Source organism: Cricetulus griseus, chromosome 2, assembly GCF_003668045.3.
Source record: "Cricetulus griseus strain 17A/GY chromosome 2, alternate assembly CriGri-PICRH-1.0, whole genome shotgun sequence".
NCBI lineage: Eukaryota > Metazoa > Chordata > Mammalia > Rodentia > Cricetidae > Cricetulus > Cricetulus griseus.
The window spans coordinates 123,206,413-123,278,501 of record NC_048595.1 but is presented as its reverse complement, the minus strand read 5'-3'; positions in this window follow the sequence as shown (position 1 = coordinate 123,278,501).

The window sequence follows — 72,089 nt, the reverse complement described above, 5'->3', positions numbered from 1 at the left end:
TGAAAAAACAGAAAGCAAAGCTGAACACCAATATCCATTGCTTTCTGTTTCCTGACTGCAGAGGCAATGTGACCAGCTTCCTCATTCTACTATGATGACTTCCAGACGTGAATAAACTATGTCCTGTCAGACTATGAACACACTACACACAGAGACACACAGATACAACACACAGACACACACACACAGACAACACACAGACACACACAGACACACACACACACACACACACACACACACACACACACACACACACACACACATCCCAGATCAATAAGCAAAGAAACTAACGTAACAGTGTACTTTATAGAGCAGGGGGTCCGTAAACCATCTTTAGCTGTACAGATTTCTAGGAAAAGAACTTTTTACTTATTCTGTTTAAGGCTAGGGATTAGTAGTTAAAAGGGTAGTTCAAGGAAAGTCACCTGCTTAGCTTTGTGTTCAACTGTGGATCAGGTTTTACAAACTTGTGTTCATTCTTGAATGTGTTTAAGAGAGTGATTCTTCTTGTCATTGCATAATTTAAGGGCACATTACATAAGCCATTAACATGGGCAGGCTAAAGGAAAAGTAATAGTACCCACAAAACCTAACACTAACACTTCAGAAGAATAAAAAGGGTGGGCAGATATGTTAAAAGTCAAATTTGTATTGGTTTGGTAACAGATTACATTAAAGGAATGTACATATCAGTAATTACTCACCACAGTTTGTTTTCCAAATACTTTTAAATTAGCATTTCACTCTAAAGGCACTAACTAGGAATCATAGGCTCTAAATGATTCATGAAGAAAATCCACATTTCATCAGAGAAGCTATGTAAGGTAGGCAGAATATTCTATGAATATGTGATGTTATGTGGAAAAATATCCTTGCTTATTCTTTAAATCCAGTTATTACTTGAGTCCTTGCAAGAAAGACAGAAGTTTGTCAACCAAAGACATAATGACATTTTGGTTTCCTCCTCCTCCTCCTCCTCCTCCTCCTCCTCCTCCTCCTCCTCTTTCTCCTCTTCTTCTTCTTCCTTCTCCTCCTCCTCCCTCTGCTCCTCCTCCTCTTTCTCCTCTTCTTCTTTTTCTTCTTTACATAGGGTCTGACTCTGTAGCCAGACAAAAGTCAAATTTCACAGCAATAATTCTGCCTCAGACTCCTGAGTTCTGGGATTGCAGATATGAACAGTGTCCCAAGAATTAGTGCAATTGGTAGCTCTGAGGATGGAATATGGTTGAAAGCCAAAGAATGTTAAATATCAGTATATCCATGGTAATTTGTGAGAACATAAATAGAAAACTAATAAACATTTACAGGAAAACCTTTCTGTAAACATAAGATATGATAACCTTACCAAATAGAGACAATATACATGTATGTTTCCAAAATTAAGCTGAAAGATGATAGTATGTATCATTTTAAAAATGATTATCCATTTGCTATAATTTTCAATTAAATGATCAACTACAGGCATAGCTGCTTAAAACAAGAAGGCTACTCTGTACTGTCCTGTGCCCTAGGTCATCCTCTACAGTGTTGGTATGCCCTGGGTCAACCTCTATGGTGTTGGTGTGCTGAGGGTCACTCTTTAGAGTTTGATGAGACATGGGTCATCCTCTATAGTGTTGGTGTGCCCTGGGTCAGCCTCTATACTGTAGTGAGACCTGGATTATCCTCAGGTGTCTTGTGGAGTTCATTTTCCTGCTTCACTCAAAATTCCAATTTTCATCTGTTTTTGGCTTTATAGTCTAAATGGAGAAAGTTGTTTATCTTTTTCCTATTTTCACTTATGAAGTGTGTCTTTTCTTTTCTGAACATCTCCTGACTTCATCTGTGTCACCATCCCTTCAACAAGGCAGTGTAATAACTGTTTAGATAAAGTGCAATAGTGTTTGGTGTTAAATACCAACTAGGTAAGATTTAAAATATGCAGGTAGATATTCAATATCGGTGAGTTTTTGCATCTGAGGGAATCATGAAACAATCCTTCGTGTAAACTGATAGACAAGTGTATATTGAAGAAAAATGGAAGCCACCATATGCTAAGCTAGAGGCAGCTTGGAATATGAGGGTCAAGCGAGGGTGAGTGGGAATCTGAGGAAGTTTCTACATAGAGACACAGCATGTCCATGCTCTTTCAAGAGTTAATTATGAAAGACCTGGGAAGATACAAACTGGATGAGTGGGTACTGGAAGAAATAAAAGGGGGAAGAAACTCATAGAGATAGATAGAGAGAGAGAGAGAGAGAGAGAGAGAGAGAGAGAGAGAGAGAGAGAGAGAACACTGAGCCAAAGCGGCAGTGTTTGGCAGCCATTTAAAAAGGCATGGATTTCTTTTGCAGGCAAGAACCCTCCACAAAACACCAACGTCCACCCCATTAGGGGCTGCCAGGGCACAGACTGAGCCTTGGCTCCTTCTCCAGAACAATGAGGAATATTTTACAATACAGAACTACCAATCATCACTACTAGTGTGTACATGCATGTGCACACTCACATGCTTGAGTGAACACACACACACACACACACACACACACACACACACACACACACACACACACACACACACCACATTTCAAAAACATTTAAGCAGGATTTACATGAATTCAATGGATTATAAAGTTGTTTCTTATCCCCTCTTATGGCTATGAATACATTGCAGAATCTAGGGCAGTTAAATACTGTATTTAAATTCAGATGTGATATACACATATGTTACTTATTCTTTTTATAAAGATATGCCCTAGTGAAATTTAATTAGCCTTGGCAAGCTTAAGTAACTGTGTGTATTGGAAGGGTGGTTGAAACTAAGTTCATTGCTTTAACCTGAGCATATTTTCCAACCTTCCCAGCGGAGAGGCATATCCAAATTAGGTATTAGCAAAAGTCATAGGAAATCCAAGTAGCAATATCTGGGAGATATCAGGTTTATATCCTGAGTGACTACATAGATAATTTAAAGAACTGGCGGTTGGTGGAATGATTTCCCAAACTCATTGTATTCTGAGAACAAGGTTTCTTCTAGCCCATTACTTTGCTAGCCAAATATTGTTTTCTTAGAAGAAAGTGTGAAAGCAAGGTAATGCAAAATCTCAGACCTCATGTTAGTTCTTCTTCATGAAGTCCAACAGGGTACATGTATATGGCAGCAACAGAATGAAGAAGACAGTCCTTTACTTGACATTATGACTAATCATTGGGAGACATAACTAAGAAAGAAGGTAGCTGAATTAACCTTCTGTACTAGAAGGAGGTGAGTGAATAAGAATGGTCTCACTGTTTATTGCTTTGAAGAATTCTAAGACCATTTAGTGAATAGTCACACAAATGTAAAAGTTCCTTGTAAATTTAGGTACAGGCAGCCCTATTGATACATCAGCTAGTTGAGTAAGCAGGGAACACAGGGAACACACACACACACACACACACACACACACACACCAAAAATAAAAACATACAAAACAAAATCAAAACAATATAACAAAGGTAATTTGACTACCCCATGTTTTTTTCCCAGGTCATGTTCTAGCTGCCTTCAGAAAGCCACAACTTAAAATTTGCCTCTGAATTCCCAGTAAAGACACTGTGATGCTTGGCCATGCTTTCTCCTGGGCCGCATGCATACACATGTCTGGTTTGATGCCCAGCCATTTCACCTCTGGCTGTGTACATCAAGATGAACCATCCAGCCAAGATTTTTCTGAATTCTTGATTCACAGAATTGTGACAAAACTGGCCTGTTTTAAGTTCCTAAGGTTTTTCATATAGATAGAAGAAAATGTAGCTTAAAAGAGAATGTAATAGGGAAAATATAAAACATGATAAACAAGAGGAAATGATGTGGCTGAAGGATTCAAAATTCTCTGGAAAACTGCAAAGTCAGTATAATGAAACTGAACTTCAACTAATGAAATGCCAAGTGATAAGGAGTCAATTCCAGAAAACTTTTAAGTAGACAAACCAAGAAGCAAGTATGTTGCCCTGAGAATAGAAGCAAAGGGACATACTAGAAGGAAAAGGGATGCCCACATATCTATGCAAATCTCCTCAGGAGAACTGTGCAAGTCCAAGAATTATAACATTAAACAAAGACTTGGAGAAACTCATTGGCATCCGTGTTCCCTTGATATGCTACACCTACTTATTAAGTGTATATGTGGCTGAGATGTTGGGGATTTATGATTAGCAAAGGTATATTTTTTACTTGTGTGGCACTCATAAAAACATTGTGTCTCAGTTTTGTTCCAAAATGATAACCACCTTGATGACTCTACCTATCATGAAAAAGGTGGAAAGCCACCTAGTTTGCAGGGCTTAGCAAATTCTCTGCCTTGTCAATACAAAGCCATATTTCTATGAAAAGATGTCACCTCTATCTCAGTATAGAAAACCAAGTGTGGAAGCTAGAATTTGGGAAAATGAAATGATACTAATAGAGATGCATGCCTTCAGGGTGGTTTGCTATGGACTCAAAGTCGATTCCTCAATGGAAGCCTGGGGCAATTATCCTTCAGCTATATGAGAAACAGCAACTGCTGTTTGGAAAAGAGGAAGAGAGAATTAAACAAGATATACAGATGTGTATCATGCTTTATATATACCTAAGGTGTCTTACGTTTAGGGCTTTGTTTACAAAAAAATGTATATATGCCCTTAAGGTGTAGTAAATTTTATGCTATAGTTTTAAGAAATCAAAAGTTCCTTGGATGTACCTGCTCTAATTTTCTTTAACAAATAGCTTGGGTTTTCACATCTGTATTTAAATTCACTGATAGTGGGGATTATATATATATATATATATATATATATATATATATATATGATGTGTGTGTATGTGTGTGTGAGAGAGAGAGAGTGAGAGAGAGAGAGAGAGAGAGAGAGAGAGAGAGAGAGAGAGAGAGAGAGAGAGAGAGTGTTTAAGGGTTTTGTTAGTAGGAGAGTAGAGAGTCAGTTGTGGATACTCCTATTCATTCCACAGTTTTAGCCTGTTTCTTGCTTCAATCACATTGTCCACTGCCCTTTTGGAATTTGTTTGAAACCTTTCTCCCCATTCTTTCCCTGTATACTCAACAAACATACCTGGGGTTCTTTTATCTGTGACATTTTATATTGGAAAAGATAGACTAATGGTTGACAACCAGAAACTCTGAATCATGACAATTAAGAGGTGTTAATATCACCTGTTACCTATCTACCAGCTTTGCTACTCATGTTAACTGGGAGTTGGGCAGGTGCAGGCATCTGTGCTCTGGAGGTTAATGCTGAAGCACAGCTTTGTTTGGGCTGCTTGTTTAAATCCAGGAAAGTCACACTGCAGAGCCAACTAGAAGAAAGAGCAGATGCCATGGCTGCACTTTCTCAGAAAGAAACCTGTTAGACTGATTCACAGCAGTAAAACTGACCTTCCAAGCAGTGACCCTTTGCCCCTATTAAGGGGTGGGTGGTGGCAGTTCTATTGCTGTAAGTACAAATGCTTAGAACATGCTTTCTGTCACAGATGGAAAAACTCTACAGGATCACCATTTGAGGACACCATGCTAGAAGTGTATAGAATACATGAGCAGGAAATGCTGGTCTGGGGCTTGTAGGTGAAAAGTTTCTATGTGAATCTCCTAGAAGCTTTACTCCTTTATTGAATTAGTGTTACAGGTGTGTCCTTCAGACTTCCTCTTACACAATTTTGATCAGTAAAACACTGGAATGGGACGACATGCTCCTGAATTACTTATGCTTAAATTGATGGGAACTTCTATCATCCTATAGGCTGTAATTAGGAAAGAGAAGACTCATTTTACATGAGAATTCACATGGGCTTATGCAATTGGATTTCGTGATTTGGCCCAACAGCATTAAGCCAAAACTGACCTCAGCTGGCAATGTGTAACAGGGTTTTGAACAAATGGTTCCCTTTAATTGTTCTTCAGCAGAATGAGTAACTTCTTTGAGTTGGTAAGTTTTAACTAATTCTCAGACCTCCAACCTTCCCTACTGTCATTTTTGGTCATTCAAGGGGAAAGTGCTTGGTAAGTGTCTCTTCTACTTTGTAGCATGCTCTGCAACAAATAATGCCTGTCTGAGAAGCATGATAGCTAAGAAGCAAGATGGCTCCTTGGCAAGCTAACTTCAAGGTTTGAAAAGAGGTCAGGCAGTTACTAGTTGATGGATTTGAGACCAGGGACCAGCGTTCACCTTGCTCTCTGTACCTAAAATCTTCTGTAGTATACTGCTAGGAACACATGTTGCTCTCCAGCATAGGGGAGGAAATTTATCTTTACCTACCAACTGAAGAAACAAATACTTCACAAGTTCTTGGCACATTTTAAAAGCTAAGGATTTGATGGCCATCATTGTTAGCTGTATACTCTATTCTGTATACTCTGAGGAGGGATGTGTGAATCTTGTGTTTAGTAACTGTAAACAACTGACATCTACCTGCTTTGCCAAATGGCAAGATCCTCTATTTGACTTTTAAATTTCAGTTTTAGATTATAGTTGATAGTTTTCAAAGACATGAAGTTCTTAGTGTAGAAAACTAAGACTATATGTCAGTTTATATGTAAATATACCTTTCTATAAAAATAATGAAATTCTGCCTCTTAAAGGTAACTATTATTTACATTTTTTGCATATGTCTTCAAGGGCTATAAAGATATGTGCATGGAAATTTAAAAAGTAAGATGGGAATTGATCACGGGAACTGCCTTAGAAATTTCGTTTCATGTATATCATATTTTAAAACAAAAACATACTATTTGCTTTCATGATCATTGTTTGTTAGATAAATAGTATTTTTTGGTAACCTTTTCCATAATTTAGCAAATTTCCTATTTTGAGTTTATTAGGTGTTTCTGATTATTCATAATTTTTCTTAAATCTATAATACGGGGAGAGTTGCTCAGTCATTATGAGCACTGGCTCCTTTTCCAGAGAGGATTCACATTCGGATGCCCTCTTTTGGCATCCGATTGTGAATCAGATTGTGTCTCTTTGGGCACTAGGCACATGTGTGGTACACAAACATACATGCAGACAAAACATCCAAACACATTAAATTACTTAATTAGAAATTATTTTTTAAAAAACTATGATGTGAATCTCCTAAGTTTCTTTAGATACATTCTTACAAGCAGCATTTTGGGGTGAATTGGTAATAGCCTTGTATTCAAGTCTATTATATTATAATGTAGTTGGACTTTGTCTCACTAGCTACTTCTTTTTTTTAAATCTTTTGCCTTTTACTAGCTACTTCTTATTAATTATGAAAGCTTGGCCAATAGCTTAGGCTTGTTTCTAACTAGCTCTTATAACTTAAATTAACACATACTTATATTAATCTACTTTCTACCATGTGGCTTTTACCTCTGTCCCATTTTGTGTTTCCAACTCATTCCACATCTGGCTGGCTTCTGTGCCCTTCTTCTCTCCAACATTCTCCCTGCCAGGAAAACCCCTTCCAGATGTTGGCCATTTATCTTTTATTAAACCAATCAGTGACGTATCTTCACCACAGTGTAAAGGAATATTCCACAACATTTCTCCCTTAATGTCTAAATAAAAAAGGAAACATTTTAACTCTAATGCAATGAAAGTACAAATAATAAGAACATTTATCAGGTAAAAATTACATTCACACTGTCCAGCCCATATGTATTTGCCATATTTGGAGAAAATATTCCGTTATTTATTCTATCTTGATGAGTTCAAAACTCTGTACCTAATTTACCTTCTATCATAACTAGGGAAAACTGCAACTATAACTTCCTAGTCTTCAACTCCATCAAAGACCCCAGAAGGATATAATATTACCTAAGTAAACAGGAAGTACAATGCAAGCCACTTCCAAACATATGGAAATGACAGACAGCTGGCTGCCTGGACAGTCAACAGGGGTTCTTCTTTAATATTGGAGCATCATCTTCAGCCTAAAGTTCTAGAATAATTGGTAGATTTTTCTATGAAGCAGGGATTTTTTTAAATTTAAATTAGAAACAAGCTTCTTTTGCATGTCAATCTCAGTTCCTTCTCCCTCCCCTCCTCTGCTGTCCTCCACTGATCCCCTAACCCAACACCTTTCTGCTCCCCAGGGAGGGTGAGGCCTTCCATGGAGGATCTTCAAAGTCTGTCATATCATTTGGAGCAGGGACCCTTCCCAGTGTGTCTAGGATGAGAGAGTATCCCTCTATGTGGAGAGGGCTCACAAAGTTCAATTGTGTAATAGGGATAAATACTGATTCACTACCAGTGACCCCATAGATTGTCCAGACCTCCAAACTGACTTCCTCCTTCAAGGGGTCTGGAACAGTAGTACCATACTGGTTTCCCAGATATCAGTCTTGGATCCATGAGCAACCCTTCGTTCAGGTCAGCTGATTCTGTGGGTTTCTCCAGTCTGGTCTTGACCCCTTGGCTCATCACTCCTCACTCTCTGCAACTGGATTCCAGAGTTCAGCTCAGTGTTTAGCTGTGGGTGTCTGCTTCTGCTTCCATCAGCTACTGGATGAAGGCACTAGGATGGCATATAAGGTAGTCATCAATCTCATTATCGGAGAAGGACATTTAAGGTAGCCTCTACACTGTTGCTTAGATTGTTAGTTGGTTCCATCCTTGTAGATCTTTGGAGATTTCCCTAGTGCCAGAATTCTCTTTAAATGTATAATGGCTCCCTCTATGATGGTATCTCTTTTCTTGTTGTCTTCTATTCTTCCCCTGACTAGATCTTCTGTCACTGGTGCCAGGGCCAATGACCGAAGAAGTGGACTAGGTGAGAGTCTGTGGATTAAGAAGGACACAACTTGGGTCATTCAGTAGAAATGAATGCCATCAGTTTATTGCATCCAGCAGCTTATATACAAGGGGAGATGGGAAAACATCACCTGCTAGCAGAATGCACTCCTGTGCCCTATCATAAACAAGGAAACCACAACCCCCGCCCAAGGCTAATGAAGCAAGAAGGGGATGGGGGCAAGGCATACTGTTTCAGTAACAAGAAAGGTTCATAACAGGATGTTAGTGGGAGAGGCTTAGAAAAACCGGAGGTACCTGTGGTTATACTGGAAAACAACTCACAGAGACCCCTTGGGGGCTGGGTCCCAACAATCTTCCTGTTTCCTCATGTCCTCCTCTCCCCTGCTCCTTTCCCCTTCTCTCTCTTATAACTCCTTCTCCCCTCCCCAGATTAGCTTAGGAGATCTTGTCCCTTTCCTCTTCTCCAGGGTACCATGTATGTCTCTCTTAGGGTCGTCCTTGTTTCATAGCTTCTCTGGTGGTGTGGATTGTAGGCTGTTACTTCTTTCCTCTGGATCTAAAATCTATATATGAGGGAGTACATACCATTTTTGTCTTTTTGTTACTGGGTTACCTCACTCAGGATGATTTCTTCTAGTTCCGTCCATTTGTCTGCGAATTTCAAGATTCCATTGTTTTTTTTTCCACTGAGTAATACTCCATTGTGTAAATGTACCACATTTTCTCCATCCATTCTTCAGTTGAGGGGCATCTAGGTAGCTTCTGACTATTACAAATAATGCTGCTATGAACATGGTTGAACAGATGTCCTTGTTGTATGAATGTGCATCTTTTGGGTATATGCCTAAGAGTGGAATTGCTGGATCTTATGGTAGATTGGTTACCATTTTCCTGAGGAATGGCCATACTGATTTCCAAAGTGGTTGTACCAGTTTGCACTCCCACCAGCAGTGGAGGAGTGATCCCCTTTCTCCATATTCTCTCCAGCATAAACTGTCTTTGGTCTTTTTTGTCTTAGCCATTCTGACAGGAGTAAGATGGTATCTCAGAGTAGTTTTGATTTGCATTTCCCTGATGGCTAAGGATGTTGAACACTGTCTTATGTGTCTTTCAGCCATTTTATATTTCTCTATTGAGAATTGTCTATTTAGTTCTGTACCCTACTTTTTAATTGGATTAGTTGATGTTTTATGAAGGGACCAGCTCCCCATTTCGGCAGCCATAACAGCCGAACATGTACTTGCCTGACCTTGTCTTGGTCACTAGGAGGTCAGATGCCTGCCCCTTTCAGCAGCCATGACAGTAATGCATGCTTGCTCTGACCTTGCCTTGGTCACTAGGGAGTCAGATGTCTGCCTCGTGGCAAGGAACCAATCAGAAGTTAGCTGGTGGTGCTTTGCTTTACAGCTCTGGGTGTGCTTTTTGGACAAGTGCACAGCAATGACGTGCAGAGCATAGCAACCACCCTGGGAGGGCCTATGGGCCATAACAACCAGTTGACCAATCAACACAGGGCAAAGCCTCCAATCCTGGAAGCACACCAATCCTGAGCCTGTGCATACCCTTAGACATTCCCCTTATACTGCCCTATAAGATCTCTATGCAGATGCTTCGAGCCGTCTTTCCTAACCATCCGCCATGGTGGATAGATGAAAGACCCAAGCTAACATGGGGTTAGCTTGTTAAACAACTACAATAAAGCTTCATGCAGTTTGCATCAAGCTTTCGACTACGCCTGGTGATTCAGTTGGCCGAGGTCCTGGGCTGAGATCCTGGAGCCTGAGCCTTCAGGGGTCTTTCATTTTAGAACTAGCTTCTTGAGTTCTTTGCATATTTTTGGAGATCAGCCCTGTGCCAGATGTGGGGTTGGTGAATATCTTTTCCCATTCTGTGGGCTGTCATTTTGTCTTGCTGACTGTGTCCTTTGCCTTACAGAAGCTTCTCAGTTTCAGGAGGTCCCATTTATTAATTGTGCATCTCAGAGTCTGTGCTACTGGTGTTATGTTCAGGAAGCGGTCTTCTGTACCAATTTATTGGAGAGTATCACCTACCTTCTCTTCTAAGAGTTTGAGTGTGGTTGGGTTTATCTTGAGATCTTTGATACATTTGGACTTAAATTTTGTGCATGGCAAATGGATATGGATCTATCTGAAGTTTTCTATATGTCAGTATCCAGTTATGCCAGCACCATTTATTGAAGATGCTTTCTTTTTTTTCATTGTATAATTTTTAGCTTCTTTGTCCAAAATCATGTGTTTGTAGGTGTGTGGGTTAATATCAGGGTTTTCAATTTGATTCCATTGGTCTACCTGTCTATTTTTGTGCCAATACCAAGCTATTTTCAGGACTATATCTCTATAATAGAGCTTGAATTCAGGGATGGTGGTGCCTCTGGAAGTTCCTTTATTGTACAGGCTTGCTTTGGCTATCCTGGGTCTTTTGTTTTTCCATATAAAGTTGAAAATTGTTCTTTCAAGGTCTGTGAAGAATTGTGCTAGGATTTTGATGGGGATTGCATTGAATCTGTAGATTGCTTTTGGCAAGATGAAGCAAGGATTTTAAAGGACTGTCCCACTTTATTTTGGCAAAGTTCAACACACTTTTCCCTTTGTGTCCTGCTTGTCCAGTTTGGAGAGCACACTGTCAGTAGTCAAGACAAGAACTCATTATTGCCCAAATGGCTAGTTTTGCCACATTCTAAGGAAACTACATATCAAGTTTCTTTGATGCCCATCATCTTCTGTGATGTAAATTGGTGCTGCCAAGAGCAGACATGTCTCATTATCATAAAAATCCTTATGTTATTATAACATTTTAAGCCTGGAGAGATGGCTCAGCTGCTAAAGGCTAGGCTCACAACCAAAAATTATAACATTTTAAATGCCATATTCTATAGGTCTTTGAAGTGTTTGAAGACCATCTATCTATCTAAAATATATCTGTTTGGCCCTGAAAACACACTTAACATGACTATAAGTTTGAATATTTTACATGACTAACTACTCACCTGTATTTTTTATTTTTCTAAATACTAGAGATTTACATTACATTGTTAAATGAGCTGCATAGGTATAATACCTTAAACAAGAGTAGAAACATGCATTCAGTATAATAAAAGTTACTTTAAATTTGTATCAACATACCAAAATCCATACCAATGTAAAATATTAGAGACTAGTGATTGTTCAAAAGTAGACTCAACAATCCACCCCTTTATTTCATCATCTCTATATTTTATCCCCTCTTCTCTTTAGAAAGATATCCCTGAATATAATCCTTTTTGTTCTATCTTTTTTTTTTTTGGCCATGACCAATAACAATTTGTAACAAGCCCCACTAAACAATGACAAACATCCATAACCCACCAATTGACCAAAACCCACCAACTCCATCTCTTGGCAATTTGGGTGCTGTGTTCTCTAGACTGATTCCTGTTGTCTGGGGGCATTGAAATATTTGGAAACCTTGAGAAAATTAGAATAATGGCCAAGTCCTGGCTGGAATAGTCTGTGAGTCTGGACCATCTCAGCCTTGAAGCTGTTCTGGATGCAGAACTCCGAGGAAACAGCAAGTGAGGCACTCTGAGAGGCTGGGTCACATGGACCACCTGTTTTCATATGTGTCTGGTCCTCTTGCTCTGAAACACATAAACTTTCAAAGGTAATATACATATCTGCATTAGCATAACTATGGACAATGCACTATACACAATCCACCTGATGATGATTTTTGTTTGTTTTATATTTGAGCAGGTAAAAGATATGCCATCTGTCCTATAGTTTATCTATGTTTATTTCTTATATATGTAACCAGGATTTTCAGGGGTTCTCCCCCAATCACACCTGATGCTTTTTAACCTTGACTGAATCCACAACCTTTCCGTTTCTGTAGAAACAAAAGCATAACCTCTTCTCCAACACAACATATTTTTGACTTCCATTTTGAAGTTAATGCAGTTTTAAAATATATAGGTTGGTTTAATTTAGTAGTTTTAATAATCCTATTTCTCAGCAACTATTGTTTGCTTATTAGCAATCAAAAAATTTAAAGATAAAATAACACCATACAGTAACCAGACTACCTGTTTATTTTCCATCTATGTGGCTCATTGTTTTTTAATTACTCTTTCTTTAAAGACTTTACTCTATTACTTTAAAATTATTATTTTATTTATTTTCATGACTGTCTATATTCTTTTTCTTTTTTTTCCTTAAGCCTAAGCACATTGTTAAGCACACTGTAACCTGTTTGGAAGATTTTTTTACACCTGAACTTGATTTACTGTGTATCTGTAACCTTTTCTGTCTGTATAAGCAAAACCTTAAACCCACCACGAAGCTTAGCTCATGGAGCACTGGTGGCTCAAGAACACAGGCGGCTGCAGGAAAAGTGTCTCTGTATTGCAGGTGGCATGAGAGACATGAGATTAGGTAAAGTGTTTGGTTCCATTTTTGTGAGTTTAGAACCTTTGTTAAAGCTTTTTCAGGTCTTCTGTGGATGTAGGTGCCAAATGTTGGGTACCATTTGTAGTTTCTGTCTTCATCCAGATCCCAAATCACAACACGGATACTTACTATTAATTATGAAAGCTCAGCCAATAGCTTAGGCTTGTTCCTAACTAGCTCTTAAAACTTAAAATAACCCATATTTTTATTAATCTACCTTCTATTGTAGCTTTTACCTCTATTCCATTTTGTGTGTTCAACTCATTCCATGTCTGACTGGCTTCTCTGTCCTTCTTTCCAACATTCTCTCTGCCCTGCAAGTCCTGCCTAGTTATTGGCCACTTTGCTTTTTATTAAACCAATCTCAGTGACATATCTTCACACAGTGTGAAGGAATATTCCACAACACTATTTTATAAGACTTCATGACTTGAAACAATAAACAATTTTTTTTTTGTTTTTAAATCTCAGTTTCTATCAGTCAGGAAGGAGTGCGGACAAAATTTAGCTGGTTCCTCAGCAAGGCTGCGAACACATGACTTGGGATTGAGATATGATCTGATGCTGAACTAGCAAACATTTCCTACTCAACTCATTTATGTTGTTGCAGAGTCTATTTCCATGCTGTTGTAAGCCTCATTTTCTTCCTTGTTCAGGGTGCCTTTGACTTCAAATCATAGTTTTCAGTAAATTTGGTAATGGCCTTTCTGACACAGGCAGCCCAGATATGGCAGTTTGCTTCTATGAAACTAGAAAGAGAAAGAGAAGAAACACTCCAGCAAGATGGGGGTTAGAATCCATGTAACAATTGTGCAATCACAGGTGTCCCACGTCTTTTGCTATATCTATTCTATTGACTCAACACAGCCACAATCAATTCCATAATTTTCCAAGAGAGGATATGACACAAAGGTATGAAATTGGGATGCTGGGTTATGGAAGAAAGTCTTTAATCTGTATATTACAGTGCATTTCTAAACCTTCTCATTAATACAACTAAACCGCTTATCTGACTCTATTAGCATGGCATTGTTGTACCTTTTACTTATACCCCTGAATGAATGAAAGTGTGTGTCATTGGTTTTTAATCTAATTTGATTGGAAGATGGTATTTAGCTTGAATATATATGTTATTAATGACATTAAATACATCTTGTGTTCTCCAATCATTTGAATACTTTCAGAAATTTCATTTAATGTCCTTTGGGGGTGTTATTGACTCCTTTATTTGTCACAACTTGTAGTTACTTCCCATTTGTCTGCTCTTTTTGGTGTTGGTGGGGAATGTTCATGTCTGTGGCATTTTTTTTTATTTGACAGTAGTCAAAGTAGAGATTCTTTACCTTGTCAGTATTACTTACATGCATAATGATAGTTTTCTTGTTTCAGGGCTATATAAATAAATTCTCCAGTATTAAGAGAAAATCTCTGCAGTTACGTTTAATTAATGTTGATATTTAATTACTACTGAAAGTAAAAGTTCATTTTACATTCATTCATTCATTCATTCATTTACTTATTTCTAAACTACATATGGTTAGTAAGCTTCTTACAACTCACTAAGACTAAAAAGTCTATAGGACCAGAATCAATGAAATGAGATGCATATTATTTTGAACGCATGAATAGAGCAGATATTTATTTAGGAAATGTGGACTTCAGTGCCATTTCCTTGCTGCTGCTGTTGGCTGTGTTGAGTCCTGTTCCCTACATTATGCTGACTTTATGTTTTTCATGTTCATGAAACAGGAAGGCATTGCATTAAATCCCCAGGTAGTCACCATGAGTTCAGTCAGACCAAGTGCAGAAGGCCTTCCAGCATTCCTTGGTTTGCTTGTGCACTAGAACCCACTAACTCTTTGACCAACTGCATCTTGCTCTCTCTAGTTACTAAACATTTTGCACTATAGTGGTTCTCATGAACATCTCTTTACAGTCTGTAATTCTGAGCCTCAGCTGCAACCAGTCAGCTCTCTCTGAGACCATGCCAATAGGGGTTTTTCCAATGTCTTGGTCTTAAAGAGGTTTCTTTGGGTCATTTTTCTTTTTCCTTTTCTTCTGTGCCGGAACACGCAGAATGTGTAGGAGACACAGCTATGACAGCAACATGATAGGATTATAGCCGTGTACAAAGCAGCTTTATCAACACAACACCAGAATTCCTTGGGTATGCTCTAGACATACTGAATCATATACTCTGGAGTGGGCTTAAAGGAACTCTGTCCCAAAACAGAGACCAGACTACACTACAGTTCACAGGTACAACACACTGGAGAGCCCAACTTTGTACAACCTGCGTGCCTTTCACATTGTATTAGAGTTACAAGCATTTTAAAATTACAGGTTTTAAAGTCCTTGAAGATTAAAACATTGACAGTGAAAGTTTGCCAAGCTCTGTGTTAAAGTTTGAATCTCCTTCCCACCAAAGCTACAATAGTGAGGCAGACTGCAAGTAAATCCCTGACCAGAATTTCTTGAGAAAGATAAAAATAAATCAACTATCCTATGTAAGCCTCCTGGGGGTTTCCCTGGTAACAGCTGAGCTCCTATCTTACCAGCATAGCAGGTGAACAAGGCAGCTAGGGACACCTTGGTTTCCCTCCCGTGTCCCACTCAGATGAACTATGGTTTCCTTTCATTTTCAACCTCTCAGATCTCTTGGCAGGTCTCTTACAGATTTCAGGCTGGTAGTCTACTCATTTTCAATTCTTAGAAAGCTCCAGGAAAAGAAAAGAAGAAACTAGTATTTTTAGGTTGGTTTTAACCTATTTGGATAAGTATGGTAAAATATTTTCCATTCAAATACATTAGTTAAGTAGCTTTTCATACTGTGATTCTGGGGTATTGAATCAGGATTAGTGTGACCACTGAACAAATCAGGATGTCTGCCATTCTGTTGGTACAGAGAGATTCATCTTTGTTTGGGAAAGGTACATCAAGTGTCATGTGTCAGCTATGGCCACATCATTTGTAAATGTTCTCCATTATAGTTAAATGATGAGTTTCCCCAAACCACAATCATTAGCATTCCCATAATTAAAGTAGATTTTTAGTAAATCCCTGCTGGACCCCTGAGACACCCTCCCCAAGCTGGTCATCAACATGTTACATCTTCACCTCACATTCTTTTACTCACTCCTCACCATTCTGGTCACTCCTAACAAAGGTCAACCTGTGTCAAAAGAGGACACTTTTCAGCCCATCATTTTGTCCAGTCCCCTACCCCATAACTATCTTAGTCTGCAAAACAACAGTGACCTCCCTTGTGCAGGGTTTTGCCGATGAACCAGTTCTGTCTTGGAAGCAGTTTCCTTGTATGTCTTTCCTTCCACTGACCTTTGAGCAGGAGCTCTTACCGCTTGCTTCTTGATGGGCATGTCTACAGCTGTCTGGCTGTGGGATTTTTTTTTAAGAGGACAGTCATAATTTAGGCTGGAGTCCGCAATTAGGGAAGTAATTACAAAGGCTTTCTGACCTTGTAAGAACTGGAGTCTGTATTCCTAGCTACTGCATGCTCTCCCAAATCCAAGGGAGCCAGCCTTCCCTCATCAGGAGACAGTGCAAAGGCGATAATCCCAGGATACTCTCAGCAGGCAACGTACCGGAACCCTGTGAGCTGGCAAATACACCTCTTCCTTAGGTCTTCTGCAAATGTACAAACCAAACAGCAGCAAGCAAGGTGAGGAAGAAACATGTTTTCCCACCGGAGCCCTGCATGAAAGTTAGGCCTAGACTATCGCAAAGCTGGCGTCTGGACAGTCAGTGGGTTCATTCCTCAGAAGGACAGGTTGGGGGTGGCAACAAGACACACTGGTTTAGCACTTGGCACTTCATAAGCCAAGCTGAGGACCACAGGCTCGCTCTTGTCATTGTGTGTGTAATAATGAGGCCTGATGAGAGGTCTCCTGCTTGCTCACAGCCTGCTGTTGTCCTAAAAATGCAAACCACCGCCTCGGGCTATGGAATCGGGAACAGGCAAAGGAAAGAGGCTCCTTTGCGCACGCCCCACTGCTAGGCCTGGCTTCAGCACTGGCAACCTGCACCGGGAAAGCTGGGCTTTACCCTTGTACGTAAGGACAAGGAAAAAGAAAAAAGGATTAAAAAGCAATGTTCCAGGGCCCAGTGGTTTTAATCCTGAAGTATTTTGGAGCAGATATTAAAGAGGGCAGATGGATTCCCACTTCATCCTCAAGTCCTCTTAAGATTCCTCATGCACAATAAGTCGTTGTGACTGAAAGCTGTAGTTTGGACTCCTCCCCATACCTTGCACCCTTCTGTTGGTAGAATAAGGAGTTTCATCTGAGTCGCCCTCGCCAAGTCTTTTTGTAACTAAGACTCACTGGCATTCTGTGGGCCAGGCAGGGAGAATAGGGGTTTTCCTGGAAGCAAACCTTGCCTCACTTTGAAACCCCCAGGCTAGCAGGAAACCTCCCTGAGCCAGGCATCATGAACTTCCAACATCCCTAAAGACCCAGGAAGCCGGGCCTGGGCTTGAGTTGGGTATGCTTAAACGAGTCTTATTTTTTGTAGTGTTTTTTGTTTTGTTTTTGTTTTAAAATGTTGCTATTATTGGGCCCAATCAGCTTGCTGATCACAGGTCCGAGAAGACTTCGTGTACTCCTAAGGAGTTTTGATTTACAATTTGCTCCCCCATTCCTTGTGACAGTGCGTTATCCACTGCACACGTTTTAGAAACATTTTTTTTTCTCCCTTAATTTCCTTGGAGGCAAACCCCCGAAGTGGGGAAAAAATGCACATTTCCTTGTGTTTTTATGCATCTATTATTTCTGTGGAATTCTTGACAGACAACAAAGACTTTTTTTTTTTTTTTTGCCTTGGATTTTCTGCTGTCAAGGAAACAAGCTGTTCTCTTGAATTAAGGCCCCTGGGATGAGCTTGGGAGAAACTTTATTAAAAATTGATGAATATATTCAGCCCTTCACAGAACTCACCTGGAGCCATTTCTCAAAACACTACAGTGAGCACAGGGCTTCACAAGGCTGTGACTGGGTCCCTGCTGTGATGATAGTTCCTGGTTTTCATGAAGACTTGGGAGAGAGCTGGGCACTGTGGCCATTGCCCATGGCTGGGAGAAGAAGAGAAAGATTTCTGTAGCAGTGAAACCCAGAACTTCTGAGCACCCATTCCAGATTCACAGCCAACACCCCCATACTCAAGTCAGACTGAGAAAACAAAACAAAGTACCGGCTTAGTCCATTGACCATGTCTGGAGAGCCCTGAGAGGAAGCCTCTAAGACCCAGGGAGAACCACTTTAGTGCTTGGGTCAATGCCAAATGGACCTTTGTACCTATGTGACTGGGCTAGAGGGAGCCGACTGAACACTAATTGACTGGAGGAAATTTGGCTCTAATTCTGCTTAGCTTCTCTATGTAAACTTTGTTCTCTCTTCCTATACACCATAAAATTGGATCTCTCTGGTGTGAGTCTTGTGACCTAATTGCAGGGGAGGTAGGTCAGAGAGATGTATCTAGCATTTATGGCTTGCCCAGAGCAAACAGTTCTAGTTCCCATAACCTGCCTTGGGAAGTGAAGGAAAGACAAAAGCAGGTAGGAGAAGTTATAGAAGACTTCTTGCTCCCAAGTTTTGTCTTCCAGTTCCAAGTACCTTAAACATCAAAGGACATTCTAAACTCCAATGATTTGCTCCACATTGCACACTATGGCTCAAAACCCTTCTGTGTAGCTATCAAACTAGCCTCAGCAGTGGGCTGAGCCGGCACACAAATGGAGAAGAGTGAGGGTGTGGTAGAGACATAAGTAGCCAACCTGCTGCCCAGTTAGGGTTTCAAGTTCAAGACAGACAGCTTATAACCTCTCTGTGTGCTTCTTTGTCTGTCTTGCGTATTTTTCTCTCTTCATGGCAAAACACCTTCCTTAAAATTCCATTTTCCAGAAGAATTCAGCAGGTGGTCTAGCCTCTCTCATAACTCGGCATTGTCTTTGGCAATTGAGAGGATTTCCACCCAGGCCCCGTTCTAACCTCAGTACACCTTGACAAACAGGAGGTGTGGGAAGAGCTTTCAGCTTCATTCTTGTGACTGGGCCTTCACACTCATCTGAGGTATTCGTTTTTTTTTTTTTTTTTTTTTTTTTTTTTTTTTTTTTTTTTTTTTTTTTTTTTTTCGAGACAGGGTTTCTCTGTGTAGCTTTGGAGACCAGGCTGGCCTTGAACTCACAGAGATCCGCCTGCCTCTGCCTCCCAAGTGCTGGGATTAAAGGCGTATGCCACCAACGCCTGGCTCATCCGAGGTATTCTTGTGACTGACCTCATACTCGTATGAGTTAATCCTGTGACTGATCTTCACACTCATCTGAGGCAAAGGCTCCTATCCTTGTTCAGTGGGGAAACAAAACATTCCAGTAAGTGGAGTGTTTATTCTTCCTTCTTCCCTTGGTCATTTTACTCCCCCACACTCCCAGACACTTGGCCGGCATCCTGGGAACACACACAGATGGACAGGCTTCTCCTCTATTTTTGTGAAGCCTGAGTACCAGCAGATAAGCTGGGACAAGGACCAAAAATGGCAATTCAAGAAAGAACTGTATTCCTCCCGAGGATAAAATGAAGCAGTCTATTGTTTAGAGATGGGGGGAGAATAGGAAAACTACACAAAATGATTGGTTAAAGACATGACTTTAGGCATCTTATCTAGCCTGGTAGAGTCGGCCTCACTCTATGCTGGTTAAGGACATGGGGCAAATTATGTAACCTGTCTGAACTGTAGGTCGATCCTCTCAAAACCAGGTTTGTTTACAGTGTTTCTATGGAAATCAAGTGAGAGGGTGTGCAACTCATGGAACTAAGCAGACTGAAGACTGTGTGTGGCCAAGATATGACAGCTAGAGATGGAGCAGATGATAACTGACTCTTGACTTTTCATTCTCCAAATCACACTTTGGGATACATATCCTCTTGCAGAGAAGGGAATGAACAAGATCCATTATAATTTGACTGACATTTTACAAAGCAGTTTCCTCTCCACTGAAGTCTCCATAACTACTTGGATAGATATTGTTGTCTGTATGCACAGGGGAGAAAATAGCAGCCCTGGGACGTGGAAGAACTCCTTCCTAGACACACTTCCAGTAGCTAGACTGATTTCCTGATTTCCGTATGAGACTTCCTTCCTTGAGATCATTCTGTCTCTTATGTTTGTCTAGCACTTACAGTGTTACTAGGCTGTGCTCCAGAAACTTTAAACATGTTAATTCACTTCATTCTTATATCATCTCCTCCAAGTAGATAACCGAATCACCCTCAGAAGGAGGGAAGTGAGACACAGAGAATGTAAGTAGTTTGATCACATTTCACAGTAGAGCTGGATTCCATCGTTGGTGGGCTATCCAGGGAATCCATTGGATGAACCACTGATGACACTCCAGCAATGGGGACATGTATCTCCTGGTGTGTGTTTTGTGTCTACTCCTGGTGCCTTATTCCAAGTTGAATAAGAATTAGCCTGCTGTGGCTAGGCTTGATCTCATAGACATTTATAGTCAGAGTTCTATGCTTCTCTGCTGTGATGAGCTTCTGCGCTGTCTTTGCTGAGGGGTTAGTGTGATGGAGAGATTGTGGAATACGGGTGCTGGTATAGATCATGGAATTTGGAATTAGCCAACTTGAGGTAAAGACCTGCTTCTCTGAATCCTCTTTGAAACTCTTTTGGGTGTTAGCTACATTTACAGAAAACAACCATCTGATATGAATACTTCTCCCACATGCCTCTAACATTGCTAAAACTCAAGGTAAAGCAATTTAGCAAATTTGCAATATTTTCAAGGATGTATAAATCAGAATCATTTAAAAAAACTTCCAGTATTTTTAATCTGGAATAAAATCCTAGTTTGCTTTATGGGCTAGAGTAGCTTGTGGAAATAATCCCCTTTCGTAACTAAGCAGACTACATTTCTATAGACCAACTTTTTAACACACCTTGGGTTTTTAGTCCATTGAATTAGCTGCATCTCCATGTAAACAGTGTTTTTAAGGGATTGTCACAACATCCAAGTTTCAGAAGAGGACTTGTCTCCATGGGTCATATGAACTTCAAACCTTTATCCAAAGAACAAAGATCGCAACATCTCCCCTGCTTCTAGCATCCGTTGGATTTTATGTGGACTCTGTCCTGCTTTCTTGGTTAGGGAATGGAGTAGTTTTTATGTTCTGACTATGGTGAGCATCTCTTCATCTAATTTCTTTCCACCCTGTACTGTTCCTTGAAAAGATCGAGCCTCTTGCAAAATTGTTCAATCCTAAGTTATATATTGCTTTACAGAGGAAGAAACTGGAACATTTGGCCAAATGCAGCAGAACCCTGCTCTCCTGCTTTCACCCCTGAGTAAGCATCTTTCTCAATTCATAAACTTGCATCCTTTCTTTGAGCGCAGTAGGTCTAGAATAGCTGTTAGAAGGGAAATGACTTTGTTTTCTTACCTGTGACATTGTCTTCTGCAGCATCTCAGATCTCCATGTAGAGTGTTGAGCTTTATGGAGTATTTCCTTCTAGTGCTGCCATTCTAGGAGATTTTGTTTCTTTGTCTCAGGAAACCTTTCTTTTATTATTATTATGATTATTGAAATTCGTTTTACATACCAACCACAGTTCCCCTCCCTCCTCTCCTCCCACTCCCTCACATCCCTTCTACCTGTCCTTCACCCACTTCTCCTCTATCTCCATCCATAAAGGATCAGGCCTCCCATGGGAGTCAACAAAGAATGGTACATCAAGTTGACCCAGGATCAAGCTTCTCCCCTAGTATTAAGGTTGGGCAAGGCAACCCAGCTTGGGGATTGGGTTCCCAAAAGCCAGCTCAAGTGCCAGGGACAGGTCCTGATCTCACAGGACCTCCACAAACAGACTAAGCTTCACAACACTCTCTCTCTTTCTCTCTCACACAAAGAGGATTTAGGTCAGTTCCATGCAGAATCCCTAGCTGTCAGTCTAGACTCTGTGAGCTGCTACAGGCTCAGGTAAGCTGTCCCTGTGGGTTCTCATGTCATGATAAGAGAATCCTTATTGGATATAACTTAATCCAGGCTCAAACTACTCCCCACCACAACAGCCAATCTCTACTTCTGTAAGCAGTTAGTTGGCTCAAAGTCATATTCATTGACTTATGCCCATGGCCGAGATCCCATGACCTGCTAAACCTAAAATACCATATTATTAGACGGAGCTGGTTCACATGTCTGTGACTCTTTAAAATGTCATGGTGACAGTGGTAATCAAACAGAATATTCCCAATCCTTTTCCATCCTGCTGAAAGACAGACACCAGGGAAGTGAGGGATATACATAAAATGCACATTAGAGCAGTGACTCCTGCATGAAAAGAAGCTACACTCCAGCTCTTGACAAACCAGCAAAAACAAGTCTTTTATATTCTTTCCCTTGCAATTATTTTTTTTTCTCTCTCAGAACAAAGAAGATGTGCTCTAAGTTGGCTTGGTATCTCCAATCCCAGAAATAGAAATAGGTAGCCAGTTTAAAAAAGAAAAGAATTGTGACTCACTAGTTTCCCCCATGTGCTCCCTGGGACAGAAGGTACCATCATGGGGCACACCCCATCAAAGGGTTCTCAGATTAACCAATAGTCTTGCTAATGATGGCCAGTAATCTACAGACCTTCAGAAAATCGAGGGGCATGGGATGAGCGTTTGTCAAAAGATTCTGTGAACAATAACCTTTATCTTGAAAATCACTGGAATGATAAGGCCAGGTTTTAAACAGTGTTTGAGTTGGTTTGACCCAGCAGATTAAAAATGAGAATATTCCCAGTTTAACTCCGTTTTTCCTGTACCCCTCAAGAGCCTTGTTGTACAACAGCCTGAGCTAAACATGCTGTGTCAATCTCATCTTTTACATTTCCCGGGTGTTTTCTTCTTAGATCATGCAACAACCCTGTCATTATTTTAAATATTTTTGCCTGTAAATTGCAGAGTACTTGATCTGATTTTAATAAGACCCATGTGTGAAATCCTTTACTTTTTTTTTTTTAAATTCATCGTTCTGATTCTTTCTGCTCTTCAGTACAGCACAGCTTGGTAGCACTAGGTACGTCTTGTTGAAAGTATGTCCATAAATATGTCCCTTGCAGCATGGAACAGCTTGTTAAATTGGCAGTCCTCAGCAGTTTGCCTAGAAAAGTTTGCCTCACTTGTGATAGTCCAAATGTAGGGCAGAACACAGCGTAACTTTTTATCTAATTTTACCAATTGACATATTCTTCAAATTTTTAACTACCTCGTGCCTTTTTCTCACAGTGCTACCACTTGACTTTTAAAAGCAGCTGAATGTCCTCACAATGGCTGTATATGAATAGGGAAATTACCTGATTTCTTATCAGATCTCAACCTGGGGACATTGCATTGACTGAAACAGCATGTCTAAGCTGTTGTGGAAACAGGGTTCAGATCCGGCTGACACCACTGACTATGTCCTTGGGGTGTGGTAGTGTTGTTCTCCATTGTGGCAAGGGTGGGACTTATCAATTGTAGTCATTCAAATATTTCAGATCTGTTTATTCACTATGGGCACGATTCTTCATGATGCCCTGTTACCCATCCGGTTATCTTTATATCCTCTGATTTTCATATCTCTCCATTAGGGTACTATTAGACTCAGGAATGATATGTCTAGAAGCAGTCATGACCCCGAATTTAATGTCACAGGATGGGCTCTAAGAGGAAGCACTGCTTTCTTTCTCTCTCCTAATTTTTGTAGCACTAAGAACTACCACCCTAGTCTTCAGGTCTTGGGACACCAGAGAGGGCTCCCTGTTATCTTGTCATCATGAGGTTCAAAGTTTTCCAAGTGCCATCATAGGAGAAAACCACACAATGGAACAAAAGGAAGCAGTACACACCCAGAGACAGCCTTTGTGAAGGGGCCAAGCTATGGGGCAGAACACAGCACAGAGACTATGTTCTGAGTTACTGTCTTGGTCCACACCTTCCAGATGGTTCTATGTGCTTTAGGGTAAGTGGCCCAAAGAAAATGAATTCATTTTCCATGCTTAGTTCCTATCTACAAATTTTACCACCCAGTAGGGAATTTGCCAGCCTCTGAAGAATCTGTTAGAAAAGACTATTTTAGGAGCAATTTGTAAAGAAGCCTTCTTAGAAATATTGAAATGCAAAGTGGACTGTCTAGAAATGACACCCAAACTCTTCTCTTTTATTGAACACAATTTACTATCCAAACTCCAGGTGATTGAGGGCCATTGTATCAAGATCATTTTAGTTTAACTGAAATTAGATGGGTGAACCATACTATAACCTCTCATCTTTAAGACTGAGGAACATTATTCCATTCCTATCTTCAGATTGACAGAATTTGGGGCAGTATAGGGGTTCGAATTTCACTTAACTTCAGGATAATCTGTTACAAGTGTACATTTGGGATCTACTTTTAATTTACTGAAGGACTCATGAAACTTGGATGAGTCTATTCAATATGAAAATTTGAGATTTCCCATCAAATATACTGTGTTCCATAAGTTTTTGTGGAACTAATACAAACAGTACATGATGATAAAGTGAAATTTTGAAGTCAAGTATAGTACTTAAAATATTAAAAGTTCCTCAGACTTTATTTTAAGTCAACCATGATGAAAGTATGACCAAAAATACTGTGAATGGTAGAAATATCACTGACCATTGAAAGAGAAAATTCTCTTTGCTGGCAACTTGAAGAATATTTTTTACAAGTTTAGAGGAATTCTAAAAGCACATTTGAAATAGCCATTGTGGATCATTTTACGTAGTTTTTAAAAATTAAAAATGTAATTATTGCCAAAAACTGGAATTGTATGAAAATGTTTACAGATGTCATAGGAAGAAAACAGCTGAGTGTGGAACTAATTGTGTTGATTTGAGATAATTATGAAACACAAATGACCATTACTTATAACAAGTCTCTTGACAGTGAGAATTTGACTCTGGAGATCAGGCAGTAGAGAGGGAGACAGAGAGAGAGAGAGAGAGAGAGAGAGAGAGAGAGAGAGAGAGAGAGAGAGAGAGAGAGAGAGAGAATAGTGCAATGTTTGTGTAGTGATAATCAGACAAAAAAAAAGGTAAAATGTCCTACCACCAAGCTGATTCGAATCATGCTGACTTCTCAGATTTCCATTTCCTAAATGTTTAACTAATTTTTTTGTTTTACAGTAGAAAATGACACACTGATGTGTGAGTAGCTTTCATTTCTTTTCTGTACTAGACTGTCAGTGAGATTTTCATGCAAGGATTGAAAGTAAATCCCCCATGAGACTTCTGTCCTGGTACCACAGACACAAACAACCCTAACACTATTCCAATCACTGTCAGGGTGTTTGCAGGCTGCCCTCAACTTAGAAGGATTATGAACTATGATTTGGTAGCATTCTATTTAGCTCAAAAGTGGAACTGAAAACAGAGAAAGGGCCACAAACTTCAGAAAAGCTAGAGAACCAAATATAATTCAGAATGTTCTATAGAATAACTATATCTAGAAGAATCTTCCACCCTTGTAGGAGAATAATCAGGCATTCTTTCATATTAGTAACTGAAATCAGTCGTGAATCAGTATGTAAGTCACAGACTAGCACAGACTAGTAGAAATAGAATGCAAGCCACAAAAATAATCTAATTGGATATTTCAAAAAATTTTAAAAAATAGGTAACAATCTGTAACCCGAAAAAAATAAAAGACCCAGTGGCTGATATTGGGGTTCAAACTTCAAGCTAAAGGACAAAATATCAAAGTAGGTGTACACTAGCTCTCACCTCTAACTCAGGCTGAAGGGGCTGATCCACACATGAACTCTTAAGTCTCCAACTGCTGCCTCTCCTCAGTGTGTCTATAGAATGGATCCCTCCCTGAGTCCTTGCTTCTGTCTTATATAGGTCCCTAATTTTGGGAGTAGAGGTGTGAGCTATAATTCTTGTTTAGACCAATTCACTCTTGTGTAAATCTGGGTGGCCTTAGACTCTCTCTCTCTCTTTTTTCTCGAGACAGGTTTCACTGTGTAGCTTTGGAGCCTATCTTGGCACTCACTCTGGAGACCAGGCTGGCCTTGAACTCACAGAGGTCCGACTGCCTCTGCCTCCCGAGTGCTGGTATTAAAGGTGTGCGCCACCAACGCCCAACCTGTCTATCTCTTAATCCTGAGTCCTAGGATTAAAGGTATGTACCACCACCTCCTAGCTTCTGGCTGCTGGGATTAAAGGTATGTGCCTGGCTTCTATGGCTTGTGGTTGACTTTGCTTTCTGAATCCTCAGGCAAGCTTTTGTAAATTGTAAATAATATGTCACTACAACAACCTACTGATACTGTTTTTAACTCAACATTTCCATCATACCATTTGAACACATAAGTGTAAAATTGTTGATGAGACTCCAACATTCTTCTCATCATACTAAGTCTGCATGTTTAATTTTGTGGTAGTAACATTTTCTATACTCAGCAGCTACCTGTGGCTAGTGCCTGCCATCTTGATCAATATAGCCCATGTCTCTCATCCACATGCAGATTATATAAGGGATAATCTGAAGGATGAATATTCTTCCAAAGCAGTGAAATGTCATTTTTTGCTGAGACCACAGCAAAAATCTGAGAGTGTACAGCTGCTCGTGCATGTGGGTGAATGGCTAGAAGCAGGAGTGGGAAGCCTGAACCCTGCTGATCATGTGACAGCTATCTCGGGATTTACCCAAGTTCTAGATTCTGGATTGTCTGAAGCAGCTTTCATTTGCTCACTTGATAGATTCATCATGTTGTCATGTCAGAAACTCATGTTTGCAATGACACTCCCTCTGTTGTGTGACTGAATGGTACTTCATGAGGACTTCTTTCAACTTTGCTGATGACTGCCTCACCCTAGTAGATGCGTGTGCCTCCTCTGCCAAAGATGGTGATTCAGTGTGCTAGTCGCCTTTGGCTTTCACTGTTGATTGGTTATGTCAAGACATGTGAAGGAACAAGGAGACATGTCAAGAAATGACAAGATAAGTCTGAGTATCACAGGCAAAAGCTGAATAATTAACTTGGTTTTTATCTTGTTTTTTTGTTTGGAGTCTGTCATATTCGTTTCTCATTTTTAAAGAAATATAAGATTTCTTATATACTTTTATATTATTTCTGGATTTCAAATAAGAAAATTATTAATCACATTTCTTAATTTAAGCATGACATCATTGATCATTATAGCCTTATCTCTTGGCTAAATGTCATATTATATGTCACTTATATGTCATATTTTTATGTATTATGCATCTATCTATCTATCTATCTATCTATCTATCATATATCTAATCTATCATCTAATCTAACATCACCAATTACCTTTCACATATTTTCATTTATTATTCACCTATATTTCTACCCCTTTTCATTTGATCTCCATTTTTTAATTTCTCACTGTTTCTACTTTTGGCCTCATAGCTTGGCCATTACTAAATCACAGTTTATGATTAGATGTTGTGAACTGAAACAAAGATTTAAGTTAGTGTAGATACTCATTTGGTGATAGTATGAGAGGAATCCCTGGTGATTCCTACTTCTAGCCATTCACCCACATGCATGAGCAGCTGCATGCTCTCAGATTTTTGCTGTGGTCTCAGCAAAAATGACAACATTTCAGTGCTTTGGAAAAATATTCATTTTTCAGGACATCCTCCCTTAGAATGCATGGGGATAAGAGACATAGGCTATATTGATCGAAAAGTGATGTGGATGACAATCTTTAGAATTTTTTCTTCCTTGAAGGAAGATGAATTGTTCACTAAAGAATGAAACATGAGGTCTAGGACCAGCAATATAGGGACAATCAAGAATGAGGTAGGGTATGCACCTAGTTAGTTGTCTTCGAGAAAGTAAGCACTGGAATTTAGGTCAGATTTGGTGCTTCAATCTGATTAAATGTGATGGTTTTAGGATGGCTCTTAGAGTTAAAGACCTTTTGGTGATTCTTAACCATTCTCAGTTCCAAGATTTTTTAATATAAAGATTTGGTTAAGTTAGGTTTCACTATTTGTCGAGAAAGATCTAGTAACATGCATATTTCCTTGGCAGAATATCTTAGAGTCAAGGGGCTGGAAAACAGAAACTGATTCAAAACTGGATCCAGTATAACAGCCATCTCTAATATTGCATAGTCTAGATTCCCAAATCACTGGGAATAGGTTTCATAGTCTTGTGATTTTCTAACTGTCAGTTATTCAGTTTTGTATTAGTAAAGAACTTCCTTTTCAGTCTTCAAAGACTATGGGTGACATTACTGTTTGCCAGCATTTGTTGGCCTTCCTTTGAACCAGTAGACATCCAAAAGTCTCCTTCAATTTAAGAGGTGAACCTAAAGCCTAAGGACTGGTTGTTGACATAGTAAGTGGAGAGGAGTATAGCAGCAATCTCATCATGTCCTGAGCCAAGTGAAGTTAGCTAATGGTCCTTGAATTTCAAGCAATGAGTTGAGCAGTGACAAAGATTGAATGATTTTGAATTGCTCTTTGGTCAGGCTTTAACATATAGCCAACCCACCATACCCACAGATTCAAATCAAACATAAATTGAAAATATTTAGGGGGAAAATATGTCAATACTGAACATGTGTATAATTCCTAGTATTAATTATCAGAAATAGTCTAGAGAACAATTGAAGTATACAGGAGGGTAAATGTAGATACTATGCAAATATTATCAAAAATGCTAATGTAGAAGAGGATTAAGCATCTGCAGATTCTGATGTGTGACAGGGGTCCTGGAACTAACTGGGGGGCAACTGTATTATGTTCATGATCATATTGGTTGCTTTAGGATTCTGTATACTGTACCAAGAGAACACATTAACATTTTAAATAATGGTGTTATTATGCCCACAGCTTCAAAAAACTTAATGTAAGCATTTGTAGCCTGAATGAATGAGTAACTGAGTGCAAAGGAGAGGGATATTGACTTGTATGCCATATAAATGCTGTAGATTAAAGCTACTGCTCTGCAACATGAGCAATAGTGTTTATGAGAAAGTACAATAGCTGAGTCTAATGTCAGTAAATGAGAGGTTATCTACACCCAGAAAAAATGCATATGTTCAAGAATGCACATATATTATTTTAGATATTTATTCATAATTATATTCATTTAAATAACTCCAGGAGTGATCTTGTATGGTTGGAAAACACTGATCTTTGGGTTTTAAGATTATCCTTAATCCTTCCCAGTTCACTAGCAATGTTGAGATTCATCTCCACATACCCTGTACTCCTCTGGCTGACAGCCCATTCATGGAGGGGGCTGTGAACTATTCTGTTTTCCTGCTCAGGTCTTAAAGCTGCCCAAACCCAGCTCCTCCTGCCTTTTGTCTCTGCTACTCTTAGTCTCAAGGCTGTGTCAATGTCTGTGATCCACACAGCTCATGCACGGGTCCTGCCCTTCAAACGCACATGCCAGTTGATTCCTAGTGGAGGATTCTGGCAGGAAAGTTCACTGTCAGGGGTGGATGGGGTTAAAGATAGTAAGAATCTAAACATCCACAGGGATAACAGATCATGTTGCAAGTAATAATTAGATGAGCTATTAGCACTGTGTAGATGGGAAGAAAGAGTCTAAAACACTAGCCAGAGGTGGGAGACATTTGCCAACCTGATTAAATATGAAGGATCTAAAAAGTACTAGATTGTGCCAAATGCATGAACATCAGAGGAAGTCTGTCAAGTTAGCATTGCTGGATGCTCAGCTCATAGAGGCTAGGGTTGAGACCAAGTAGGCAGAGGGTGTGGCCAGTTGTTCCTGGGCCTGAAGTTTCTCTTCTCTCTATGCTTCTGTGCGCGTGGGTAGCTTCAGCTGTGCAGCATCTGTGTGGGGAGAACAGCTTCTCCCAAGGTTTGACCCAGGGTCTGACAGGTGAAATATGATTTCCCAGGCTTCTCTTGAGGACAAAAAATGAAGGGTGGACCACAGGGACAGAGCAAAGAGCAGGGTGACCTTAGGATTTCTGGGGTCCCAGCCTTGACTGTAACATTGACTACTAGGCTCCAAGCAAGGCCAGAAGGGTATTTGACAATCCACATCTAAACACTGCACCTCATTGTCTTATGCCTTGGCAAGTTAAGGAAAAACAACTTTCTGCTTCTAATGCTTGAGAAATTCTGCCAAGGTGCTTCTGACTCAGGGCATACACAGAAATAAAGAAGTTGTGTGACAAATTGTTTCTGCAAGTTTTGTTGCTTAATTACTTGTATTAATAAAATGTTTTAAGAGAAAGGAATGCTTGCTTCTTTAAAAAAAATAATGATTTTGTCCAGACTCTGGGTCTTGAAACACAGCCCAGAGACCTAGGATAGAACAAAACAACGACTGGCAAGAAAAGAAAAAAAGTCAATGAAAACATTCCTAATGATATTCTGCTATACTCATAGATTGGCATCAGAGAGGCTTCACTCAGCAACTGATGGAAACAGATGCAGAGACCCACAGCTGAACATGAGATGGAATCCTGTGGAAGAGGGGGAGGAAGGATTATGGGAGCCAGAGGGGTCAAGGGCATCACAAGAAAACCCACAGAATCAACTAACTTGGCCTCATAGGGGCTCACAGAGACTGAACCACCAACGAGAGAGCTTGCATGGGACTATTCGGGCCTTATTCATGTTACAGTTGTGTAGCTGGTTTTCTTGTGAGACTCCTAACAGTGGGAACAGGGGTTGTCTCCAACTGTTACCTGCTTTGGGGGCCCTTTCATCATACTGGGCTGCCTTGTGCAGCTTCAACAGCAGAGGAGGTACTGCAACTTGATACATCAGGACTGGCTGACATACATGGGAGACCTGCACTTTTCTAAAGAGAAAGGAGGAAGAGTGCAAGAGGGGAGGAGGGGAGGTTCCCAGGAAGGACTGGGAGGAGAGGAAGATGGAGGGGAAAATGTTTGGTTTGTTTCTAAGAAGATTTTCTTAACTTAAATTATCCCATCTATCTTTTTGCCTCTGGGCTTTTAACTTTCTGTATTCTGCATATTTTCTTTCTTTCTTACTCTGTTGCTGGCTGGGTGGCTGGGTGGCCCCTGGAGTCTGATTCCTTCCTTTCTCATTCCTTGATTGATCTCTCTTCTTTCTCTCAGGTTTTTCCTTTTATTTATTCTCTCCACCTGCCAGTACCCACCCCCCATGCTTGCTCCTGCCTCACTATTGGCCAGTCGACTCTTTATTAGACCATCAGGTGTTTTAGACAGGCAAAGTATCACAGCTTTACAGAATTAAACAAATGCAATACATCTTTGCATCATCAAACAAATGTTTCACAGCATAAACAAATGTAACACATCTTAAAATAACATTCTACAGTAGGGCTATGTATGTTAAAAACCACTGAATGAGGTGTGAGGTGTGTATTTCAGCTAGTTACCTGAGTAATCCAATATGCAAGCCAATTGGTTTAAAGGACTCCATCCTAAAACTTCCTCCCCTCCCTACCTTGCCTGATCTTGCTGTCACTGGTATTTAGTATGATATCCTAAGGCAATCATGGTTTCTAAAGAGTCTTGTTTGAGGTTTTAATGGGAAGATGTTTCTTGTTTGTGTAATCTGTGTGTATACATTTTTTTCATTTTTAAACATTTGACACTGTTTTCCAATTACAAAATAAGTAATATCTGTTTTAAGCATTGGCGGTCTAAAATTAAATGAGGACCAAATGGCAAGATCCATTCATTTTCTATTAAACTGGCTGGAAAAGGGAAGCATGTGCAGTAGATTGTCTTGGGTGAGTATGTGGTCCCTGCCACAGAGCCACCACCAAGGATGACGTATGATTTGTTTCCCCTAATGTTTCCCTTTCCTGTCCTCTCACAGAATGTCACCCACAAAAGACACATGCTTGGAAAGAAACGACACAAGCTTGACTTTGGATAGCTGTCTTTTTCTTCTCCTTTCACTTAACTTTCAGTATTTACTGCTTACATTTGACACTCGGCTGACATAAACTGTGTTCTTGAGAGGATCAAGGGATTATTCACTCAACAGCTTAATCAGATTAATCCTAGATTCTGAACAAGATATCTAATGCCATTCACAGGATGAGATGTGTGATTCCCTCCTTGCTAGCTGAATTTGGCTTAGCACATGGAAACATACATACATGTGCTCATAGAAACACCCCTGTACACACAGACACACAAGTACATGCACATATATATGATCACAGGCACACATTGATGGCTTTATAAATTTTATCATCATTTAAAGCAACAATTATAAATTTAATTGTTAATATAAATTATAAATTTGTTATTATGATCAGTTAGTTTCTACTGTCTATTTTACCTAAGGACACAAATAAAGAGATTACATACCTTCATGTTTTCTATTTGGATTCAGTCTAGGTTATTTAAATCTACTTTTGAAGATGCCCTGTTTTGGCAAGCCATTTAATAACTATTTTTAAAAGAACTTTTTAAGAAAATGCGACCGTTTCCATATTTACATTCCTATGATATAGACTTTAAAATTTGAATCTTACTAATTGAAATTATAGCACAAAAAGAAATATCCAGAAAATAGATTATTATTTCAATTATTGCTCTTTCATTTCTATTAGGAGATTAAGTCTAAGTCTACATTTATTTAATAAGCTCCTTTCTCCCCTGCAGAAGCAGGAGGCAGCAAAGACCTTTGTACGGCAGAGGTATTAAACGAGGATTGGGACCAACTGGCCCATTGTATGAACTCTTATTTTAAAGCAGTCCAAGTTAAGCAGATTTTGTTGGATTTACTTTTATTTGGGTCTTATGTTATTTGCAAGATAAACATTGTAATATTGGAAATATTCTCAAAGATAGGAAGGAGCAAAATTAAAGAGTGAGTCCTATTTGTCCACATCGTTAATCAGAAACATTGTAGCCAAGAACTCCAGGAGCGGGATGGAGATCCATCTCCATATTGGCTGCAAGGTTCAGCATTCCACAGATTTTTATGGCTTGCTTTCCAGCTGGAATCAGACTTGTTTCTGGCGTTACACATTTATTATAGAATCTTTACTAATCTGTTTATAATGCTCATTAATGTTTTTGTGGTGTTGATTTTAAAAAATTAAACCTCTCTTGTTTGTGTGTGTGTGTGTCTGTGTGTGTGTGAGAGAGAGACAGAGAGACAGAGAGAGACAGAGACACAGAGACAGAAATACACAGAAGGGGCATGTCCATGTGTCTTGAGTGCTGGACAGTCTTGCATATTGGTTGGTCTTCATTGTCCATGTCCAGACGGTCTCCTGATGTATGTGCCAGGTTGCCTTGCCCGTGAGTTCCCAAGAGTCTCCTGTCCCTGCTTCATATCTGCCCCTAGGAATGATAGGATCAAAGAAGTGTGTTACCACATCTGACTTCACAAGGCTCTGAGAAGCAAAACTCAAGTCTTCGCACTTGTGTGGTCAGAATTTTGTGCACACTGAACCCTCTCCCTATCTTTAGGGACTGACTTTAGTATATGACATGTAATGTTTTAGTTGGATACTATTCATTCTGTTATTGTTTAAGCTGTATAGTTGCCTATAGTTTCCAAGTCCTTTTGCAAAACCATGAAATTCAAAAATATTCTAATATGCTTTTTACTAATGACAAAAAAAAACAGGCAGAAAGAATAGTATTTTACTTAAGGACTGTGGTAGTGTTAGCACCAATAAGCAACTAAGTCAATGCCATTCCTTTTGTGTTCTGGTTTGAAATGTTTTCAAAATAATTGTAGATATTTAGAGAACCAGATATACTTATTCTGTATGAGGAATGGTGTGTGAGAGTGGGAGGGAGGGAGAGAGAGAGGGAGAGAGAGAGAGAGAAAGAGAGGTGGGGAGACAGAGACAGAGACAGCATTTACTAAGTTTACATGTCTGGGTCTCATCACTGAAATAAAACAATGCACAGTTCCTTCCTATTGAAGACTGAAAACTAAAACTAGTAAATAGAGGGGAACCATGTGTGGTCATTAAAGGATGAATCATGGACTGTTCTGAAGTCCAGCTAGCTTTTATAGTACTTATGCTTCTTGAGGCACATTCTTGTGTTATCTAATTCTGACAGCAATCTTTGTTGTAGTATTCTTATGATGGCCCTTTTCAGGTGGATAAACTGAAATGCAAAGAGTAACAAGCAGGGTATCCTAAGTTGAAACCAGGGTCTCTATGTTTCACCACCATGCCTATTATAATGTCTGTGTTTGACACCGTGGCTTTTACCAAGTACAGCTTCTGTCTTGAAATCTAATACACTAAATGGTCATGTTCTATGTGCATTTGCAGCATCATCTTTGAACAGAAACAATGAGTCTGCTCTGGTTTAATCTCAATTTTAGCATGCATCAAGAACATAGTGTGTGTCTGATAATATGGGAAATGTTTCCCATTTACTGAAGTTAATCTTCGCTTAGGAGGCTGGTATTGTTTTGCTTATCGGCAGAGACTATGAGGCCCAGAGAAAGCCCATGTCCAAGTGAAAATGCTGCAATTCAACTCCAGCAGTGTTATCATCACATATGCTACTGTGCCTCACTGAGGAGGAGGAGGAGGAGGAGGAGGAGGAGGAGGAGGAGGAGGAGGAGGAGGAAGAGGAAGGGGTGAGTTCAAGGATAGGCATTTACCACCACTCTGTTTGAAAAGATGTTTATGATGGACTTGATCACACTGGGTTTCTTTACCGATATTGAGTATTGGCGTTTGCTCTGCTAAGAATAGGTGTTTCCTTCCATAGACAGTGAGGGTAAAGCTCTTTATCACTATAATCTCATGGGTTAAATGAGCTGCTGCTTTGTTTCGCTTATTTAATCGAATCTGTTGAAAATAGTATTGACTTTTATTCCAATACCCACTACCTAAGCAACATGTGAAATAACTTTTGACCTGGGTGTAGGAAGTGAATTGGAATTGGTTACTTTCTGAGGAGAAGTGTGTGTGTGTGTGTGTGTGTGTGTGTGTGTGTGTGTGTGTGTGTGTGATTACTGTTAACTTTCTACGTTGTTTTTCTCACTTCTTTCTTATTCCCTGTCCTTCACAGAGGCTGAAACACTGGAAGAGTCTGCCCTTGTTGGGGCTGTGTGTCATGGGTATCTCAAGAACAGAGAATAGCCTGCCGTTTCAGCCTAAGCTGGGAAGGATTGCGTGGCTATTCCCAGAATCACTCAGATTTAGCGTCTGTGCAAAGCTATTGGAGTTGGGTAATTTCAGCCATTAGATTATTTGGCAGTTATTCTTAATGAATGACCCAAATAGGCCAGACTTCAAGGTCATGGGTCACTGGGAAACTGGTCCCTGGTTTCTGTGGACAGCTGCTCACTTGCAGAGGGGAGGTATTTCTCACTCAGACAGAGTGTGTATACAAGGGGAGGAGAGAAAGAACCTCATGAAGGCTTCAGAGGGGGTCTTTTCTGCATGTCCTATACCTTGTCCTCATGGAGTGACTTTGTGTTAAAAAAAAAAGAGTTTAAATGTGTATTCTTTAACTTATAGAAATTATGTCCAAACAGAAAAAAGATTAAGGACTCCTTTCTTAATGGCTCCATGCGAACTGTGAGGTGGTGTTGAATTTTGCATGCACTACAATCTCTCACAGTGATTGGCAGTGGTGCTTACCCTGGGAAGCTGCAATGGACTTCAGTGGTCCCTGCCTGTTGCCAGCTTCTATGTGTACTCTTTCCAGCACTATAGGGAAGGGATCACTCTCCTGACCACTGTCACCTGCCTCTAGATCCCTTCCAGGTCCCTGATGCTTTGACACAAACATGGGCGATCCTGAAATTATTTCAGAAAAACAGCCTACAATTTAAAAACATGTGATATTAACTTCAAAAAGATGAACAAATAAATAGATACTCTTTAAATGAAAGTGCATGACACAATGCAATGGAAGCCACTTCGCCCCATCCCAGTGACACAAAAAAGCTGGGTCCCGAGGTTTTATTTCCAAGCAGTGGGCCCCTCCCGATTTCTCAAAAACCCACACATTAATGATGTGTTCACAAACAAACTTCTTTGTACCTCGTGCTGACAGGCAGGGAGGCGGTGGGTGGTGGGGATGGCGATAAGGGAGCAAGGCCAGGGGACTGCTCGGAGGCACCAGCTTGGGTTCCTGGGCCCGGTGATGGAATTATTGTTTATTTTTTTAATTTTCCAAGGTAGGCCGATGACAGCTGAAGAAGACTGTATTTGCCGAGGAGCAGCATGAGGGTAGAGAGGAGCAGAGCTCCTGAGGGAAACCTAATAGTTCCTCTCCTTCCTGCACGGAGATAAAGACTTATAATCAGCGTGTATGTTCACCATCTGGCTCTGCGCATGTGGTCCGTATGGAGGAGAAAGCCGCACAATCTGTAAGTGATCAGGAGCCATGGCGCTCTCTCCAGAGAATCCACGATGCAATCAAGGTGACAGATGGCACGGCCACTGCTGTGGCCTCATGGAGAAGATCAAAATCACCTTCAATAAACTCTGACTGAAATGGGCACGAGCACCTCGGAAAAGTCAGTTTGTCAGTCAAACTGCGACAGCACACTGCACTGGGGAACCGCAGCGGCCAGCTTCTCTGTTTTCAATCGTTTCCGTCTGACTGGCCCTGAACTATGATCCTTCTCAAATTGTCCTTTCTGTTTAGCCGAAGCAGGCCAGCAAATTGCCAGATTCATGGCTTTATTGAAGAAAATTGAAAACACGATGTCCTCAATTCCGAGGACGCACAGCTGGCAGGTACCCGGGACACCCAAATGCAGAGACTGGACCTGGTGTGTCTACAGCCCTAGTTTGCACAACTTTAGGCAGATTTTTTTGAACACAAATATAAAATGCAAATGTGTGCCTGACAGTGATTATGTAAAAGGTATTAAGTAACCAGTAAGTGTTAGTAGAATAGGTAAGTGCTTACAAAGGAAACAAAAAAGGAAGAAAGGGAGGGAGGCAGAAAGGGAGGAAGTAGGGAAACTTTAGCTATTGTCAGGGCATATTTTCATAACATGCTTCTTCCTTAATAGAACTAGTTTGTTTTCCTTCTGTACATGTTTATTATATGAGTGTCTGTGATCCTTGTCACAAGGTTGATGAAGCACTATTTTGTTCTGAGAAAATCACAGGGAATTTACAGGGGTCAGTCAGCAAGTTTCGAGAAATTTCTGTTTCTCCCACTCCCAAAGTGAAAAAAAATATCAGGAGCTCCAAACACTTATAAATAGAGGGAAATGAGTAACAGTTACCTGCAGTGGGACTCAAATCCACTCCCACTTTCTGAGAGGCAAGGATGCTGGTTTCAGGTCAGGGAGGGCAGGTCCTGATGACAGCAAGCTCCCCTCTTCCTCCCTCCTGCTCCCTTGGCACAGTTCCACTGTTGTTCTTCCTCCCAGCACAGAACTGGGGATGGAAAACAAAACTCGACTTTTCCAGTCATCTTTCCCCCAAGTTCCTAGTGTCTGCTTCTGGTCCCTGAGTTCTTTATTATAAGCCTATAGAGAACTTAAATGTTCTAACTTTCCATCCATCCTCCTTTTAAAAATTGCTAACCATCTAGCTAATGTTGCCTCTGTGCTTCATTTAAGATCCAAACCCTACTCAGTTCTTATCCTTGTTGTTAGTAAACTATATGACAGTTGAGAAACACTGTATTGCTGGGCTCTGGATTGTCATAGAAGTCTCCATTCATCTTATAGGTACAATTTGAATGCTAAAATTCTGGTGCAGTAATGCAGAAATGCAGCTAAACGGGACTCATCCCTAACTTGTGTATGTGGCATTCAAGAAAACATAGAAAAGAGATCTATTTTGAGTGATGGGAACATGTAGCTCTTTGGGAAGGACTCCTTTTCACAGGATGTACAATTGGTACTAACTAATTGCATATCAAGTGAAGCATGATCTCTTAGGAACAGAAGACCCTTCGTATTTTCTCTACTTTTTAGGAGGTCATACCCACTGTGTTCTGAGTACCTACCATGTACAGATTTTGCAGAGTTGAGAAGTTCCTGGGGAGAAAATGTAGGTTTAAATGTCATTGTTTAGGTACTATGCTCTCCCTGACCAACCTTTCTCTCCTGTCTGACTCCCTGAGCAGTGGGTAGTGTCCTCCTGGGACAACAAGGCCAGTGTTAGGAGGGTAGCAGATTGCCATTCTCACACGGGTGATGCCCTTGGCTTCCTAGAATAGCAGAGTCTGAAACAGACATTAGAGCATATTCATTGGTGCTGCCACCAGTAGGGGTGGTAAGATGAGTCATCTCTCAGCAGCAGCTCCTGTGTGATCAGGCTCTGGTTGCTGAGGGAGTAATGTTTCCAAAAGGTGGCAGTTCCACCTTTCCTCAAGAAATGGCTTACTGGACCATGAAGGTATGGAGACATACTTCAAACATGAGGTTTAGTAATCAGAGCTTGGCCCCAATTCAGATAATCATGTTCCAGTTATCTCTTACATGAAATGTCACCTGACCTGTGGCAGTTACACAATCATATACCATCACTGTCCTTTAACTCTAGTTTCCAAATTAAAAATTTGCTGAGAAATTTTCTTGAGGCACTCTAAAAACTCATACCTGTGAGCAGAGGTTTTGTTAAAATGCTGTATGTTCATTTGCTGTCTCCATCCATCCATCCATCCATCCATCCATCCATCCATCCATCTCTCACCTACCTTCCATAGGGACCATGGCAGGGAAGGGGATGTGAGGGAGTGTAGATTGTCAATGCTACCTGCTCCTGGAGTTCTCAAAGAGACAGCCATGAAAGGTACCTCTCTATCACAATAAGGGCACTAGCTTCTTTAAAAGATCGACTAAAGATTTTTAATTCATGAATGTTTTGTTTTATTTTAGTGTGTGTGTGTGTGTGTGTGTGTGTGTGTGTGTGCATGGTCATGTGTGTGTTCATGGATACATGCACTCATATATGCACAGTTCAGAGATTAACACTGACTATCTTCCTTAGTACCCTTTACCTTATTTTTGAGACATGAGTCTTAGTGAACCAGGAGCTTACTGGCTGATCAGCAAGCCCCATAGTTGCCCCTGTCTCTGCCTCTGCGTCACTGGGATTATAGGCACGTGCCCTTGTACCCTGTTTTGTAATGTGCTGGGTATCTAAATTAGGTTCTCATTCTTGCTTACTACACACTTGACTGACAATTATCTTGCCAGCCCCAAGAGTTTATTTTTAAGAGCAGATTCATTGCATTTGATTTCATGAATTCTGGGCTGGTGATGAGGCCCAACAATTCTGGTGGCATGATTTGTGGTAGAGCCTACTACTTACCACTGGCAGACAGAAGACTGGAAGACAGGAAGAGTCCAGAGACAAGACAGTACCACAGACCTGTCCCAGTGAACCATTTCCTTTAGTAAAGTCTTACTCCTAGGTTCCAAAACCTCTCAAATAGTACCATCTGCTTATGACCAAGCCTTGACCCTGAGTCCTTTTCCAGGAAGACAATTCATATCTAAACTGTGACAATATGCATCCAAATGAATACCCATTAAAATAAAATTAAAGTGTAAGTAGGTAATGGCATTGAAAAATTGATAGCTTATAACATATGACACAAATTTTATGTCCTTAAAAGATTCCCCTTTTCTTGCGTATAATAACAAATGAGGCATAAAAAGAATGGGTAAGGGTGAGGCATTTTGCAGATACACTATTATTTCTATTTGATTGTTTAACTTATTTCAGAATATTAGACTGCAAAATACCCATGTGAACACCATGTACACAGAATCTCACTGTATCATCAAAGGACTGTGGATTCATAGAATTTTTAAAAGGTGGAATCACACAACAAAATTTGTCCTTGAATAATATGAAGACTACAATGGAAAAACTCACATCTGCACATACCCTCCTTTTATGAGCAGCAAATATTTGCTGGGGGAGAAAAGAATCTCCTGTAGAGCTGCCGGCAAGCTGTGCATGCAGAGATGCATGCAGCCCTTCATGAGCGGTCACTATGGATATGATGAGGTTTCTGGTCAAGACCTACCTTTGAGTCACCATGCTTCTGCAAGTGATTTCACGTCACTGCTTCTGTAAGTTACCCCAATAAACTGATTGTCTCTCTAAGTTATACTTGTGTGAAATAATTTCTTTGGTTTGCTGTTGATGCCATATCTGGGAGTAAACAGATGTTTGTGCACACTTTCCCAAGGAGGGAAAATCACAAACTTGGAACTGAATAGGGACAAATACAACCAAAGTCTGTTAGAGAACAACAGTTTCATTAGCATTATGATGAATGATAAGACATATAACCAGGCTGGACCACCTGAGGGTATAGTTTCCTTAAAGAGATTACTACAGTAGTCATCTTCCCATATGTTGTATAGAGTATAGTTCCTTGTTAAATATGGTCTACTCTGTGAATACAGGATGACCCCCCCCATGGAAGATAGACTACAGAATATATTGTAGGCCCTAAAAATAGGACATATCAAAGAGTACTACAGCATGGTATAGCAACTGTCATCTTTGCAATAAATAATAAGACATATAATTATGATTAAACTGCATCTGTAGGAACAACTTGCCCATATAAGGGAGGAATTACATTGGGCAAAAGACATGTGGCTACTACTTTTGCATTTGCCTGTGCTTTGATAGGAAAGGAAGAAAAAGAGAAGGATGCCATGTAGCTGTTCACTTACTCTCTTACAGCTGTTGAGGTATAAAGGAAAGAGCAAAACATCTATCTGTAATAAAGAGCTCTTCCTGAGATCCAAAATCTTGAAGCCATGAGAAGAGTCAGACAAGAATCAGAAAAGAGAAAATGAAGTAGAAGTGATGGAAGCTATACTTCATGTCCAACCTTTAATACAAAGGAAGAAAAAGTTCACAATTCAGCATGCACACAGTGGCTTTACCAATAGTCCAGGACATGCTAATCAGGAAATACTCTGCATCTGAACTGTTTGTATTTGGAAAGAATCTTAAATGGGAAATCCCCTTACAGTCTGGCTTGAGAAGCTGGAGGACAATAGAGCAGATGGGATGAGCCCAAGTGCAGTAAAAGCCGAGAAACTGAATGATATAACTGCCCATCTCTCTCTTTGCATAATGCAAAGCAGTATGAGGAAAATCAGTCCCTGATAAACTGGCTCTTGCAGGTACTAGGAATGCTTGGTTATTGCTAGCCAAGGTCTCCATGAACATCAGGGAAGACAACAGAAGAGGGGACAATGTTAGCGAGACAACATGGCATGCAGGCAGTGGTACTGGACACCCTGTTAGCTGGGTCATATATGACTCTGTTCTCAAGGAGAGTTTAAGAATTGATTCAGCAAGAACTCAGGACTTATATTGGGCTTTGTGATTGGGTTCATCCCTATGGTGGGGTGCGATATTGACAAGATATGTGAGGCTTCAGTAGATCCTAGTGATTTAGACTGGCATGAAAATAGGGTTCATTAATTCAGGCAAACATGAAAAAAGAGAAATTAACAGTGGGTCTTGCCAGGCTACTTGAAAGCAAATGTAACAAAATTTTGTGGAGTTAGAGTTCTTGGAGAAAAATTAAAAAGAAGATGAACTCCAGGCTTTTGAGCTTTTGGAGATGTAAACAGTTCACCAAAGGGGTGAGATAAGTGGAAGACAATGGGTGTAGAAGGAAAACTGAGCCTGTCATAGGAACAGACTCTTACTCCTCTAGTTTGTGTGCAAACTTCTGTCTTACAAGAAAGTTTATTGGGGGTGGATAGTGTTTGTTTTCCCTTTTAGCAACTATGTATAGCTGATGGGAAGGTAGCAGCCTAGTGCCTGTCAGACTTGAGAAGCGAGCTCAAGTAGTAGACTTATCAGGCAAGAACCTATTATATTCCATACTACCCAAGGGCAGGGTGAAGCAGTACAAGACAGACCCATCCAGGCCCACAACTGCAGCTGCATGGCAGTGTCCAAGATACTGGAAATAAGATGCTTATGAATGACTGAGGGTAGTCAGTTTTAGAGCTTCCATCCTGTAACACCATGATATCTTCTCCTTTTCTTCTTTCTTTCTCTTTTGATGCCTGCCACAGCCTGGGAGTACTCTGGGCTTTCTCCTCATCTCTGAAGTTAAGTTCCACCTTCTTTCATCATATTCCTTTGTGGTAGTTTAAATATATTTGGACTCCATAAACTCATAGGGAATGGCACTATTAGGAGTTGTGACTTTCTTGGAGTAGCGATGGCCTTGTTGGAGCAAATGTCACTGTGGAGGCAGTTTTTGAACTCTCATATATGTTCAAGCCATGCCAAACATCTCAGAGGTGAAGATGTAGGACTCTCAACTCCTTCTCTAGTACCATGCCTGTTTGAAGGCCACTATGTCACACCATGATGATTATTATCTAAACCTCTGAAAATATAAGCCATGCCAATGAAAAGTTTTTTCTTTATAAGAGGTGTCGTGGTCATGGCATCTCTTCACAGCAAAAGAAATCCTATCTGAGACAAAAGTTGGTGCAAGAGACGAGTGTATTATAGTGTTAGACCTGATCATGAGTTTGTTTGAAGTAATATGAACCTTAGTACTGTGGATTAGAAAAGCAGTTTAATGCTTTAAGTGCTGCTTAATTGGCCATACTAGTAGAAGTATGGAAGACAGTGGTGCTGAGTGTGATTTGTTGAACACTGGGGGCCTTGCTTAAGAGATTTCAGAGAAGAATATTAATGTGTCTCCTAGAGATCATTCTTGTGATATTTTCACAAAGAACATGGTTCCTTTTTTACTCTAGTCTCATGAGTCTTCCTGATGCTAAAGTGAAGAGATTTTGATTAATTCTGTTGGCAGAGGAAATCTTGTGTGGTTACCAGTGTTCATGCTTATAAAGATTTGTAATGAAAAGGAGCAGCAGATAAATGAAAAATACAAAATGTACAATTTGAGGAAAAAAAGTGCACCAGGAAGTGGAATGGAACAAAGTCCTGTGTTCAAGGAGATTAATAGGATAAAGGGAATGGTGACCTCAAGACAAGATCCCACCCAGCTAAATTTCCATTTTGTGAAAGGAATTAAAGAAAAGTTTAGGGTTGGGTGTGGCAGTAAATACCTTTAATTGCAGTACTTGAAGGCAGAGGAGGATGGACCTACGAGTTTGAGGCTAGCCTGGTCTATAGAGCAAGTTCCTGAACAGCCAAGCTTAGGCAATGGAAGAAACCATGGAAAACATGTTGAAACAAAGATGTTGAAAATGTAACTGAACAAGTGGGCCTTGTTCCAGCCCTAACAAGCAGAAGAACTTGGTAGCTTTGGCCATATAGTTCTGGTTTTAGAGTCAAGGAGTGACTAAGGAAAGCCAATGGGGACAGGCATGTGTCAGGGGTGTCCCTGAATATAGATCAAGAGAGGTGATTGTGTGAAGCTGTGAAGTTGCAGCCTGGATTGCCTTGGAAACTCCAACATGTTAGAGATGCCATAGTCATGGGACACCTGTTGAGCAAAGCTACTAACAGGGAGTAGAACCAGCTCAAGAGAAAGTGTTTTGCAGTTAACAAAGCTGAAAGAAGTTAGAGATCTGAAGAGCGTTTTGACATCAGCCATGGAGATGCAGAGTTTGGAGTTTGCCCAGATTGTTTTTGGTCCAGTATTTCATCACTGTGCTCCATTTACTACATTTTGAAATGGTAATGTATATCCTGTGTCATTATATATTGGAAGTATATGCTCTGTTTTATTCTTCATAATTTCATAGAGGATTACATTTTAAAGATTGTGCTGGCTGATTTTGTGTGTCAACTTGACACAAGTTAGAATCATCAGTTGAAGAAATGCCCCCAATGAGATCCAGCTTTAAGGCATTTTGCCATTTAGTGATCAATGGGGGAGGGCCCAGCCCATGGTTGGTTGGTTGTGTTGACAGTCAGTCCTGGGTTCTGTAAGAAGGTGGGTTGAGTAAGCCACAGCAAGCTAGTCAGTAAGCAACACCACCCTCCATGGCCTCTAAATCAACTCCTGCCTCCAGAGTTCTGCCCTGTTTGAGTTCCTATCCTGACTTCTTTCAGTGATGAACAGCAAAGCTAAAGTATAAGCCAAATAAACCCTTTTCTCTCCAACTTGTGTTTTGGTCATGGTGTTTAGTTGAAGCAATAGAAACCCTGAGTAAGATAGAGATTGTATACATCTCAGAAAAGACTTTGAACTTTGGACTTTTAAACATGTTTGAGACTGTGATAGACTATGGGGACTTTTGAAGGTGGACTTTTAAATGAATTTTGCTTTATGATTTTGTTACAAGCTTATGGGAAAAAGGAGTAAAATATGGTAATTCGAATGCAATTGCCCCCCCCCCAATCTCATAGAGAGTGGCACTATGAAAGGTGTGGCTTTGTTAGATAGAGAATGTGTGGCCTTGTTTGAGCAAGTGAGTCACTGTGAAGGTGGATTTTGAAGACTCATATATGCTCAAGCCAACCCTAGTTTCTCAGAGCACTTCCTGTTGCCAGAAGATCAAGATGGATGACTCAAAGCTTCTCCTGGATGAACTAACTTTGAACTCAAAGATTTGTCTGCCTCTGTTTTCCAGAGGATTTAAGATGTACACAATAACATCTGGTTTGCTCTCAGAAATTTAAAGCAAGGAGAAACTTTATTGAATTAGGCACTTTTGCTCAGTGGATCTAGTGTTCTGAAGAAGCCTGGGCCCTGAGAAGCAAGCAAAGAGTAGAGAAGAAGAGTTTTGCACCCCATGTCCTTGTCATTGATTATTTAAGAAACAAAACTTTCATAGTGTAAGAGTTTAATGCATTAGGTATATGCCAAAGCTAATAAACATATAACATGATTTCTCCCATAAAACTATAAACCAGGTTGGAGACCTGTGGTGGGAATAACACAGATTTCAGGTTGAGCAGGTTATTGTTATTATTTTATTAAGTGTATATGATGTGCCTATGAAATTACCTTCTAAACATTTATGTTTATGTCTACAGACTACTGTTGCTGTCAATCTCAGCTACAGAGGACAACTTCTCTTTTATAGAAGGCTGTGGTTTCCTGTAGAAACTCCTAAGTGGTCAAGTGGCTGAGGTTAAGTGACTTTTGCTGTGGCATTTATAGATGAAGAAAATAATCAGATATTTGTATTATCCTCTTCAAGACTCAGGAAAGACAGCAAAGAGAGGGCACAAAGAATTGAAGAGTCAGAAGAAGGGTTGGACTGGTGTGTATCAATTTTCTTCAAATGAAACATTCCCTCCTGGAGGAAGGTGTAATGCTTGCAAGATTCAGGAAGTTCATGAAATTTACACATCCCAGTTTACAGGATTCTGAAATGACATATGCAATGCAAAAAAAAGACTCTTTGGTATTTGCAAGTTAGACAGGGCTTAGTGTTTATTTTCATGATGGTTGTCCACACTGAAGCAGGCTTTCCAGTGATGCAGCTGTCCCACACACCTATAAATGACACTGAGACATCCATTGCTTATCAGAGCTGGAATCATTTCTTTGGTCTGTTGTTAACTTCCTAATTGTGTTGAATATATACTGTTCACAAGGTTCAAGAAAGAGTCACACAGCAGCTACTTTCCAAAGCTATCATGATCATCTGCAATAGATTACATTGACCAATCATTTAATCCAGTGTTAGGGACATACACAACTAGTATAAATAGGGGTTATTATTTTCTTCAAAGCAAGTGGTGAGAACAGTTCCCTTTGAGACTTAGTGTTCTCTGACTTGGGGATGGGTTGACTTTGGTTTAGAAGCAATTTTCTGCTACCATCACATACGCAGGCAGGGACAGGACACTGCAGAGTTTAGCAGCACAAAACGTGTCATGTTACAGGAGTAGTCATTGGCTGAGATTAATTTTGTTCCTAGCATGGGATCAGGGTACCACAAAGCTTCTCAGATCTTTGGTTGCTTCAGACTCTTTTTAATCACCAATCATGATTGAATGACCCATTTTTTTGTTCAAGGCTGCTATAAAATCAGAGATGGAAGCCAGCACTGAATCCAAACACTGTGGTTCTCTGTCATATATATTTTCTTGGTTTCTATCCAACCTTATTTTAAATATCCCCAGAGATGTGCTTTCATCACTTTTCTTGGAAGATTTTTCTTGTACAATAATTTTTACTGTCAGAAAATTTTCTTTCTCATTTGGGGTGAAATTTTCTTTTTTTTTCTTTCTTTTTTAAATGTTCTTCTAGTTATTCTGTGATAAACCTAATACCATAATACTTCCTGCCTATTCAGAATTTCTCCTGTAAGATTTTTGCAGTCAATTATTAGACTCTCTCAGTCATTACTTATCAATCACAGACATCCTCTTTATCGTTTCTCATAAGCCACTCCTCCATCACCATAATCATTATTGTTACCTCAGTGTCTTAGGTTTAATACTCCTTTGAAAGCAAAACACATTAGCCTATTTATTTGTTTTATAACTGAAATGTGACATAAAACTCTTGTAAATAAAGGAAAAAATAATCTAGTGATTAAACATAGTGGCTATTGTTACTTTGGTCATTTTAATTTTTGAAGCATTTGAAGTACAGATATTTTCAGCTACTCAGTGGCAGTTTGTAGTGGGTGCTGTGATAAATACTTCCTGTGTATATCCAGGCTGCCATCACAGCAGGCTGTGTGTGAGCTTTATAACTCCCATTTCACATCTGGGGGAACTAAGGCTCAGAGAAGTTAGGTCAGTTTGCCTAACCTTGGGTTCAGACATGACCCACTTCTCCATGGGTGAGTAGTTTTGAAGAATCTGCATCATAGATTCTACACTTCAGTAGGACCTCCTGGTGAAGACATGAGACCTTGTCTGTGTCTGTGCAGAGCCACCCTCCTGCCACCCAAATGGAATTACTTCACAGTTGCTCTGAAAATAGGAGCTGCTAAGTCTGTCACATTTAGAGGGAGATTTTGCAGTCCTCGGAGTTCAAGGTAATTTCAACTTTTCTCCATCAACTTTCAGAATCTTGTGGATTTGCATTGATGGAACTCAGTAATTTTCATCCAATTGCTTTCCTCCCTAATTCTGATATACTGGTCTATCTTCTCTAGCATTGTTGGTCTCACCGCTGAGGTTGTCCTAATGATGGATGGTGCTTTCCTAGAAAAAGTAGTTTCTAGACTTGATTATCATCAGTTTCTTCTGTTGCCTTTCATTTTCTTTTTGTTAGTCTCTTTGGTTCACATTTATCGATGCCATCAACACCTCTCAGCTTAATTTTAAAAGTTCAGAGCATTTCTTCTGCTGCTTTATTTTCTCTTCACAGTATCTTTTGCTTTCCTTGTCACCTTCCCATTGTTGAAAAGTCACTTATGTACCATGTACCACCATTAAGATATGTTTCACCTGATGCTGGGGCCAATTTTCAGCACTATGTCCTTCTGATGTTCTGTCCTACTCACTGACTGGAGAAGATAATGTCTGGACTGAGTTCCTCTTGTAGCTATTCTGCCCTGTGACTCAGGTCATGGGCAAATAGGGTAAGTCTCAGGAAGGTTAAGTGCCTATCCTTCCATATAGTTGCTTGTGACAATGCAAGTCCACATCATTCCCAAGCCACTGCATGACAACCATCTTACAAGCACTATTTGGGGAGAGACAAAGAGAAATTCCTTTAATTACTACATGTTTAATTACTACAATCTGTTTAATTTTGTCAAATTTATTATATAGGGTGATTTATGAAACTCTCTGCCATGATACACTACTTATAGTAAAGAACCAGCCTGCTTCTATCTCAGGCTGCAAAGCCATCTTGTAGTAAAGACAATGTCAGCTCAATCCTGTTTATGATTAAACCTGTATCTCAAGGATCAGGCTCTGCCTCGCCTGTTACATTAACTATAAATTTTTCCATACTGCCTGTTCCAGGAAGTACAATCATGTTTTTGTTTCAAAAAGTTGTAACAACCATTTTACAACCCTAACTTTATTTCAAAAGGTTTTTATGATTATCTGTTGTTATGACCACCTTATTATGACCATATTGCTGTGACCACATTGCAGTCATATTTTTGTTTCAAATGTTGTTATGATCAACTTATTATATTTATCTTCTGCTCCTGTAACCCCACCTATTTTCTCCCATTTGGAACTTCCCTACCCCTGAGTTATAAAAATCTTGTCTTCATAATATTCAATGCTGATCTCTTAAACCCTACTTTAGGGAAAGTAGCACATGTACATGAATAAAGAAGCTTGCTTTAATTAATTTGGCCATGATGATTTGGGTCTATGGCTCTTTCTCCTCCCATCTTTGGCATTAACAATAGGTCTCTTTAACTGTATCTGCCATTCATTATTGTTTATTCATTCACTCATTGGTTTTGCTTTCATATGACTTATTTGCATATTTTTATGAACCTTTTCATATGAAATAGGTTTTAACCAAGTAAGCAGAATTCTTGAGTATAGGCTTTTCTTTTGAGGGCCTGACCTTGAGTTTTGTTTAACTTCTTTTTTGCAATTAAAAATTACTTATTTCATTTTTATTTAGTGTATGGAAGAGTAGGCTTCATTATGTCATTTTTAAAGACACAATTTTTAAAATAAATACTCATAAAATGAATTTAAATCCACCAAATATTATACTTAAACAATATATTATAAAGTAATTAAAGCAACTTTTTATTGAGCTATTTTATTCAAATATACTAAAATACATTTAAATAAAATAACTTCAGATGTCCCTTAATATATGTTGGATTTTGTACATAATGCTTTTGAGTACTGAGAATAAGATAGATACATTAGCCCAACAAAGAACTGGTTCAGTGATGGGAGATGTCACTCTGCATATAAGTTTCTCTTATTGGTTGATGAATGAAACACTGGCCAATAAAGGCAGGAAGATATGCAGGACTAGGAGATGAGGAGAATTCTGGTAAAGATAGGCAGAGAGCCCACCAGAAAGAGACACCATGTAGAGTCCGGGAGGATAAGATGCACCATGTGTTCTTTGGCAAGATAAGGCCATGTAGAAATACATAGATTAGTGGTTATGAGTTAATAATTAAGACAGAGTTACCCAATAAGAAATCCTAGCCATTGGCCAACAGTTTTATTTGGGGCTGAAGTAGCAGCATGATTGGGTGTGGCAAGAAAGTTCAGCAACAGTTCAATGTGAGGGTCAACATTAAGAGATTTCTTGCAGAGATTTGGCTTTAATAATCATGGCCTCTGGTTATCAAAGTGCAAGATCTGTGGGTCACACCATGCTAGGAACTGGCTTGAGCTCTTGGGCATGGGCTATAGCTGATGTTCTCAGGTGGATATCCTCTTTTCTAAGGAGACCTCAACTTACTATCCAGGCCTTATCACATTGGAGACTACAATTTTCTTTGTTCAAGTCAACTGCTTGTGAATGGCAGAAGAATCTCATTGTAGACAGAAGTTTCTGTCCCACATGGTCCTATAGACATTTAGTCCCAAATAAGCACACAGAGGCTTATATTAATTGTAAACTGTTGGTAGATGGCTCAGGCTTCTTATTGGCTAGCTCTCTCTTAATTATTAACCCATTTCTATTAATCTGTGTATCTCCACATGGTCTTGGCTTACCAGTGATGCCTGAGTCTCTTTCTTCTTTGACAGCTACATGGCATCTCCCCAGTGACTCATTCTCTGTGTTCCTCTTTCCAGAATTCTCCTAGTCTGGTAGCCCTGCCTATACTTCCTGCCTGGCTACATCCTGCCTGTCCATTGGCCAAAACAGCTTTATTCATCAACCAATAAGAAAAACGTGTATTCACAGCATTCAGAAGGATATCCCCCACCATCTCCTCCCTCAACATGTGAACCTACCATCATGGGTAGGTATAGCCACAGTTTGGGGTGATCTGTTCCAGTTCTTCATCAGTGCTCCCACACCAGTGTGCCCTCCAGCATGGGTTGGAGCTCCGTTTGTTCTGTGTTCCAGCCATCATTTGGCCGTAACTTATTTCTCTGTGACTGTATGATTGGGACATATGTATGTGTGATAGCTCTATAACACAGATTAAGTGGTCATCTGAAGGGGGAATGTCCTTCTGTATATATGTTTCTCTTATTGGTTAATAAATAAAACACTGTTCAGCCAATGAGGCAGGAAGATAGGCAGGACTAAGAGAAAGGTGAATTCTGGCAAGTTAGGCAGACAGGGCCCAGTAGAACAGTCGACATGTGAGCCACCAAAGGAGTTAGAGGTCTGTCCCTTCTCCAGTAAGATAAGACCACATGGAAATACTTAGTTTAACAGAAATGGGTTAATAATTAAGACAGAGCTAGTAAGTAAGCAGCCCTAGCCACTGGCCAACAATTTAAAAACTAATATAGCATCCATGTGTTCTTTGGGGGCTTAAAAGGATGGCAGAACCAGCCAGCACAAAGAACCTCTCATTACAGCCCTTATCTCAAATACAGGGGATCAGCAGTGATGGACAGTGGACTTTTTTCTTTCTTTAAGTTTAGAATCTTTGCACATACATAAAGAAATACCTGGTGATATCAAGACTAAACAAATATTTTACTTATGTTTCTTATATACCTTATACCTATAACATGAAGGAAATCTGTGACACTTTTATGCATCTGTTCATAAGTCAGGTATATAATTTTTCTACTGTGGAGTATTGGTGTTAAGAAATTTCACACTTTTGAGCATTTAGATATTTTAGATTAGGAATGTTCAACTTGTTTATGTATCATATGTTTAGCTCATCTGTTTTTCTTGCATTTCTTTATGACTAATATATTATTATGATTATTTGTATATTTTTGTAAAGCATCACTTTAGAGTTTATTGTGATGTATTTTTATTGACCCTGAAGGATTCTCTTTGTTTTATGTAAGCCATTTTCCAGTTTCTTGTATAACAAACTTTCATTTGTAGAGGGCATTTTATTGATTTATGATGAAGTTATAGGCATTTATTATCTTTATGCCTTTGATTGAGAAGTCAGTTGTCCATGTCATCTTCATTTACTAAAAGCTATCTCTCTATGACACTTGACATATTTCTTATTTGCTGTGGCATCTAATATAATGTGTTCAAGTATTCTGTTTGTCTTAGTTATGTGACTATATATTCTATGCATCTTTGAGTGTCTGGATTGAGGCCATTCCTAATTTTGGAAGTCTGGGTCCTCAGTTTGTTTCCTCATCTGGAGCTCAGTTGCATAGGTGCTGTGCTCCTCTCTGTATGCCACTTGCCCTTTACTCTGCATTCTGTATTTTGTCATCTTTGTCTGTGTTCTCAACAATATCTTCTGTTGTTTACTTTTATCAATATTTAAAATCCCTTTTATTGATTTCTTAATTCCATTTTCCCTTGGAAATTTGTTTATCTTTTTCTTGTATGCAAATTTGCCTCACATATTTTCCAGTTCTTTACTGAATCTTTTATTCTTGGGAATTACTCAGCTACTCAATGCATGATAAAGAATTTAATGCTTATTTTATCTTCTGTCTTCCTGTGCTTGATTATTTTTATGTTTGGCATTTATTTTTATTTTTCTTCTTCTCTCAATATTAAACCTTTATGGCAGCCCCCTCCCAAATCCCCTATCCCCCATATCCACCTTCCCATGGAGTTTCCATTGCACTAGGTTTCCACCTCACCCCTGAAATGCCCCCCCATTCCAGTTGTTTCTCCCAGTGTTTTCTCCCTCCCACTCCTAACTTGATCCCTCCTGTTGCAAAAACCACATGCCCACAGTTCACCCTTGAAATCTGTTCTGTTTCCCCTTCTCATAAAAACTCTAGTCCCCCCTTAAGCCTTCCTTGTTACTTAACCTCTTTGTGTCTGTGGATTGTAGCATGATTGACTTTTACTTTATAGCTAATATCTACTTATAAGTGAGTACATACCATGCTTGTCTTTCTGGGTCTGGATTAACTCACCCAGGAAGATTTTTTTCAAGTTCCCTTTATTTGCCTGGAAATTTCATGATGTCATTTTTTAAACAGCTGAGAAATAATACTCCATTGTGTAAATGTACCCTATTTTATTTGTCCATTCTTCCATTGAGGGGCATGTAGGTTGTTTCCAGTTTCTGGCTATTATGAATAAAACTGATATAAACATAATTGAGTAAGTGTCCTTGTGATAGAATGGGTGTCTTTTAGGTATATGCCCAAGAGTGGTATAGCTGAGTTTTGAGGTAGGTTGATACCCAATTTTCTGAGAAACTGCCATATTGATTTCCAAAGTGGCTGTACAAGTTTGTACTCCTTCCAGCAGTGGAGGAGTGTTTCCCTTACTCCACATTCTCTCCAGTATAAGCTATCACTTGTGTTTTAGATCTTCTTATAGAGGTAAGATGAGAAAATGGGGAATAGCCTTGAATGCATTGTCTCAGGAGACAACTTCTTGAACAGAACACCAATAGTGCAGGAACTAATATCAACAATGAATAAATGGGATCTCATGAAACTAAAAAGCTTCTGTGAGGCAAAGGACACTGCCAATATGACAAAAAGGCAGCCTACAGAATAGGAAAACATTTTCACCAAACCCATACTGACTTAAGGTTAATATCCAAAATATATTAAGAATTCAAGAAGATAGATATCAGCAAACTTAATAATACAATTAAAAAATAGGGTACAGATATAAACATAGAATTATCAACAGAGGAAATTCAAATGGCTGAGGAACAATTGAAGAAATGTTCAACATCCTTAGCCATCAGGGACATGCAAATCAAAAGTTTAGCTTTCTTATTTGAAAGACAGTGATTTAATAACTAAGTAACACTGGATTTCTCCAGAGAGTGTTTTTTTAATTTATTTTACATACTGATCACATGGTCCTCCCTCCAGCTCCCATCAACCCCACCCCATCCATTCCTCCTTCCTCTCCATTCAGAAGGGGGTATGCCTGCCATGGGCTTGAACAAAGCGTGGCACATCAAATTCAGGGAGGACAAACTCCTTCCCCTGCATCAAGGCTTGGGGATGGTAATCCAATATGGGTAACAGATTCCCAGAAGCTAGCTAAGCACCAGGGGTCCGCTAAGCATCAGGTCCCACTGCTAGGAGCCTTACAAACAGACCAAGCTACATAACTATTACACACATGCAGAGGACCTAGGTTGGTCCCATGTATGAGCTCCCATGAGCTCAGTTCAGCTGTCTCTGTGAGTTCCCCTGTCATAACCTTGACCCCATTTGCTCATACAATCCTTCCTCAATTTCTTCAGGAGACAGTGCTTGGCTATGGATCTCTGCATCTGCTTCTATCTATTACTGGATAAAGGCTCTCTGTTGACAATTAGTGTAGTCACCAATCTGATTACAGTTCAGGCATCCTCTCCACTATGTCTAGGAGTCTTAGCTGGGGGTCATCCTCGTGGATTCCTGGGAGTTTCCCTGGCACCAGGTTTCTCCCTAACCCCTGAAATGCTCACCTCCATCAAGACTTCTGTTTTGTTACTCTTTCCATCTACCCGACCCCTAACCCCCTCCAAATGTTTTCATTTGTGAGCAGGGAAGACCAGCAGGCAGGAACATGATAATCTAATTACAAGGAAAACAGAGTAGGAAGCACAGAGGAGCCCAAGAGCCAGATGGACTCATTTTACCTAGGGTGGAGGCTTTTGGGGTCCCTTCATAATAGATGGAGAATTTCCAGGCTTCCATTCCTCTGATTCATGGGGCTCTCCAAAGTACCATTCCATCTTCCTTACTCTTATCTTCATGTCAGCAAAAGCTGAATGAAAACATGCCACTGAGGGCTTAAAGCTGTGACTTTCCATTTCAGTCTCAACCTAGATGTTAACCTTGTGTCTCATCAGCACTATTAAAACTGTAGTATATCGTCAAGAACTTTTCTTAAACCATTTCTTTTCATGGTCCTCAGTGGAGGGAATTAGTTCAAATTGCCTTTTTCCCCAGAAATATAAGAAGAAAACTTCTAAGTTTGGCTTAAAACCACAGTCACTTTCAATGCTACCATTTGCTGAGAATACTGTTCTTTGACCTTAGTTCTTGGTAATTCTTTATGTAACCTATTACATCACACATTTTGGTTATAGTTGTGTCTTACTTAGATTAGTGTGTATAGTATTAGTAAGCACAGCTCTATCAATCACACCAGGTGCTGATCAAGTAACACAAGGTGACCACACTTGTGAAAGTACTACTTGCTAGACTCTGATAGAGACACTCTTGCTCTGTGGATTACAGACTCCTAAGATATTGACACCAATTGCTGAATTTGTTAGTGTACAAAGATGCAATTGCTGTTGAATTCAGAACTTTACTGGGTATTCTGAACTGAAGATCTTCACTAACTTGTAAGCTCTTAGCCCCTTCAGACAGCAAAAAGTGTTTAAAGTCAAGTAGAAATGAGATTTGAAGAACAAAATTGTGAGAAACATTAAAAAATAAGAAATCATTATGTCTGACTAGATCAATTAATATTAAAATGAAAAGTAAAACACATTATTAATAAAATATTACAGCTATATTTTAGAGTCAACTTAAATGTGAAAAGGGAATTTTGTTCTCTGTTTTTATAATTTGTGACTTGAATTGGGAAATTTAAGAAATAAATGTAAATGTGAATCTGCCAACTTATGAATTCCTAGCCATTTGCTGGATATTTTCTAGGCATTTAAATTTTATTTATTTATTTTTATGTGTATGAATGTTTTTCCTGAATGTATACATTTGCACTACATGTGTATCTGGTACACAAAGAGATCAGAAGAGGGCATTGGATTCCCTGATATTGCAGTTAGTCATGGTTGTAGGCTACTGTGTGAGTGTCAAGTACAGAATCCAGGTCCTTTGCAAAAGCAACAAATGCTCTAAACCATTGAAGCATCTCTCCAGCCTTTCCAAGTACTTTTCCAAATAATCAAGTTGTCAATCCTTGTAGCTAATGACTCTTCAAATAAAACAACTCAAATGGCCATTATTTTAGATTCTGAAACCCTTTTTAAGGATGCTATGGATATTATAAGAAAAACTTATGAAGATACTGGTATCCCACACTGACCAATAAATACAAGGGTCTGCCTTAATATCACTAACTATGTTAGCACAATACTTCATCTCCCATTGCAATCCTGAGAGAATTCATTGGGGCAGTAAAAGAAATTTCTATTTGCAAGGCATAAGTAGCAGTCATATTTATAATCCCATTACACAGAGCACCAGATCCTTCAGAATAAAATATTACTTAGTTGTCTGGGGAAAACAAATTGATATATATTCTACAACAATTTAAAGAGAAACTTTGTCTTCAAAAGTAAACCAATAAAGGACACATTGCAGAGTGTATAATAAATTACAAATACCTTAAGCAAAATAAGACTTGATTTTCTTTAGTTACTAGAATCTCTAACAATTCCTTGACTTACACTAAAGCATTTGAAATCACCGTCAAATAACTTTTTTGTGACACAACTTACAGTTTTATAAAAATTATCTTTCCACCTTTAATTGTCAAGATATATTTGAAAAATTACTCTAAATTTCTGGTATAATACAGTTCAGCTACAATGGGTGTAATGCATCACCAAAGATATAGCTATGATCTCAGAATCCCTGTGAGGTTACAAAGATGAACTAATCAGTGAAATAGCTAGTAGGTCTTGAACTAGGCATGTAAATCTAATGTAACTTCATGCAATAATCTTTATTGCTATTGGAAATGAACTAATATTGTACACTAGTTAAGTAACTGTGAAATATGGTTTCCCTCTCATATGTCCATTCATGTAGCAGAATCAGCAATTCATTATTTCTGGAAGGCCCTACCCTTGTTTTATGTAAAAGTATCTTTGTCCAGAACAGAAATTTTAGACTCTCCGGTACCAAAGGCTGACTTAATAGTATCTGTTGGTGGATCTCATCATATAAAAGCTTAATTTTGAAATAGTACCATTTTTCTTGTAAAATTTAATTCATTTCTTTTTTCTTCATGGTCTTTCTCAAGGCACTTGAAATAACTAAAATTAAAGAACAATACAAAACCAGTAGCTAACATTTCAAAATATTATGGTGTTTAAAATACTAAAGAAAAATGGTAGCAAAACAATTTTATAAAAAATATCTCTTGCATTTAAGGAGACAACTTTCATTGGACCTCACAGGCAAGTTAAGAATATACCTTAAAATCTTTTAAGGCTATGTACTTAAGCTATTATCCTACTGTGTTCAAATTCAACCTGTTTTTAAGGCAACTGTGGAACCAACCTTACTTGCGGTGGATTTCCTGTGAAGTCAGCATTCACAACCATACAAATGCATAACTTTAATCTTAAGTTATGTACTGATCCAAAAGCCCAAAGTAATGTATGTGTGTATGGGTGTGCTCTAGTTATCATTTGCTGAAAGCAGCCAACAGGCTGGAAGCAACCTTATAGACCAAATATCCATCACGAACTTTAGAAACAACATACAGATAAAGCTTGGTGATGTATGTTTGCAGTACTGGTTACTATTCTCGTTCAGTTGGGGTCAGTAAAATGACTTGTCACTGAGCATTCAGCACAGCGTCATCGACATACCTGGCAGGGGCTGCATGTAGGAATGAAGAAATGACAAACACACAGCTGTAGGGTTTTTGGTTCACAGCTGCATCAAGGAAGTGGTTGCAATAATCCCTGTAGGAGCAATCTCTGTATCAGAGCAGTCTTCAGGCTGTGAATATCCAGGGTGTCCAGGGAAAACTACAGGAAGATGAAAACTACAGTGGAGATTATCTACACAATTGGCAAGTGCCCATGAACCAGAAGAGGGCTTTGCCCTCCCTCTGAGCCTCACATGGCCTTTGGTTGAGGGAAGGCTTTGCTATTTTTTCCATGTGTCTGAGGCTAGGGTCTTTGACAAGGCTGGCTCATGTCAACAGCACACATTCACTCAGGGCATCTTCCATGCCCCACAACACCCCTTGTAAATCTCTTAAAAAATTCTGCAAAGAGTTCCACCTCCTTTTCTTGTGCCATGCTGTCTGTGCTGTTCAATAAATACAGAGCAAAGCCCCTCATCAGGGAGACACAGGGACATACAGCAGACATCAAGACCAGAGGTTCTCAGCCTTCCAGTGCTGCCACCCTTTAATACAATCCCTCATGTTGTGGTGACCCCAACCATGACATTCTTTTGTTGCTACTTCATAACTGTAATTTTGCCCCTGTTATAAACTGAAATGTAAATATCTGATATGGGATCCCTAAAAGAGTCACAACCCACAGGTTGAGAGTCACTGGTCTAGAATGAGGCCACTAACCACAGACTATACAAAGATGGAAGATACAGGGAGAAATGTGGAGAATTCAAATTTTGGCTTGCTCTTGGTCAAATTGCTCCACAGGCAATGTTTTGCTTTCATTTATTAATGTGACACCAACATCTTGGTGCCGCTGAGGTTATCTTTAACACATTAATGATGAAAATAGTTTTAAAGATATTTTCTTTGATACTTTTAAAATAATAAACATCACATGTGTTAATAAATAAATGTCATGATGTTATTCTCAAAGGATTGCAGCCTGGGAGTCCTGTGGAGCAGTGTGGGAAGGATCAGAGGAACAGAGGAGTCAAGGACACCATGAGAACACTGCCCACAGAATCCACTGACCAGGACTTACAGGGGCTCACAGAGATCAGAGAGCTTATAGGGATCTGATCAAGGTCCTTGGCACATATGTTATGTCTGAGCAGCTTGGCATTGTTGTGGGTCTCCTAACAGTGGGAGCAGGGGCTGTCTCTGACTCCTTTGCTTACTTATGGGACCCTTTCCTTTCTACTGGGTTGCTTGTCCAGCTTTGATGCCATGGTATATGCCTAATCTTGTTGAAGCTTGTTATACCATGTTTGCTTGGTGTCCCTGGGAGGCCTGTTTTTTTTTTCTGGGGGAAGGCAGAGAGGAGTGAATCTTGGGGACAGGGGAGGTAAGGAGCAGAGACTAGGGTGGTAGGAAGGAAGAAAGTGTGGAGACTTGTGGGCTATCAGTGATGCTCTGGAAATAGGTTATTTCTATTTCTTGAACTGTAGAATTATATATTTAAGGTATGCATATTTCATATGAATTAAAATTTAATAAATCTGGTTTCTAAAATATAGGCTACAGAATTATCATAACTAATACATTCTATAAATTTTATAAAATACTTTTAACATAATGTTGAAATTATAAGTACTATGGAACATTTAAAATTCAAATTAATATTAAATAGTCCAGTGTTTCATCATGCTGAGCAAGATGTTCTAAGTGATATCCCTACAATAAGGTTTCATATAATTGGACAGCAAATCTAAGTTTCCCTGTTGTACTCATGAACTCACAGTGGTTGTGGTTGCCAGCACAAGATCTACACAAGATGAAACCAGTCAAAGTTTCAGCATAGGAAGGGGAAGAGCTCCACCCCTTGCAAGTTGAAGGATGTTGGAGAGTCAGTTTTCTACAGGAGGTGGTCCCCGATAGGATGCCCATGCTACAGATAGCCCTATACCCATCACATGAAGACAGCATTTATTAGACTCAGGAGGTCATGATGTTGGGAGAAGGATATGGCAGAATATGTGAGAAGAGTTGGAGCTGGGATGCAGAGCTGATACAATCAAAACACAGTGTATATGTATGTGTGTGAAATTCTCAAAGAGGAAGAAATAAGTCCCTAAAGTCCAAGACTTTCATGATAGTATACACCATAACACAGCCTGGTGGGCTCTGAAAAGAAATAGTGAATATGAGGTTGTGTGATCACTGACAGTAAAATCTGGCACAATGTGAAGAGCCAGATGATAGCACTAAATGACCTCAAACATCCACATGGAAATTTTTTCCATGAATCAAAACATGACAGCAGCAAACTTGCCTCAGACTAAACTGTGGCTAGACATTTCTGAGGGAGAGCATGGGCACACTCACTCAGCTCTGGCTGGAGCTAAATTCATCTGGAAATGCTTTAGAGATAAGCTTAGATTGATGTCACATCTAAAGAAATGTTGAGGGCCTCTAAGTAGATGTTTGTGCAGTTGCTTTCTTTTATGGGTTATGATTATGCAAATCTAAATGGTAGATTTGCTTTGTGGAACCATTTAAGCATTTTCTTTTTGAAAAGCCACAGCCCCCACAACTGCTGATATTCAGCCACGCTTCCCCCCTAAGGCATTCCAAATCACAGCTCCTGTTAGATGGGGCAAATTTAATTTGTTTCAGTTTTCTATGCATTGAACTATGCAAGGCTTTGCTTTCTTCATTCAGAACTCTCTGCCCTCCCTTCCAATACTCTATAAAAATAAAAGAAATTTGACAAATCTGAAAAATTGTAGCTATTACAAACCCTAAATAAAAGTTTTCCAGAATGTCTACAAAATAGATGACAAGGGGTTTACAAAAGACAAAAAACTGGGAGTGACATCATCATGTTGAGCAGGAAACGTCTGTGCAAGATGACAGGAATAAGCTGCTTCTACACTGCACTCACCTCTGTGTTTTCTGTTTATTATGGCTTGGATAACCCTTTAAAAATTGTTTTATAGTTACTGCACCCTCAACTCAGTCTACTGTGTTTCCCTTACTAACCACATGATCTAAGTAAGTTCATGTTTTGAATAAAATCTTTTTTAATGTGGCTGCTAATTGGGCTTGAGGTTGGCAAACAGTTCCTGTAAAGGTAAGATGGTAAATTATTGAGACTTTATGAACCATGCACTTCTCCATCATGCTTTATTTTTCTTTATCAGCTTCTATAGCCAGCTTTTGAAAACCTAAAGATCATTCTTAGGTTGTGGCCTGCATTTCAGATGGAGGTAGGTCCCAGTCGTTAACCCCCAAATTGAGACATTCTAAGGAAGTGGCTACATATTATTCTTAACTGACTACACTTCTCCTAGTCTAAAGTGAGCGTCTTTTCTTTTCATTTCTTTCTTTCAAGTGCACTTATTGATGACTATCCCATTTGTATGAGTTTCCCAAACCAAAGTGGAGAACAAGCCTTTGTTCCTTCATACTGTCTGACATAGTAAATAGCAGAGCCCACCACTCTGAAGCTCTAACAGACTGGTTCAAATCCACTAATTAAAATAGTATGTACATACCACACAGTGGTGGCGAATGCCTTTAATCCCCACACTCAAGAGGCAGAAGCAAGTAGATCTCTTGAGTTCAAGACCATGCTGGCCTACAGAGTGAGTTCTAGGACAACCAGGGCTACAAAGAGAAACCCTATCTCAAACAAAACAAAACAAACAAAACAAAAGGTATTATGGATAGTAAAACTTTCATAGGTTTTCTTTTGGCTGCCTATGGAGGAATCTACACCATTGCTACTAGAATAATAAGTATTTTTGAAGAGAACAATCCGTAAGTGAACCAAGAAAAGTCTATCTGGTTCTTCCACATACTCAGGGGACTGTGGGTCTCACCCTCTTCATAGAATATAAATCTTCTGCTATCTGCTTCATTATTGCTAAATGACTGTTGCCCAGACTCTTAAATGCTTCTCAGTAGTCACTGTCCTGACAGATAATTACAGACATTTGGGAAAAAAGCAGAATAAAATCATGCCAATCAACTGTGAATATAAAAATGAGATGTTTAGGAACAAGGCCTTATCTACAAGAACATGCACCTGAGGTGACTATGCAAGGCAAACCAGCCCTTATGTTCTTTCCTGCATTGTTGATTGAACTGGATTAGATGGAAAAAAATTTGTTGTTAGTTCCTGGAAAACTAGCAATAGGCTGAATTTTGAGCATGTATTAACCATGAACATTGTCTACAAAGCTGATCAATCAACACCAATATCTGGGAACTACCAAGGTCAGCACCTTGATTTTGAAAGTTAGGAAGTACATTAATGCACCAGTTAATCAGCAGCACTGTGACCTCAGCATCATAGACGATGTCTTTTGGAAGTTCCCATGCCTTCTTCTTCACTTTTGCTCAGCATGGAGCCTTCCTGAAACACTAAATATGGCTACCTTATTGCAGGTGATGATCAATATTTTTACCACAACAAATGTTTTTGTTGATGTTGTTGAATGTAATTGTGTGAGGGATATTGAGTGAGGGACATTTATTCTCTAACTTTTCTCACAAACGATTTTGGTGTTTGTTCCTTTGACATTTACTTTTATGTAGAAAGATTCTGAAAAAAGCAAGACTTCAAAACTACAATTTTGGAAGCAGGAATGTCTGTATTATATCACAGTTATAACTAATGACTAACCATTTCATTGAACACACACACACACACACACACACACACACACACACATACAAAGTAAGCATGATATATTTCTGATGTATGACTATTAATTTATGTTAAGTTGCTCTGTAAATAATTTTTATATATTTATGAAATTGTGAGGGTCTTATGTTTTGCTTTGTATCTAATTAATACAATTAATACAATGTTTATTAATTGTATTAATGGCATACAACTATTATACTATTCAATTTTAATTTCTGTTGCACATTTCATTGTTGCCTAATACTGCTTTGATTTTAATAGGCTCATAATTTCAAAACAGTGTTACTTGTTTCTAGGAATAAGAGACAACATCTCTGTAGTTATTTAGAGCCATTGGATAGGCAAAGTATTTTTTAGAATACAATTTCACTGATTATTCTAAAACTACTTGTTTCTAGTTAAGGTAAGTGTTGATAAACAAGTGTTCATCATATAGGATATTTTTGGTTAACAATGAATTACATATGCAATGCTGTGCCTATAAGGTTTTACAGTACATCTTAAAAGTGTTTATGGCCCGTTGGCTACAACATTACTTATATCCTCACTTATTTGTAGTGACAGAAGGATAAGCCACCACACTGATAGCTATATAGAAGTGTAACATACAATTGCAGAGAATAACACTTGATAATCACCTGTGTTATACTTTATATGTAGATTTATATAGACTTACCATATTGTACTCTTTTTATTTTTAGACAGAGTCTCACTTTGGAGTAGAACTAACTTTGTAGACCAGGCTGGACTTGAACTCACAGAGATCTACTAGCTTCTGCCTCTGCCGCTTGAGCACTGGGTTTAAGGTATGTACTAACATGCCTGACAACTAATCATAATATTCTTTACTGCCGTTTTAGAATATATGTATATATGCATATATATAATGCTTATTTAATTTTAAAAGTTTATTGTAAATATGTGTCATATTTTATGTAGACATTACACATGTTCTTCATGTCTCCATGCTCTGTTTTTCTTTTATTTTTGCGATTATAATATAATTATACCATTTCTCACTTTCTGTTCCTCCATCCAAACCCTCTTATATACTCATTTTTGTTCTTGAGCATCTCAGGGGGAGGAGCCACCCTTGGTGGACTTCCTGAGATGTGGGATTTGGAGAGGGGGAAGTGGAGCTGAGGTGGAGCTAAACATAATAAAATATTTTATCCTTATAGTTACCCATTTAAGCATCTGCAATGTGTGACTAAATTAAAAGTTTTGTTTCTTGTTTTTGTACTTTATCTTCCCATTTGCATTGTTTAGACTTTTAAAATATTCAAAGACATGTTGAATTCAAGTGCTACTAGCTATGTATCTGTAATGCTCATGGTTTAATCTTATATTTTCTATAAGATTGAGGAAGGCTTTAAATAGACATATTAAAAAAAAACTTTTACTGACTGAAGATTTGCAAAGTAAGTATCATTTACTAAAGGGAATTTCCATTTACAATTTATTAATTTGTCCACAGATGGGATATAAACAAGAATCTGTCTAATCTCATAATCCTGAGATAAAATAGATGATAATCTCAAGAACTGGCACGATAGCTCAGTGATTAAGGGCATTTGCAGCCATGCCTGACAACTTTAACTCAGTCCCTGGAGCCAACAATATAGAAGGAAAGAACTGATTTTCACAAGTTGTCTTCTGACCTCCATACTCACCCCTATACACATATTATCTGAACACAAAATAAATAAATCAATTTTAGACCTAAAACTAATTTAAATATTATCATAGTTCAAATGTAATTTCATAATTACATACGGGATGGCACTATTTGGATGTCTGACTTTAATGGAGTGGCTATAGACTTGTAGGAGGAAGTGTGTCACTGTGGGGATGGGTTTTGAACTCTCCTATGCTCAGGATACTGCCCAGTGCCTCAGTCTGCAAGATATAGGACTCTCAGCTACTCCTCCAGCACCACATCTACCTGCATGTTGCCATGATTCCCATCATGATGATAATAGACAGGACCTCTGAAATTGTGAGTCACCCCAATTAAATGTTTTCTTTATAAGTGTTGCTGTGATTATGGTGTCTCTTCATAGCAATAAAAATTTAACTAAGACAGAAGTTGGTACCAGGGACTAACAGATTGCTGTGATAGGCTTGGCCATGATTTTATTTAAAGTAATATGGGCTTCAGGATTTGAGTTAGGAAAGCACTGGAATGCTTTAAGCACTACTTAATGGGCCATACTAGTAGGGGCATGGAAGACAGTGGTGATGAATGTGATTTGATGAACTGGTGGGGGAGGGGTTACCACAAGGTGTTTCTGAGAGAAAGAATGTTAGAATGTGGCCTAGAGATTGTTCTTGTGATATTTTGGTGAAGGAAATGGTTGCTTTTTGTCCTTGTCTGAAGGAGTCTGCCTGAGGCTGAGTAGAGAGTTTTAGATTAATTCAGTTGGTAGACTAAATCTGAAAACAGCCTAGAATAAACTCTGTCATGTGGATTTTAGTGGTAACTCTAATGAAGATTTATAATGAAAAGGAACAAGCTGAGCAGGGTAAATTAAAAAATGAAAAATTTGAGGAGAAAAAGAACACTAGCAAGTGGAATAGAGCTAAATTCTATGTTTAAGGAGATAAATGGATTGAGAAATGGAATAAAAAAGGAGTGGTGATCTCAGGGCAATATAATACCCAGCTAAGCTTCTAACTTGTTCAAAGTAACTAAAGAAAAGCTTAGAGCCAGGTGTGGTGGGCACACCTTGAAATCTAGCACTCAGGAGGCAGAAGCTGTTGGATTTCTGAGTTTGAGGCCAGCATGTTTCAGGACAGCTGAGCTTAGGCAGTGAAAGACAGAAAGCTGGTGAAAATGTAATTAAAGAAGGGAGCTATGTTCCAGCTACAACAAGCAGCAGAACTTGGCAGCTTCAGCTATGTGGTTCTAGCTTTAGAGTTAAGGATAGAAGAAAGGAGTTATGGAATAAAGCTGCTGAGGCCAGGCATGTGTCAGGGATGTCCCTGAATGGATGCCTAGTAGAAAAGCCATTGCATGAAGCTGTGAATTTGAAGCCTGGATTGCCTTGGAGAACCCAAGATGTTAGAGATGCCAGAGTCATGGGATGCCTTCTCAGGAGAGCAGCTAACTGGGAGCAGAACCAACACAAGAGAAAGAAGTATATTTCAGTCAAACCTGAACAGAGTGTTTTGACATCAGACATGGAAATCAAATGTTTGGAGTTTGCCTATATGGATTTTGGTCTTGCTTTAGTTCAGTATTTCCTCATTATTCTCCTTTTCCTATGTCATGGAATGTTAACATATATCTTGTGCCATTATATGTAATCTGCTTTTTGATTTTGATTTTACAGGGACTTGTTGTTAAGAGATTGCAAGAGTCTCAGAAGAGACTTTGAAACAAGTTTGTAACTATTATTGACAATGGGGACTTCTGAAGTTGAACTAAATGCATTTTGAATTATGCTATTGTTACAAGCTTATGTGGGCCATGGAGCAGAATGTGGTAATTTGAATGCAATTTGCCCTCATAATCTTACAGGGACTGGCACTATTAGGAGGTCTGGCTTTGTTGGAGTGGGTATGGCCTTGGTGGAGGAAGTGTGTCACTGTGGGGACAGGTTTTGAGTTTTCCTATGCTTTGGATACTGCTCATTGTCTCAGTTGATCTCCTGCCATCTGAAAGATAGAGGACTTGCAGCAACTCCTCCAGCACCCCATTGCCTGCATATTGCCATGCTGCCCATCGTGATGATAATGGACTGTGATATGAGATGTCCTTCTATATGCTGAGAATATGTGTTGCTTTTATTGGTTGATAAATGAAGCTGATTTGGCCAATGGCCAAGCAGAAAGAGCCAGGTAAGAAATCCATGCAGAGAGAGAAGGAGAAAGAAGGAGGAGTGAGAGAAACACCATGCAGTCTTGTAAAATATAGTATAATAGAAATAGGTTAATTTAATTGTGAGGATTAGTCAGTAAGAAGCCTGAGCCACTGGACAAAAATTATAATTAATATCAAGCCTCTGACTGTATATTCAGGAACTGGTGGGCAGGATGAGAAGCCTCCAGTCACAGGATTGAACTTTTGAAACTCTAAATGAGCCTCTCCAATTAAATGTTTTCTATATTGATGTGGTAATGGTGTCTCTTCATAGCAATAGAATCCCAAACTAAGGCAAATATAAATAGTATATGTAACTTGTGTGTTGTATTTGATGGTGAACTTCAACTCACTCTGCCATCATATGTGTGTGTGTGTGTGTGTGTGAGAGTAAGATGATGTATCACCCTTTGCTTGAGCTTCTTGCTTTCACTGTACTGGCTAAATAAGTAAATTGCACTTACATTAGTGAAGTAAACAGTTGCCTCCAGTGGAATTCATGATGCTTCCATTTCTCTGGAAGAGGTTGGTGGAACAGGGGGGATAGGAGTTGGAAAAAGAACACCAATGTTATGCAAAGACAACTGAATTTAGTGAATCTAATTAGGAGGTTTTCAGTACTTTGGATTATGTTTGCTACATAGTGAGGTATAAGAAATGGAAGGTAGTTCCAAAGAAATAAGTGAGCTAGTGTGGACATTTAGCTTTGTTTTGGAATTACTCACCTTAGGCCCCAGATCGGTCTTTGAGTTGTAACTTATAAGAAGTAAATTTTTCCACCAGAAGACAATACTTTTGTACCTGTCACTCATGTTCTCCCGCACCCCACCTTGTGGCTTTCTGTCCACCATAGCAAGCATCTTATTTGTTTTGTCTTCTGATTATCAGATGCTTATATTCCATGATACATTCTCCACGGCCTAAACTTCAAAGCATATTTTCAGTTTGCTACCTTAAGGAGAAAATAGCTATGGGGTTGATCAGCTTGGAGCTTCATCAAGAAATAACCTCAGCTTTAGCTCTGAGAAGATCAGTTAACTGAAAACCTGTCAATGCGGCACTTTTGGGGGGCTTGTCCCAGCATTTGTGCTAAGATTAATTTCTTATGGGTTGCCAATAGCCAGTAAGTGAGGATAGCTGGACCATGAATGCATGGTCATTTCTAAACAATTGCAAGGCTCCTCTAATTTGAGCTTGCTTGCCCATTGGGTTGGGTAATACAATTGGCCTCTGGGTCCATATGCACAATTCTTCATCTGTGATTCAGCCAACAGCCAACTGAAAATGCTCAGCAAAAAGGTACCAGCATAAATGTATTATTTCTTATTGTTCCTCAAATAAAACAACTACTGTTGACATTTGAATTATTTTATGTTTTATGGGGGGAACTTAGAGACAATTTAAAGTATATAGAGAGACACTGTGTAATTTTGTACCTCGAACTTGAGAAACACTGGAATTTACTATTTGTCAGGGTCCAGGTCTGTCCCCACAGTTGCTAAGGGATAATGGTACTGTCAGATGTGTAGCAAGGTCTGAGATTCTCCTGACTGCTTCTATCTCTTCTCAACTGTTGTTCCATGTGTGGTCATAGCTCTTTCTAACCAATTGTGCCTGATCCTTTAGAGGAATTCCCTCCAAGAAATCTGATCTTCAGCACCAGCTTTTCCCAGAAAACCAAACATAGCTAACCATTCATCTGTAACCACTAAGACATTTCCATGTTTACACCGGGTAGCACTGTCCTGATTTTTGTGATTTGCTGTGCTGTTTCCATACATGCCTACAGCATGCACTGGTTAGTGCTGGTCACTCATTGCCCATTTTCTCACCTGCACATACTTGCCAATCTCTAGTAAAAGTCATGTTCCACTCTCAGGTCACCTTGCCTCATTTTAGTTCTATCTAAAAAATATGTAGCATTTGTCTTTTTGTGTCTACTTTATTTTACTCAACATAATTTACAACCATTTTTGCATCAAATGACAGACTTTTACTCTTCTTTAGGGATGAATATTCCATGTGTATGTATGGTCAATTTTCTTTGTATATTCCTCTCTTGATTGGTACCTACATGGTTCCACATCCCCAGTTGCTGTGTTTCTATGAATATGGATGTGTAGTTATCACTTTGTTATGCTGATTTTATCCTCTTGGCTATATATAATACACATAAAGTGGGGTTGGTCAATCATATGGCAATTCTATTGTAGTTTCTTTTTTAAGGAACCTCCATTCTCTTCTCCGTCATAGCTATAATAATTTATGTCCTTGCCAACAATGAATTCTTCAGCTCTGTGCCCTTGACAGAATTCCTCTTTCTTTTGCTTTTTGATAATAGTTATTCTGACTGAAGTAAGATAAAATGCCACCGTAGTTTTGATTTGTGTGGCCCTATTGGCTAAAGACACCAAAGATTAATCCTGTTTGCAGTCACCCTCATTTATATTTTTCTTCTTAAGAAGTGTGTGTTCATATAATTTGTTCACAGTGTTTGATTGCTTGTTTGCATTTTGTTGTTTTGAGCTCCTTTGATAATCTGGATATCAGTCCTTTTTTCAGATGACTAGTTGTCAAATGTGTTCTCACCTTCTGTGTCTGTGACCATCTATGTCTCCATTCTGTTGACTGTTTCCTTTTCTTTTAAATACAGAGGCTTGTAAATTTGGTGCCACTGCATTTGTCAAGTATTGGTTTTGTTTCCCATATTTTGAGGATTTTAACAAAGAGGATTTTAACAAACAAACAAACAAAATATCACCATAATACTACTGTCTCAAGTATTTGCCTGTGCTTTCTTCTAGTAGTTTCAGAATTTCAAGTTTGCCATTCAGGTCTGTGATGTGTTTTTGAGTTTTCTTTTGTATAGGATGACAGATCAAAGTCAACTTTGTCTTTTGTGGGTAGCCAGTTTTCCCAATGTGATTTATCAAAGTGATTGTCTTTTTCACAATGTATGTTTTGGTGCTTGTATCAAGTTGGCTGTAAATCTGTAGGTTTATCTCTGGATTCTCTTCTGTCCTGTTGGTCTCTGTCTGTTTTGATTGTTATGGTCTGGTGTAGGTCTCCCTTTGTTTATTTGTGGTTGGTGCTCACTCAGCAGTCCATGCTGGCCTGGAACTCACAGTGATCCTCATGCTTCTGCCTCTGAATTGTTGGTATTACAGACATGAACCACAACATCCACCTGAGTCTTGAAATAAGGGTTGTGACACACTGTTATTTTTGCTCAAGATTGTTTTGGATATCCAGGGCCTTTTGTGCTTCCTTAGAAATTTTAAGATTTCTTGTCTAGTTATGTGAAGAATGTCATTGGCTGGTATTTTTGGAAGGGGGTCACATTGAATCTATAGACCTCTTTTGGAAGACATAATAACAGTACAGTTATTATGTAACTGGACACCCTAACTGGGGTGTCCAGTTAGGTTTTTGTTGCTGAGATAAGACCAGGACAAGAAACAACTTGGGGAGGAAAGGGCTTATTTTGGTTATAGGTTATAGTTCATCCTTAAGGGAAGCTGAGAAAGGAACTGAAGTACAGAACATGGAGAACTGCTTACAACTTTTTTTTCTGTGGCTTGCTTGTCTAGCTTCCTTATACAACGCAGGACCTGCCCAGAGATGGCACCATCCATAATAGGCTGTTTCTCCTATGTCAATTGTCAATAGAGAAAATGCTGCACATAAATGTTCATAAGCCAATCCTGTGGAAGCAATTCCTCATTTGAGGTTCACTCTTCCTAGCTGTGACAAGTTGATAATAGATGCTAACGATGTCAGGGCATCTTTCCTTTTCTATATGTACTGGCTAGTTTTACGTCAACTTGACACAAGCTAGACTCAACTGAGTGGAAGTAACTTCAAATTAAAATATACCTCCATAAGTTTGGAATGTAGGCAAGTTTGTAGGGCATTTTCCTAATTAGTAATTGATGTTCCAGGTCCAAGCTCATTGTGGGTGGTGCCACTCACCTTTGGGCTGGTGGTCCTGGGAACTACAAGAAAGCAGGCTGAGAAAGCTATGAGAAGCAAGCCAGTAAGCAGCACCCCTCCATTGCCTCTGCATCAGCAGCTGCCTGCAAGATCTCAACGTTTCTGATTATTACTGTGACTTAACCTGTGATGATGAGCCATAATATTAAAGTATGAGCAAAATAAACCCTTCCTTCCCTAAGTTGCTTTTGGTGTGGTGTTTCCTCACAGCAATAATAGTAACCTTGACTAAGACATTGTGTGCCTTTATTTTATTTTACTTTTTGTCATTGCTATGTAATTTTCTTTGTAGAATTTTTTGCTTTCTTAATTAAGTTTATTCCTGGTTGTTTTCTCCACTGTAAATGAAATGATTTTGTGCTTTCTGCTTAGGAAACTTGATAATCATGTAAACAATAGTTATATCTCTGTTTTAAATTCTTCTATTTCCCTTTTTCCTTCTTCCTCATTCTTTCCATCTTCCTTTCTTCTGATTCCTGATGTGTTCTTAGATTCAGCATTTAATTTAATATTTTTAAATCTATGTTCATGAAGGAAATTGATCTGTAATTCTATTATCAACTTCCTTGCTGAGTCTTTATGTAGTTTTGGTATTAGGGTGATTGTGGCCTCATAAAATGAATTGGGCAATGTTCCTTATGTTTCCATATTGTGAACTAATTTGAAGAGCATTGGTTTACCTCTTCTTTGAAATCTGGTAGAATTCTGTGTTGCAACCACCTGTCTCTGGGCTTTTTTTTTTTTTTTTTGGTTGGGAAATCTTTAATTGCTTTTATTTCACTAGGGTTTATAGGTCTATTTAAATTTGTTTATCTGATCTTGATTTAACTTTGGTAATTGGTAGTTATCAAGAAAATTATCCATTTCTTTTTCAATTTTTCAATTTTGTGGAGTACATAGGATTTTGTGGATCTTTTAAAAATATATCCTCATGATTCTCTGGATTTCCTCTGTGTATTCTGATTTTGTTAATTTGAATATTCTCTATCCATCCTTTAGTTAGTTTGGAAAGGGACTTGTTTATCTTGTAGATTTTTTAAACAACCAGCTCTTTGATTCTTTCTATTATCTTTGTTTCAGCCCTCTGCTTATTATTTGCTGTCTACTCCTCTTAGGTGTGTTTGTTTTATGTTATAGACCTTTCAGGTGTGTTGTTAAGTTGTTAGTATGAGATCTCTCCATTTTTTTTTTTTATGTAGGCACTTAGTGCTTTGAACTTTCCTCTTAGCACCACTTTCATTGTGTTCCATGAGTTTTGAAATTTCCTGTATTCATTTTCATTGAATTCTAGAAAGTCTTTAATTTCTGTGTTGACCCATATCCATATTTCATTTGCTAGAGATTTTCCAGTTTCCATGAGTTTGTGTTGTTGTTGACATCCAGCATTAATCCATAGTGGTCTGGTAGGATGCAGGTAGTTATTTCAATTTTCTTGTACCTGCTGAGACTTGCTTTGCATCTGAGTATGTGGTCAATTTTGGAAACATTTCTATGAGGTGCTTAGAAGAAGATATATTCTATTTTATTTGGGTGAAATGTTCTGTAAATATCTGTTAGGCACATTTGGTTTATAAGATCTGTTAGTTCTAGCATTTCTCTGTTTAGTTTTTGTCTGGATGACCTGTCCATTGGTGGGATACTGAAGTCTCCAACTGTCAATATGTGAGGGTTTCAATATGTGACTTAAGTTGTAGTAATGCTTCTTTTATAAAAGTGGCTGCCCTTGTGTTTGGGGTAGAGATGTTAAGAACTGGAATGTCATCTTGGTGGATTTTTCATTTGATGAGCATGTAGTATCCCTTCCTATCTCCTTTGATTAAATTTGGTTTGAAATATATTTTGTGAGATATTAAAATGGCTATTCTAGCTTCCTTCTTAGGTCCATTTTTATTGGAATACCTTTTCCCAACCCTTTACCTTTAGGTAATATCTATTCTTGATCCTTGATACTAAGGTACATTTTTGGATGCAGCATCCTGTTTTTGCTTACATTCTGTTAGTTTGCATCTCCTCTCTCTCTCTCTCCTCTCTCTCTCTCTCTCTCTGTCTCTCTCTCTCTCTCTCTGTCTCTCTCTCTCTCTGTGTGTGTGTGTGTGTGTGTGTGTGTGTGTGTGTGTGTGTGTGTGTGTGCGCGCGCGCGCTAGTGTGCAACTGAACATGCCTTTTTTAATGTATAGGGGATTATATAGGAATTGTACAAGTAATTTCTTCCATGGGGAAGAAAAATAATATAAAAAAGTGCCTTTTTGAAGATAAAGAAAGAACATAGGGATAATATAAAATCATTTAGTCGATTAAAATATTACAATTTCAAATTCTGCTCCTTACTATTTAACACAGATAGAGTTTTTCAGAACAAGACTGTGTTACATTATTTCAAATCCCAGTTGCTAAGTGACAATGTCCCTCAATCCTTATGATTTTAACTTAATTTGAGGCACATAATATACAAAACAAAATAAAATAGAAGAAAATTTAAAAGAAAAGAAATCTCATTGTAGAAGCTATTATGTGACATAGTGAGTCACACAGTATACCCTTTAGTCCATACATCTTTACTAATAAGTGTTCATTGCAATGAGACATTATTCTGGTTCAGAGCCTCTGGTTTCTGCTACACCATGGATACTGGGCCCTCATTGGGACTCCCCTTGAATATCCTGTTGTTGTTGTGTGTCATGGAGATCCTTCAGCTTTTGATCTGCAAGACCCACTCCTGCACATGTTCCAGCAGATCACAGATGAGATGGATGTTGGAGTAAGTCAACTCACAGCCCTGATTCTGGGCCTGGATGGTTATAGCATTGTTCAGCCTTCCCTCATCCTCACCACCAGGGCAAGCTCTCCAGCATTGCTCCAGCCAGCTCATCCAATGCATCAAGCAGCAAATGGTGGGGGAAGGGCCAGTTCTGCTCTTATATAGTT